The sequence below is a fragment of the Phascolarctos cinereus genome, unplaced genomic scaffold, assembly GCF_003287225.1.
Source record: "Phascolarctos cinereus isolate Bilbo 61053 unplaced genomic scaffold, phaCin_HiC Scaffold_726;HRSCAF=1367, whole genome shotgun sequence".
Lineage (NCBI taxonomy): Eukaryota > Metazoa > Chordata > Mammalia > Diprotodontia > Phascolarctidae > Phascolarctos > Phascolarctos cinereus.
Window position 1 is genome coordinate 392630290 of NW_027556098.1, and position 72089 is coordinate 392702378.

Genomic DNA, 72089 nt, shown 5'->3' on the forward strand with positions numbered 1-72089 from the left:
CATCTCCACCTCCCGACTTCCTTCCAGTCTCCGCTAAATGCTCACCTTCTACAAGAAGCTTTCCCAGATCCCCCTTAATTCTGGTGCCTTCTCTGGGTTGATTGTTTCCAGTTTATCCTGTCTATACATAGAGGGTTTGCTTGCTGTCTGCCCCATTAGACTGTAAGTTCCTTGAGGGTAAGGGACTGGCTTTTGCCTTTCTTTATACTCCCAGCACTTAGCACAGTGTCTGGCATGTACCCAGCCTTCATCCAAGAGGGACCAGAGAAATCTCCCTTCTCATGTAGGACCTGAGTTGCTAGGATGGAGTGGGATGGTCAAAGGAAGATTAGTAATAATAATAGCTCATGTTTATGAAGTAGTAGCTCTGATTTCTATAAAGCCTTCAGCAAATATGTGAGAGAGTTTAAATAGCATCCCCATTTTTCAGATGATGAATATGAATGAAGCTACCAATTTCTTTGGGACCTCCAGATTCACTGTGTATCCTATACTGCAAGGTCTGGGCTCTCTTCATTCTACATCTGTATAAACTTGGGCAAGTCACTGAACCCCCTTGAGCCTCAGTTTCCTCATCTGTAAAATGAGGGAATTGGCCTAGATATCTGACCTCTGTTCTCAGAGCCCATTCCTACACCCCAAAGGGCAAATTCATTCCTTTCTTATCTATTTAGTGTATCTTAGTCCTTGAGTACAAGAACCAGGCTCCTGCACGGGGCAAGCCCCACTTGTGGTAAAGGGGATAGGAGAAACTGATCTACCCAAAGATCATTTGAGTTCCCCCTCAAGAGCTTAGGAAGATGAGTATGTGAGCAACATTTTTGAGAGACCGTGCCAATCTGCTCCAAGGAAATTTCTGTACAAAAATCAACTATTACCCAGATTTAAACAGTGCCCCATCTTCCAAGATGATGCTAAAAACATACTGCTGACCCAGACTAAATTCAACATTTGTTAAATGACTATTATGTGCATGGTCCTCTGCTAAAGCAATAAGGATACAAAGACTGAATCTCTAAGAACTTACATTCTACCAAGTAAGGGATACCACATGTACACAGATCAACCAATCCAATAAGCATTTATTGAATGCTAAAATTAAATCCATTTATATATGTCCCAGGCAACTGTGCTCAGTGCTAGAGATAAAAAAAAAAGATATAAATGAAACAGTCCCTGACCTCAAGGAGCTTACATTCTATCTGGGAAAATGGTCCAACACTCTCATTCCTCTTGAAGGATGACAAAGGTTCTGAGAATTATTTCGAATTCAAATTCAAATGAAGAAATGAATTGCAGATAGACTGTGTAAGTACATAGACTGGAGATGGAATGAGAGTGATGTTCTGTTACCCTTTGCTTTCTTTCCCATTCTATCACTCTGTTCTCACTGACATTCCCAGAACTGCTCTGGTGACAACCTACCCAGATTCCATTTCCAATATGCTTAGAATTCCTGAGATGACACCCCCTCTCACCCCGGGGAGTGCTGTCCCTGCTAGCTTTCCCAAATGGCTAACTGAACCTGGACTGTCTTTCCCGAAAGAGGACCCTGCTAATCAATAACATCTTTGCCATCATCCCTGCCATCCTGATGGGATCCAGTAAAGCTGCCAAGTCGTATGAGATGATCATCCTTTCCCGGGTGATAGTAGGAATCTGTGCAGGTATGTGGACCACAGCCCAGCTAACCTGAGGCCATGGGGGAGAATGAAAGTGGAGTATCACGGAAATACCCCCAGTGCCTTACTCTCAGGCCCTTACGCTCCTATTCTGTTCTCATTTGTCAAGGCCTGCTTTCAGGAAAAGATAAGCTCACTCACACAAAAGTACCAATAACTGATGACAGCTTAAGGTTTTATCTTTCTTGGGCGACTAGATGGCTCAGTGGATAGGAAGTTAGGAAGACCTCAGTTCAAATGTGGCCTCAGACACTTTCTAGCTATGTGACCCTGGCCAAGTCACCTCACCCTGTTTGCCTCACCCAAAAAAATTATCTCTCTCAAGGGTATTTGTATTTTAACCAGACAAGAATACCTAAGACCAGAGAATGCATCTCAGCCTGCAGATGGAGGACGGGGCCAACCTCCCCTCCCTTTGCATTAAGCCAGGCCTAAGAAATGACTTTAGGCTCTGAAAAGAGGGAAAGCACTTCCTATCACAAGTTGTCCTAGTTGGGGGAGGTTTATACGTATCTATATTTATAAAATTATAACTTACATCACTGCTTTTAATGGAACACGAAGAATAGTACATACCTTTAATGAAGAAAAATGTAATTTACAACCTTCAGTGAGAATGTTACTGCTGATTTTCCTTCCCAAGGTGTAGAATGTTTGTTTTTGGGGTTTTTGGGGTTTTGTTTTCAATTTATAAAAACTCGTTTTTGACCCTGATGATGGTTCTTTTATAGACCAACAAAAATGACTGTAACATTTTCACAAAATGAAAACAGATCTGGGGGAAAAAATAAAAATTACTTTAAAGGTTTTCCAAGGAATATTTGATGCAAGAGCTTTATCAGCTCTCAGAAGGACCTGATCTCCCTATAAGATCAAGATGTGGCTAATCAAAAATTTTTCTTTACTTTTCCTTTTTTTAATTGTATTTTTAAACTGAATTTAATAACACCTCCCCCTAAAAAACCCCATATATAAAATAGAGTAGTACAGAAAAGAAGGTTACATGTGAAAATGAGATTATTATATACAGCTTGCTTTGCGGAAAATAAATATAATAACCAGTATAATAAATTCAACATGTTACTTTCAAGGTTCTCCTGCTTGTTTGGGTTTCCTCCTGAACTTCTTTTAGTTCTCTTCTCTGCGTTTTAAACAACATCCAATGACATACTTTTTTTCCTTGAGTGGGGAGTGTGACCCTGTCACTAGGGCCCCTCTCTCCCTGCCCTAATCTTCTGTCCCAAATGCATAAAGAAAACACAACTGTTGTAACAAATAAGCATAATTAAGCAAAATAAATCCACACATTTCTGGATTGGCTGTGTCCAAAGAGGTATGCCTCATGCTGTACCCTGAGTCTACTCCTGTCTATGAGGAAGAAGGTAGCATCATTCATTATCATTCCTCTGGAACTGTGATTGATCACTGCAATGATCAGAGTTCTTAAGTCTTTCAAAATTGTTTGTCTTTATAATGTTGTTTTTGTTATTGGATAAATTGTTCTTCTGGTTCTGCTCACTTCCCTCTGCATCAGTTCATGCAAGTCTTCCCACGTTTCTCTGAAATTCTGCCTCTCATCACTTTTCATGTCCCAATAGTACTCCATAGCATTCATGTACCATGATATGTTTGGCCATTCTCCAATTGATAGGCACTCCCTTTGCTCTCTAGAACAAAAGGTGTTATTATAAATATTTTTGTACATATGGGTCTTTTTCCTCTTTCTTCGATCTCTTTGACATTTAGACCCACTGGCAGGATCACCGGATCAAAGGGTATGCGCAGTTTAGTAACTTGGAGGGCATAGTTCCAAATTACTTCCCATAATGGCTGGGGTAACTCATAACTCCACCAATGTACTCCAGTTTGCCTACCTTCCCATTGCCCCTCCAACAACTGTCATTTTCATTGTGTAATCCTTGCCAATATGATAGGTGTGAGATGGAACCTCATTGTTTGAGTGCATTTTTCCAGTTACTAGTGATTTGGAGCCTTTTCTCAAATATGGCTATTGATTGCTTGAATTTGTTCCCTCAAGAACTGTCTGTTCATATTCTTTGACCTATCTGTTGGGGCATGGCGGTCATTCTTGTATATCTAAATCAGTTTTTTTTTTATATCTTGGATATCAGATCTTTATCAGAGAAGCTTGTTATAAGTATTTTTCCTTAGCTAACTCTGTTCTTCTTCTTAGATGTACTGATTTTGTTTGTACAAAATTTCCAATTTTATGCAATCAAAATTGCACATTTCATCTTCTGTCATCCTCTTTATCTATTGTCTGATCATGAATGCTATCCGTAATTACCAAAGGTATTTCCTTCCCTCCTCCTCTCATTTATTTATGTGACCCACATTTAGGTTGTGTTTTCATATAGAGCTTATTATGCTATATGGTGTGACATCTTAGTCTAGATCTAATTTCTGGCCAACTAATTTCTAGGTTTTTTAGATTTTGTCAAATGATGAATTCTTACCTCAGAAGTGAGGGTCTTTGGATTTAGCAGACACTATGCTACTATGTCCCTTTGTTTCTGTATGTTGTTAGAAATGAAGTATATTGGTATATTCTCTATATGTACATATATATGGAACAGTTATGTGGTGCAGTGAATAGAATGCTGGACTTGAAATCAGGAAGACCTAAGTTCAAACCCCATTTCAGATCATGCTCTATCAATGTGACCCTGGACAAGTCACTTAACCACTCTGTGTCTCAGTTTCCTCATCTATAGAATGAGGGTAATAATAGCTCCCACTTCCCAGTGTTGTTGCAAGAATCAAATGAGATAACATTGAAAACCTTAAAAGAACATGTAAAGTTTATTATTATTATTATTATTATTATTATATACTTAATCTGTTCCATTGACTGACTTCTCTATTTTTAATTAATGCCAAGTAGTTTCAATGATTACTACTCTGTGATATAGTTTGACATCCAATACTGCTAGCCCCCTCCTCTTGTCTTTTTTTCCCATGATTTCCCTTGAGAATCTTGACCTTTTGTTCCTCCAGATGAATTTTGTCATTAGTTTTTATAGCCTTCTAAAGCAATCCTTTGGTAGTTTGAATGGTATGGAACTGAATAAGTAATTTCGGTAGCGTTGTCATTTTTATTACATTGACATGGAGGATCCGACTCTTTCAAAATAGAAAAGAAGGTGATATTTCCTGTAAATAACTTCTTAGCCAACTTTACAAAGGCCCTATGAGAATTTTGACCTTCATATGTCCCCCTCAAAACTGATTTCTCTCTGTGCGTGTTTCTCTGTCTGTGTGTGTCCCTCTCCTTCTCTGCCTTTCTCTGTCTAATGCATCTGTCTTTCTACCTCTCTCCCTCCCACCAACTTCCCTTTTCCTGTCTTTGTCTTTTACTCATATAGGCATAGCCTACAGTGCCCTGCCCATGTATCCTGGAGAGCTGGGCCCCCCAAACCTGAGAGGCACATTAGGAACAATGACAGAGGTTTTTGTCATCACAGGAGTCTTTCTAGCACAGATCTTCAGCCTACAGGCCATTCTGGGAAATCCTGAAGGTAAATCAGTGTTGGGGTCAAGGGAGGCAAGGGATAGCAGTAGAAGGAGCTCACTGGATTATAGAAGCTTCAGACGATCATCCTTTGAAGGCCCGAAGGAGCCTTAGAGGTCAGGCATCAGCCTACCCATCTAGAGTCCGGGCAAACTGGCCTTCTGGCTATTGCTGGTGCAGAGCATCCCACCTCTGGTCCTCATCCATCTGCCCAGGTGATCACCCACGCCCTCCCTCCTCACCTCCATCTCTTAGCATCCCAGGTTTCCTTCAAAGCTCAGTTCAAAGGCTGCCTCCTACAAGTGGTCATTACTGATCCCCTCATTCCGTGTGTATCCCACAGGAAATTGCCTGGTACATATGCATATGTATATGTATATGCAAATAGATATGCATTGTATAATACATATACATGTGTACATCACAACATATACATATGCACTACATGTATATACCTACATGAGTATGCACGCATATATACACACATATACGCAGATATTAGTGTGTGATATATGTGTGTGTGCACATATGTGTATACACACCCATATATGTGTCTATATATACATACAGGTATATTACATTTATCTCTATATGCATATGTATATGTACAGGTAATTTCTTGGGGGGAGACACATGTCCCTGGTGGGCTCAGAATTGACTTTTTTTTGGGGGGTAGGCAACGGGGTTAAGTAACTTGCCCAGGGTCACACAGCTAGTAAATATTATGTGTCTGAGGCCAGATTTGAACTCGAGTCCTCCTGAATCCAGGGCTGGTGCTCTATCCACCGCGCCACCTAGCTGCCCTCAGAAATGACTTCTTATAGGAGGCAGCCTTTCAGCTGAGCTTTTCAGGAAACCTGGGATTCTAAGAGGTGGAGGTGAGGAGGCTGGAAGTGAGTGATCACCTAGGTGAAGGAATGTGGACTGGAGGTAGGATGCTCTGAATAGGCATAGATAGATAGATAGATAGATAGATAGATAGATAGATAGATAGATAGATAGATAGATAGATGGAGGATGGATGAATGGAGGATGGATAGATTAGATACGCAGATAAATGATAGATAGATAGATAATGGATGGATGGACAGATAGAGAGATGATGGATGGACAGATAAATGGATATGGATGGATGGACAGATAGGTAGATAGGTATAGATACACACACATATGTATACACACACCTATACATACACGTATATGGTATGTGGTGGTATATATATATATATATATATATATACATTCACACACACATATATAAAGTGATTTTAATGCTGCTTCTCCTTCCTGGCTCCCCTCAGGCTGGCCTGTGCTCCTGGCAATCACGGGGATCCCCGCAGCCCTGCAACTCCTTTCTCTGCCCTTTTTCCCAGAGAGTCCCAGGTACACACTGATTCAGATAGGCGATGAAGACCGGGCCAGGAAAGGTACCCAGGATGCATTCTCATTTCCTGCTCCAGCTTCTGAGCACACTTTGCCTACTCTGAAATTCCCTCCCACCTTTATTTGTCTCTTAATTTCTCTCTGTCCTCCTCCACAAAGCCTGAAGCTGCTGCTGGGCACAGGAATGGGGCTGGGGGCCTGGTCAGAGTTGAGGGCATTCCCAACATGTAGGGTGTGGTCAAGGACAGTGGGGAAATATTCATGTAACTTTTTTCTCCCTTCAAACCCAGTGGAATGTAGGTTCCTTTTTGTCTTTGGGTCCTTAGCACCCAATCACCCAGGTACTTAAATGCTTATTGAATAGAAATTCCTGGAGAAAGCTGCCCTGGAGAGGAGGGGAAAGGGTCTGGCCATCAGCCTTATCTCCATTCTGAAGCTGTTTCCCGTCTGTCTGCTCTGTCCTCATCCGCAGCTTTGAGGGAACTGAGAAACTGGGACAACGTGGAGGACGAGATTGAGGAGATGCGCCTGGAGGATCAGGCAGAGAAAGCTGAAGGTCGCCTGTCTGTGATCAACCTCTTCACCTTCAAGCCCCTGAGGTGGCAGCTCATTTCCATCATTGTCTTAATGGCAGGCCAGCCGCTGTCCGGTATCAATGCGGTGTGCGGGATTCTGGGAAGGGAGGAGGGAGCGGGTCATGAGAGCAGCAACGAACCCGGGGCGACGGGGCTTTGTCTCCCGTGTAATTGTCTGGGGCTGGAGGGGTGCGAGGGGGTGGCATGCTTCCTCTCTGAAGCAATCCTCCTGGTCTGACTCTGTCACCATTATTTGGGTGACCTAAAACAAGAAACCAAAATCGGCTCTGATTCTTAAAATCTAGCCACTGGTCAGATTCTTATAATCTAGCCAATAGCTTACTAATGTTCAGACTCCTTAAGAGTCTGCCCAGCATGACGGATGTTCTATTAAACCTTGTCTTTGGCTGGGGGAAAAAAAAAAAAAGAAACCAAAATCAGGCGAGGGTGAAGGAGCTTGCCTCCTTCCTGTCCCTGGGCTGCCCCTTCCCTATGTACTTAGGGCTATTTGTTGCCGTAAATCAAGAAATCAAGCTCATTTCCTGTAACCCCGGGCCTCCACTAATGTTAAACCTGCGTGCTTTTGTTCCAGATTAACTATTACGCAGACACGATCTATACCACAGCTGGCGTGAATCCCATGCACACTCAGTATGTGACCGTGGGCGCAGGCATACTCAACATTGTGATGACAGTCATCTCCGTAGGTCACTTGCCCTACCTAGAAGCTCCTACCACAGTCAAGAAGGCAGGATAGTGGAATTGTGGGAACAGAAAATACTGCTAAGGAGGGCACCAGTCTCTTTTTCACTCTAAGGCTGCCTGCAGACAGTAGACAAAAGAGCTATGACCAGACCTCCTCACCCTTTTCACCTGGCCATTACGCTGTATCTGGGGAGCTCATTTTGCTGACAGGAGGTCGGGCCACTTGTAATTTCTCCGTTAAAGTCTTCCCCCGGGTGTCTGCATTTCTGTTCCCCTGGATTTTACATGTCCCTGGGAAAGGTTCATATACCAGTCTGTGTTTTAAGTTGCCTAAAGTCTTAGACCAGAGATGTGGGGGATAATAACTCCATGCCTTCTGAGCTCTTCTCTACTCTCTCAGACAAGCCTGGATTAGAGGTCACAGAGTCCTGGCTGTCAGTAGTTATGGGCCCCTTACAGAAAGGGTCGTTTGTATTTAGGGAGTCTCTGAGAAGAGTCTCCAAAACATAAGGAGGAGACTTCAGACAAAGGTTAGACAAAAGTCACAAAGACAGCTCTAGACTTGGAAGGAGAGTGGTCTTTCCTTACATCAGTCAATCAATCAACGAGTATTTATTAATTAAATATTTTATTTTTTCCAATTACATGTGCAAACCATTTTTAACTTTAATTTTTAATTTTTAATTTTGAGTTCCAAATTCTCCTCTTCCCCTCCTCTCCCCTCATTGAAAAGGCAAGAAATTTGATGTAGATTATACATGTGCAGTCGTGCAAAATATAATCCACAAGCATTGCTGATTGAAAGACAAAAATGAAATTGTAAATATTTCACAGCTTGCTAAGTGGTAATAGAGGAAAAGAAAGGTGAGGAACCTCAACGAAATGCCACTCCATCGATCAAGAAGTTTGTACTTGAGCTGGGCCATGAAAGAGTTGGGGGAAGAAAGAGCAACAGAAACCAGGCTGGGCATCAATGTGGTCTGTGCAGGGGACAATGAGAAGACAGACCAGCTGAGTAGGAACAGAATGTGAATGTTGGGAAATAGAAAATTAGATTGGGGACTTCTGCTTCCGGGAGCCAAAACAGCAGAGTAAAAGGGTAGTGGCTCTCACCCTCCCCTATCAACCTTTGAAAACCCAGAAAATATCACCCCAGGAAAAACAAAACCCTGGAACAGCAGAACTAGAAGAAAGATGGGGAGCAGCCGTGCAGCAGCCCAGCAAACGGGTCTCCCAGGGCCTCAGCAAAAGTAATCGAAGCAGCACTACAAAGGGCCCCAGACGGATAAGCACCCTGCAGCATTCATCTGAAAGGAGCTGAAGAAAGCAACCTAAAGTCTTCCTAAAGTCCAAGCCTTGCTGATTCCAGCCTAACACTAGGTAAGCTGTCAGAACCTCCAACTGTCAACCAGTAAGAGATCCTGAAGCCCAGGTGGTAGAGCAGGAAAACATCAACACCCGGACCTCTGAGGGCCTCAGGGAGGGGGAGGGGAACCAGTGGAAACCAGCTCAGAAAACCACCAGGTGCCTCGGCACTATACAGCAAAGGAATCTCCCAGTGCATTAGCAGATACAAGGGAGACAGCACTGCAAGGGGCCCCAGACAAATAAACGCCCTGTAGCACCCATCTAAAAGGAGCTGAAGAAAGCTAAAGGAAAGGAAAAGCAGACAACCTAGAATTGCCTGAAAGTTCCAGCCTTGCTGATTCCAGCCCAACATGAGGTAATCTGCCAGAACTCTACAGCCTCCAATTGCCAACATAAGAGGCCCCAGCACAGAAAGCCAGTGACCAAGACCTAGGCTCCCAACACAAGAAGCTTGGGTCAGTGCCCTCTGTTCCCCAGCAGGAGAGCTCAATCTCTTTAAAGGCCAGGGAATAAAGAAACACCATGAGTAAAAAGAAATGTACCATAGATTCATATTATGAGAAGAGTGAAGATCAAGACAGAAATTCTGAAGAGGACAACATTGTCAACAAACCCACATCTGCAACATCAAAAGGGAATATGAACTGGTCTGAAGCCCAAAAAGCCTTCTTAGAAGAGCTCAAGAAGGATTTTAAAAGTCTAATGAGAGAGGTAGAAGAGTCCTTAAAAAACAATTGGCCAATTGGAAAAAAAGTACACTGAAGAAAACAAGTCCCTAAAAAACACAATTGGCAAACTGGAAAAAAAGTACACTGAAGAAAACAAATCCCTTAAAAATACAATTGGCCAATTGGAGAAGGAAGTACAAAAACTAACAGAAGAAAACAATCTGTTAAAAACTAGAATTGGACAAATGGAAACTAATGACTCTATGAGAGAGCAAGAATCAGTCAAACAGAAACAAAAAAATGAAAAAATAGATGAAAATGTAAAATACCTCATCGGTAAAACAACCGACCTGGAAAATTGATCCAGGAGAGACAATTTAAAAATTATTGGACTACCTGAAAATCATGATGAAAAAAAGAGCCTGGACAGTATCTTTCAGGAAATCATAAAGGAAAACTGCCTGGAAGTCCTAGAACCAGACAGTAAAATAACCATAGAAAGAATGCACTGGTCACCACCTCAAAGAGATCCCAAATTGACAATGCCAAGGAATATAATAGCAAAATTCCAAAATTACCATATGAAAGAGAAGGTGCTGCAAGCGGCCAGAAAGAAACAATTTAAATATCACAGAACTATAGTCAGGGTTACACAGGACCTTGCAGCTTCAACATTAAAAGACCACAGGGCATGGAACATGATATTCCATAAGACAAAGGAGCTTGGATTACAGTCAAGGATCAACTACCCTGCAAAAATGAGCATGATTTTTCAAGGGAGGAAGTGGATATTCAATGATATAGGGGACTTCCAAGCTTTCCTGATCTGCAAGTACAAGATTCAAGAAAGACATGAAAAGGTAAATGGGACAGAAAGACACAATATGTCGTTAATAAGGGTGGACTGTTTACATCCCTGCAAGGGAAAATGACACCTGCATCTCTTGAGAACTGTATTGTTATTACACCATGTTAAAGGAGTATACATAAAGGGGGTGGATATTAGTTGACTCTGATGTATGATAAAAAAAAATCTAATCAAGTGGGTTAAATGGATCCAAGTAAGTGGATTAGTCTCTTAGAAAATGTACTGAGAAAGGAGGAGGCAGACAAGAGTAAACTACATTACAGGAAAAGACAGAAAATCCTATTACAGCAGAGAGAAAGAAGGGAGGGGGGTGAGCATTTTTTGAACCTTACTCTCATCAGATTTGGCTCGAGAAGGGAATAACATAATCAGTTAGGTATAGAAATCTAACTTGCCCTATAGGCAGTAGGAGGGAAAAGGGGAATGAAAAGGGAGGGGGGAATAGAAGGGAGGAAAGAAGCAGTAAGGCTAAAGAGGAAGAAAAGGGAAAGGGAAGGAGGGACTGAGGGAGGCGGTGGTCAAAAGCAAAACACTAGTGAAAATTTGTACTTAAAACTTCACTAATGTGAAAATGTTTAATAGGAATGTAAATGTATAGACTATATCAGATCGTGTGCCATCTCGGGGAGGGTGGTGGGAAGGAAGGGGGAGAAAAATTCTAAACTCCAAAGCATGTGGAAGTGATCATTGATAAATCAAAATAAACTAATAAAATAAATTTTTAAAAAAGATTTTTAGTTTAATGAAATAAAAATTATCTATTTTATCTTTTGCAGTCTTCTCCATCTTGTTTGGTTGAGAATTTATTCCCTAGCCATAGATGTGAAAAGCACATGATCTAGTTATGTTTTATTTTTTTAATAATGTGAATTTTAATATCCAGGTCACTTTTTTTAGTGTATTGTGGCATTTGGTATAAAATGTTGGTGTAACCCTAATTTCTGACCGACCTATTTTCAGTTTCCCCTGCAATTCTTACCAAATAGGGATTTTTTCATTTGTTCATTTGTTTCTAATTTTCCATGTCTTGTCTGTTCCATTAACCTGCTTTTCTACTTATTAAAACCAAATAGTTTTAATGAAAACATTTTTCTTTATAGTAAAGTTTGAGTTTACTGAAGAACTATTCCTCCCTCATTCCTACTTGTTTTTTCATAGTTTCCCTTAAGATTTTAGGCCTTTTTCCCCAAAATGAATTTTGTTACGACTTCCTGTTGGTAGATTGATAGTTATGGCACCAAATCTGTAAACTCACTTGGGTAGTATCATAATTTTTATTACATTGGTGAAGTTCAGCCATGAGTGTGGGATAACTTTGCGGTCATTTAAGTTGTTCCTTATTTACTTAATTTGTAATTGTATCTCTGTATATACAGCACATAACACACTGTCTGACTTAGAGTTGATGCTTAATAAATGTTGATTGATTGTATATCTTGGGGGAAAAAAAAGAAAATTAGATTGGATAGCCAAGGTGGGGTGGGGTTGGAAGAGAGCTGTGAAGGTCAGACAATGAGCCAGATAATAGGGAATTTTTGTAAATTTTTTTGGGGGGGGTGTGGGGGGGGTGACATGATTAAAAAGCAATGTGCTTTAGGAACATGAATTAAGCAACCGTAGGCAGGAAGTACTGGAGTTGGGGAAAGATGAACCAACTGCAGTCCCTGCTAAAGTATTCTAGGAACCTCCCATTTCAAGCCCTTGCCTCTCTTTAGAATAGAACATACTGGAGTCCACTAAAGGAATTAACTTCACTTTGTCTTCTCAGGCTTTCACTGTAGAGCTCCTGGGGAGACGGCGCCTCCTGCTGGTTGGCTACGGAATATGTGGCTCAGCCTGTGTGGTGCTGACCCTGGCTCTCATGTTCCAGGTGAGAAATAGGATGGCTCTGCTTCATGGGGTTTTCTGGATCTGGTAGAATCTAAGAGGGCCTGCTCAGGGATGAGAAGAGGGAGAGATCAGAGCCCAGGGAGAGGAAACTAGAGAGAAATGACTCGGGCTGTGATGTTCTTAGGGTACACTGACCAAGTCACCATAAAGGAACGTTGGCAAACAAGTCCCCAAATTCCTGGACTGCAGCAAAACCTTCCTACCTACTCTCTCCTTAGATAATGCCCAGATATTTAAATATTCACTCATGTTCCCTGTTCACCCAGCACCAAATTATATAATGCTCCAGGAGAGTAATAACAATGATAATCACAATTCTTTTGAAAAATAGTAACAACAATTATCATAATAGAGTAACCATAATAAAAAGATAATAATAGAATAACAATAATAATAACCACTCATTTTTATAGCTTGTTGTGGTTGTGTGGTTTGTCCTTCATTCTTGAAGAGGACCATGACATCAGGAAGGTGATGCCATGACTTGCAAATGAATTGGATTGAAGTAAGGCAGGGCTGTGCCAAGTCACCAGCCTCACTGTCTCCTCCAGAGCCATCTGGGTCCACTGGCCAGATATAGACAGCATGACTGGAGGTGGCCCACCACTTTCCATAGTACTATTACCTACATTTCCCAGGTGAGGAAACTGAAACTCAGGAAACTGAAGTGATTTGCCTAGAATCACACAGCTAAGAAGACAGCATTCATAATTAAAGCATCTTGAACTCTTTTTGTGGAATAGATGTAGAAATGTGAGCTAGATGAGAGTATTGTTATTGGACTTCAGAATTCTTTGAATGGCTGGGCCCAATGGATGACCATTAATATCTCCACATCAGTCTGGAAGGTCTTCAAGGGCAGGTTCCAAGGATCTGTATTCAGCCCTGTGTTGCTTCATATTTTTATCAGTGACTTATGTAAAGGCAGGGATGACATTCTTATCAAATTAGCAGATGACACAAAGCTGGGATAGGTTAACCACAGGATGACAGTCAGACTCAAAAAAGTTCCTAGTCAGGGACAGTAGGTGGCGCAGTGGATACAGCACTGGCCCTGGATTCAGAGGACCTGAGTTCAAATGTGGCCTCAGACACATAACACTTAATAGCTGTGTGACCCTGGGCAAGTCACTTAACCCCACTGCCTAGACAAAAAAAAAAGTTCTTAGTCTAGAAAATTGCCTTGGATCTAATAAAGTGAAATTTAATAGTGATAAATATAAAGTCTTACTCTTTTAGATTTTCAAGTACAAGATGGAGGAAGAGGGTATGTGTGTGTGTGTATGTGTGTATGTGTGTATGTGTGTGCATGTGTGACAGAGAGAGAGAGAGAGACAGAGAGAGAGGTGAGGGGGAGGGAGAGAGGGAGGGAGGGACAGAGAAAATATAAATATATATTATATACATAATTTCATCTTTTTTATAGAACATGCATGTATATATGTGTATATATATATATATATATAAAGAGAAAGGAAGGGAGAGAGGGCGAGAGAGAGGGAGTATAAATATATAATATATATAATTTTGTCTTTTCATAGAACATGTATATATATATATATATATATGGAGAGATAGAGGGAGGGAGGAACAGAGAGAGAGAGAGAGAGAGAGAGAGAGAGAGAGATCAGACATCAGTTTGTCTGAAAAAGATCTGGGGATTCTAGTGGGAATTCAAACTCAATAAGTCAGCAGTGTGATGTGGAAGCTAATGTAATCTCGCATTGCATTAATAGATTCATTGTTTCCAGGAAAAGGCAGTTGATGGTAAATTTTCAGTCCACTAAAACCCTGAGATCCTTTGCACACGAATAAACTATGCTAGGCTTACAGATTCCCTTTTAAAGTAGCCTAGTTTTTTTTTCCCTTTCCTACCTCCTAGGCGTGTAACTAGAGCTATCACTTCCTCTTCTCCACAGAACGAGGTTCCAGAGCTATCTTACCTCAGCATCTTCTGTGTCTTCTCCTACATTGCAGGCCACTCCGCAGGGCCCAGTAAGTACCTGGATAGGTTTCTCCTCTCCGTTTGCCTCCTGATCCAGAGAGGCCAGTAGCCTAGACAATGCCGTTTTGAAGATAAAAACTGTTTTTATGAATTACCGAGAGAGGAAACTTGGTGTGGTGGTTAAAGGGAGTCAGGAAGACCTGGGTTCAAATCTTACTTCTGATATTCTAGCTAGGTGACCCTAAGCAAGTCACTTAATCACTCAATGACTGCAGAAATCTGTCTAAGGCTATAATTTGCTAATATTCATCTGCAGAAGGAGTTTTCAAGTCCAGAATCAATTCTGGGCATGGAGAGAAGAAACCTTTCCCTATTGGAGTTGTTTCTTTGTCTAAGATAAAGTGGAAGAAGTCTCCATGGTCCTATCAACAAAAAAGAAGCCTTCCAGCAGCCCCTTGTCACATAGCCAACAAAGAGGGATCAAAGGTTTGAATGCTGCCAGAAGGGGGAGGGACACCTCACCCTCTCCTGCCCCTAGGGCAGACTTGTTCAAGTCTGAATTCCATAAGATCACAGATCTGGAGCTGGAAGAGACCTCAGAATTCATGTAGTCCCACTTCTTCATTTTCCAAATGAGAAAAACTAAGGCCTATAGAGGTAAAGTGACTGGCCCAAGGTCACACAGCCCGTATGTGTCAGAGCCAAGATAGAACCAGGTTCTCTGACTCCAAGTTAGTGTTCGTTCCCTTGTACCTCAACACCTCCTCTAAGGCCACACTTCTTGAACTTTTAGAAAGGGAGGGGAAAGCAGTGGCCTAAGTCCAAAGGTTCTGCCCAATGGCCTGGCCAGCATCCCTGGCAGTCGTCCTTTGTGAAGAATGCCCCTGGTTGCTAAGATCTCCTATATTTGCACATCTGTACTCCTCATTAGGGGAGCTAGGGGGTGCCATAGTGCATAGAGCTCTGGGCCTGGAGTCAGGAAGACCTGAATTCAAGTTCAACCTCAGACACTTACTAGCTGTGGGACTCTGGACAAGTCACCCAATACTGTTTGCCTCAGTTCCTCATCTGTAAAATGGGCTAGAGAAGGAAACACAATATTTTTGCCAGGGAAAACCCAAATTTCCACAAAGAGTTGGCTACAACTGAAACAACTGGACAGCCACAATAGCTCTTCAATTCCACTAGCATTTATTAAGTGCTAGCTGCTAAGACAGTGCTAGCCGCTTAAGGACAGGAGACTTCGTTTTCTTTTTTTTTTTAAGGCAATTGGGTTTAAGTGACTTGCCCAGGGTCACACAGCCAGTAAGTGTCAAGTGTTTGGTCTGAGGCAAATTTGAGCTCAGGTCCTCCTGACCTCAGGGCCAGTGCTCTACCCACTGTGCCACCTAGCTGCCCCTCGAGTGCTGTTTTTAAATGCATAAAAATAAGACAGAATTTTCTCACCCAAGTTCCCAGACTCCACTGAAATCTATACCATTATCCTGGGTGAAGAACCCCATCACTCCCACTGGTGGTTTGGTTTCTTACCTGGAATCATTCATTCCTTTGAACTCTCAATTACTAAGGAATTTCCCATGAGAGTTTTCAGTCTCATGAAATAAGAAAGAGAAGAGGACTTGGAAGCCTGGATGTTTGGGTTCAAGACCTAACTTTACCCCAGGAAGTGATGATTTGCAAGTCATTTCACCTCTTTGTGACTCAGTTTCCTCCCCTGTAAAATGAGAAGTTTGGTCTAGTATGAGTGGAGCCTCATATTGGCTTAGAAAATTACAAATTAAGATTATGTGGTATTATGATTTTACTTATTTGTTAAACATTTCCCAATTATATTTAATCTGCTTCAGGTAGGGCCATAACTTTGACAGCTCTGGGTCTAGATGACCTTTGAGGCTCCTTCCAGCTCTAAAGCTATAATCCTTGGTTCTTCCAGCTATGACCTTCAGGAAGAGTCTGGAAGGGGACGGTAATGGTGGTGTTGGTTACCAAAGATATTCTCCTGTGGCACCTCTGTTTCACCACAAGGTGGCAGCATTTACTCTAAACAGAAACTTTAATGGCGTCCATAACACTTTATCTAACCCGGGGAAATTCTTGTTCTGGTTGGAATCTTATTTTAAAAGGCTTTGAGGAAGCTTCCTCGCTAGTCTGAAAGGAACAATGGTTCACGGCTAACTGGCAGCATGGCATAGTATACTGCACTCAGAAAAACCACAGGTTCAAGTCTCACCAACAATGCTCATACCAGGTGTAACCAAGGTCAAGTCAATTAGCTTCTGACCCTCAGCTGCCTCATCGAGACAATGAGCTGGTAGACTTAAATGACCTTTAAGGTCCTTCCTTATCTAAATCTATGGCCTATGATGTATGGTCTGGAGGTATTCACAGAATCTCAGAGTCAGAAGAGACCTCAGATGCACCTTAGTGTGACCACACCTAACCAAAAATTCTCCCTATAGCTTACCTGACAAGAAAAGGGAACTCATTACCTTCCAAGTTAGCCCAGTCTATAAGCTTTTGTTCTGTCTATAGTATTTCCCTCATCTATCAATTTAATAACTCAGTGGAAAAAAAAGAAATATTCTCTGATATTTCACCTCTATTAATAGTTTTTGATTCATTTTTTGACCACTTGGAGATGACTTCATGTGGTCAGTCTTATCCAGGGTGGTTTGTTTGTTTTGAATTCTCATTCAAATATATGAACATGGGGGTTTGTCAGAACAGGGAACTCCCAGCATGGGAACCTCCTCCGTTAAAGCCGATTACAACCAGTCTCTCAAGTAAGTCTTGAGGGATTAGGAGATAAATAAGAAAATCATGGACCGTGGGGAAAGTGCTACTTGGAGGTAGAAAACCTGAGTTCAAACCTGTCACTGCCATCTATTATGACATTGGGCAAGTCACTGAAATTCTCTGGACCTCATTTTCCTTGATGGTAAAACAAAGAATGTCTAAGACACATCCAACTCTAAATAGGGGATCCTGAATTCCCTAAGGCACATCCAGGCAAAATGACTTGCTTTGGGTCACATAGCTAATGCCAGTGGTGGGATTTGAACCCAGGTCTTCCAAACCCCAAGTTCAGTAGTACTATCCACTGTACCACTTGACTTCCTATACATTTAAGTCTCATAGGAGTCTGAGTTTTGAGCTAAGAGCAGGAAACATGCAAGAACCCCAATAGAAGGCTGGAAGGCCCCTAGAGAAGAATCCATTGATAGCTCCCTCTGCCTCTTCTCTCTCTCTCTCTCTTCTCTCTACCCATTAAGGTCCTGTTCCCTCAGTAGTAAGGACTGAAATATTCCTGCAGTCCTCCGGCCGGCTGCGTTCATGGTGGATGGAGCTGTCCATTGGCTCACCAACTTCATCATAGGACTGGTTTTTCCATTCATCCAGGTAAGTGAGGTTGCTTCCTGTCCATAGCAAGCCCCTTGCACCTTCCTACCGGGAGTCTAGCTGATGTTTAATCACTTAGTCTATAAGCATTTATTCAACACTGACTGTATTCTAGGCACTGTGCTAAGCACTTTACAAATATTATCTCATTTGATCCTCACCACAACTCCGGGAAGCAGGTAATATTATTATTATCCCCATTTTACAGTTGAGGAACCTGAGGTAGGCAGCTATTAAATGACTTCCCCAAGGTCACACAGCTAGTTTGTCTGAGGCCAAATTTGAACTTGGGTTTTCCTGACTACCAGGTTCAGTGAGCCACCTAGCTGTCTCTTAAAGCACTAGACCTGGAGATAAAAAAAATTCAAATCCAGCCTCAAACACTTACTAGCTATGTGACCGTGAACAAAGCACTTAACCTCTCTAAAACTGTTTCCTCATCTGTCAAGTATAGATAATAACAGCACTGATTTCCCAGGGTTGTCATACAATCAAATGAAATAGTATTTGTAAAGACTTTGCAAACCTTAAAGATCTATATAAATGCAAGCTATCATTCTCATCATTGTCATCATTAAACTATTTGTCACAGGCAGCCAGGTAGCACAGTGGACAGAGCACTGAGCTTGGAATCAGGAAGACTCATCTTTATGAGCTCAAATCTGGTCTCAGACACTTGCTAGCTGTGTGACCCTGGGCAAGTCATTTAACCCTGTTTGCCTCAGTTTCCAAATCTGTAAAATGAGCTGGAGAAGGAAATGGCAAACCACTCCTGTATCTTTGCCAAGAAAACCCCAAGTCTGGTCATGGAGAGTTGTACCTGACCGGACAGTAACAACAATATATAGATTCTCAAAACCCTTGTAACATCCCCAGAGGAGTCAACAGCCCTACAGGTTGGTCCCTCTGGTCAATTGAGGCAAAAGGTTTAATCCTCCTGGAAAGAAATGACTAGAGATATCCCACCACAGCTTTACATTTCCTGTTTTCTTTGTTCCCTGGCTTAGGAAGGCATCGGTGCCTACAGCTTCATCATCTTCACTGCAATCTGCCTCTTCACTGCCATCTATATCCATGTGGTTATTCCTGAGACCAAGGGCCAAACATTTGTGGAAATTAATCAGACTTTTGCCAAAAGAAATAAGGTGGAAATCACAGAGAAGAAAAAAGAAGAAACGATGGACATCCACCCTTGGCCACACCCAGCTTCTGCCAAGGAAACAAATTTTTGATGGTGCCCACCATCACTGCAAGTCACCAGCAACCTTTCCCATCCTTCACCATCCTGCTACTTTCCTTAATGCTAACGTCTCCCTAGAGAGGGCAGTAGTAGTTCCAGGTCATCGCAGCGGTGAGCTGCTCGTCCTGCTCCCTCACTGGTGGCCAAAAGGCCCTCAGGGATGTGGGCTTCTCTCTTCCATGACCCGCTCAGGGCTCTTCTCTTACTTCCCTAACTTTCCTTTTCCATCTCCTTCCCTGGATTCTCATTGTCTTGCTATTCCCTAAGTATAGGACACTTCAATGTCAAATCAGGTCAACCAGCATTTATTTATGCCCACCGTGGGGATGTTGGAGATGGGGATTCTTTTCAGATAAGGCAGAACTTAGTGGCATCTGACATCCTTTTCTGTTCTGAGATCCTGGGATTCTAGCTGCCACCTCATTATCTACTGCCCTGACCTCTCTTCTGAGGGTCCAGCTTCCCACAGCATGTCCCTGACTAGGACTCAGCAGGTACAAGCCAAGCCTCTTCTCTTCTCCACTCCACCCCACCCCCACCCCCAGCTTTCTCTTCTGACTTCACTCCCTCTGCCTGAGGCATCACCACCATTCACTCTGTTCCCAAGATGTGTGACTAGAGTTTTCTATGACCCTTCCTCCTCTCATATCCTATCAATTACCAAGTAATCTTTCACAACCTCTCTCACAGTGATCACCTCCTCTCTGTTCCTGCTTCCATCTGGCTACCACATTCCTTCATTATCCTCTCCCCCAACTACTCTAATAGACTCTGATTCCCTGCCAGAATGACCTTTCTTAGACATAAATCTGGCCACATTTCTCCTCTGTTCAAGACTGTTCAATGGTTACCTACTACCCACTGAATAAAGTTTCACCTGTGATTCAAAGTGCCTTCCACTATCTGGAACCACCATAACTTTCTGGCTTTCTCTCAAATTGACCTCCTCCATTCATTTTATGCTCCAGTCAAACTAGAGGCTCTATGCTTGGAATATCCTCTCTAACCATCTTTTCTTATTGAACTTTTACCCACTATTTAAAGTCCAACTCAGATGCTACCCCCTCCAAGAAATGAATGGAAGGAAAGGATAGAAAGGAAGGGAAGGATAGAAGGGAAGGAAAAGACAGAAGGGAAGGGAAGGGAAGGACAGAAGAAAAAGATAGAAGAGAAGGAAGGGAAGAAAAGGTCAGAAGGGAAAGAAAGGATAGAAGGGAAGGGAAAGGAAGGGAAGAGAAGGAAAGAGAAGGATGGAAGAAAAAGGAAGAGAAGGAGCGTTTCTATAATGTCTACTATATGCCAGGCACTGTGCAAAGTACTTTTTTACAAACAGTATCTCATTTGATCCTCACAACTGCCCTGTAAGATAAGCTCATATTGTCCCCATTTTCTACTTGAGGAAACTGAGACAGAGGTGAAGTGACTTACCTAGGATTCACATGGCTAGTAAATGTCTGAAGCTTATTTGAACTCAGGTCTTCCTCACTCCAGCACTCTATCCACTGAACAATCAGGAGTCTCTCTCTGTTGGTAATGAATCATCATCTGAACCTCACTTTGTTCTGTACCTCTTTAAAGCACTTATCATGCATTATTGTGTATTATGATCATCTCTGTATATTAACCCCTTAATAGGCAATAAGTTCCATGTGGGCAAGGCCCATGTCTTATATAACTTACAAAACATGTCTTATAAGCCAGTGCCTGGCTTCATACTCTATACAAAGTAGGTGCTTAATAAGCATTTCAACGAACAAATAAATGTGAACAGTTTTCACTGAGTTAACTAAAAAAACAGCTAATTTCCTTTGTCTAGCCAATTCCCAAGACTGTCAGGTAGATTAAATGACCTGAAGATAGGTGGGTATATGAACCATCCTTTACACATCTGTATGTTTAGAATGATTTCTTGGAACCTATAGTAAGCACACAAATCCAAGACAGGTGGATTCATTGATGTGTAAGGATTAAGCTAAATTAATATTAACAATTCATTGTCTAACTGGTATGCTTCTTAAAGTAAAAAAGTTAAGAGTTTCATCTTTGACTTAAAGATTAAAACTAGAGTAGTACAGCTGGTTCTATGCTCGTCTTGGTTTATTGACTCTCATTTGGGTTTCTGATCATAAAAGTAATGGACAGACTCACCTTTGAATCGTGAAAACATTTGTTGGAAACACAAAAAAAGTGTGTGTGTTTATAATTATATATTTATACATATATAATTGTATATTTATATGTATATGCTTACATATTTATGTGTATACATAGATAGATAGATAGATAGATAGATAGATAGATAGATAGATAGATAGATAGATAGATAGTTGTTCAGTCATTTCAGTTGTGTTTGCCTCTTGGTGATCCCATTTGGAGTTTTCTTGGCAAAGATACTGGAGTGCTTTGCCATTTCCTTTTCCAATCATTTCATGAGGAAACTAAGGGAAACAAGGTTAAATGGCTTGCCCAGGTCACACAGCTGTGTGTCTGAGGTCAGATTTGAACTCAGGTCTTCCTTACTCCAGGCCCAGCACTGTATCCACCACACCACCACTTGCTCCCATACAGAGAGAAAGAAAGAGAGAGAGAGAGAGAGAGAGAGAGAGAGAGAGAGAGAGAGAGAGAGAGAATTTGGATAGTCCTTGGTCAAGATCTATGTAGGAAACTCCTGATGTGAAAACTCCTTCCATGGATACAGAACTGCAGCTCACTTACAATCTTAGAGAGTTGCCTAGAGCCAGAGATTAAGTGACTTGCCCAAGGTCACACAGCCAATACATGTCAGAGACAAGATCTGAATCCAGGTCTTTATGATTCAAAGGATGGCCCTCTATCCACTATACCACTTTCCCTCTCATATGTATAAATCCCATTTACTGGCATTGATCATGTGGGATCAGAAAACTAACAATGCAGCCAGAACACTGCTCACATCACCAGGGTGTTCTCACATTTGGGCTGGTCCACAGCTAGAGTTCCTTCACAGGCTGGCAGAACTCCAGCTCACCTGCCTCTGGAAGTTTAGTCAGTTTCAGAGAAGTTGAGTATCAAGGTCACACATCACAGAGGGCAGTGACTGCTGGCTCCTTGGCCTCACTGGGCCAAGTCAAGCCAAACAGCATTATTAAGCACCTATTAGGTGCCAAACATTGTGCTGAGCACTGGGGACACAAAGAAAGGCAAAGATAGTCCCAGCTCATGACGATGGAGACAATATGAAAACAATTATGTACAAACAAGGTATAGACAGGATAAGCATTTAGAGATATAAATTTTCCCCTGAGTACTGCTTTGGCTGCATCCCATAAATTTTAATATGTTGTCATGAAATTATTGATTGTTTCTATAATTTGTTCTTTGATCTACTTGTTCTTTAGGAGTATTTAGTTTTCAATTAATTTTAAATCTATGTTTCCATGGCCCTTTATTAAATATCATTTTATGACATTATGATCTCAAAAGGATGCATTAATATTTCTGCTTTTCTACTCTTGGTTGTGAGTTTTTTAGTGCCCTTATATTTGGTCAGTTTTGCATAGGTGCCACACGCCACTGAGAAAAAGGTACATTCCTTTCTATTCCCATTCAATTTTCTCCAGAGAGCTTTCGTTTCTAACTTTTAAAAAATTCTATTCAACTCCGTAACTTCTTTTTTGTTTATTTTTTGGTTAGACTTATCCAATTCTGAGAGGGAAAAGTTGAGGTCCCCCACTAGTGTGGTTTTACTGCCTTAGTTCCTGCTGTAACTCCTTTAACTTTTCCTTTAAGAATTTGCATGTTATACCGTTTGGTACATACATATTTAGTATTGATATTAGTTCATTGTCTATGATACCTTTTAGCAAAATGTAGTTTTCTGGTGAGGAAACTGAGGGGATTAGAACACCAAATGGTAGTGAGAATTGAGTAAACCACACTGACTCCATCTTGTGACTCAATTCTGGAGGTAGCTCAGTTCCCCTTCTACTCAATATGGGTCCATTACAATTTCTGTCTTGAGAGAAAACTTTATTCAATTGTTGGAATTGTGAGAGAACTTGGTTACATTGTTTGAACCTAGCCCTGTGTGGCTGCAAAGCTGGACCACTTCTAACTATTGCTTAGAGACCCTTAACTAAGGATCTAGATTATGCTGACCACAAACTTGGTCAAATCTGAAGACTGATGCAGGGAGTTTTCTCACAATTACACACTTCAAGCAACCCATATATCTTATCCAAAAATTGTGGCCCCATAATGAGCAATCAGTTATTGTTTCCATGTTCCTTTGATTGTATACACCTGGAAGAAGCAAGACCACCTCTTTTTCTGATTTTAGGAAATTGCACCTGTTCACTCTCTCTCTCACAACTTGGAAAGTCCCTAATCTTTTCCCAATTTGATATCAGATTACCTAATTTTGTGTCCTAGTTAATTGTTTTCTTTTAGTCAATTGGTCTTATTTAATTCATTGTATTTAATATATAAAAAGTTGTCTCCTCCTGTATTCAGGGTCTAGTGCCAAAGCTGAGAAAGGTTATTGGTCCTGATTTGTTGGGCAATTGGCATGTATTATTTAATAAATCCATATGCTCAGAAGGTCAAACCTTTTTTTCAGTTATTTTATCTTTCACCCATCACACCTGCTTATTACTTCTAATTAGATCTACTTTGGCTTTTGCTTTGTCTGAAATCCTGTTTGTACCCTTGCCTTTTTTACTTCAACTGAAGCATAATAATACAATATAATGATAGTTCTTCTCCATTTCCTTATTTTAACTCTGTGTGTGTCTTTTTCTTCCAAGTGTGTCTCTTGTAAACAAATATCGTTGGATTCTGGTTTCTAATCCATTCTGCTATTTACTTCTATTTTATGGGTGAGCTCATCCTATTCACATTTACAGTTATGATTACTAACTGTATATATTTCCTTCCATTCTATTTCCCCCATTTATCCTTCTCTGTTTCTCCTTTCACCTTGTCTTCCCTCAAAAGTCTGTTTTGCTTCTGACTACTGTTTCCCCAATCTTCCCTCCTTTCTAGCAGCACTTTCCTTCTTTTATCCCCCTCCCCTTCTCCTTTCCTATAGGGCAAAATAGATTTCTATACTCAATTGAGTGTGTATGTTATTTCTTTTTTTGAGCCAATTCCAAAGAAAGTAAGATTCAAGGTTCATTGCCTGCCACCCTATCCCCCCATCTTCCCCTTCATTGTAAAGCTCTTCCTCTCATGTCTTTCATGTGACATAATTTACCCTGTTCTACCTCTCCCTTCCTCCTTCTCACAGTGGATCCTTCTTCCTCACTCCTTTATTTTTTTAAGTCCTCTCATCATAGTCAACTCACAGCTGTGTTCTGTCTATATACATACATATATATTATATATACATATATATACACACATATATATATAATATACATATATATATATATATTTCTAATTGCCCTAATAATAATAAAGTTCTTAGGAGTTACAAAAATTATATACATATATATAGTCTATCTATCTATCTATATGTATATATATATATATATAGTTCCTTCTAACTGCCCTAATAATAATAAAGTTCTTAGGTGTTACAAAAATCATCTTCCTACGTAGGAATATAAACAGTTTAATCTTATTGAATCCCTTATGATTTCTCTTTCCTGTTTACTCTTTATGCTTCTCTTGCATTTTGTATTTGAAAGTCAAATTTTTTTATTCACCTCTGGGTCTTTTCATCAGGAATGCTTAAAAGTCCTCTATTTCATTGAATATCCATTTCTCTCTGAAGGATTATACTCAGTTCTTCTGGGTAGATGATTCTTGGTTGTAATACTAGCTTCTTTACACTATAGAATCTCACATTCCAAGCCCTCCAATCATTTAATATAAAAGCTGCTAAATCCTGTGTTATCCTGACTGTGGCTCCATAATATTTGAATTGTTTCTTTCTGGCTACTTGCAATATTTTCTCCCTAACCTGAGAGCTCTAGAATTTGGCTATAATATTCCTGGGTGTTTTCATTTTGGGATCTCTTTCAGAAGGTGATTGATGGATTCTTTCAATTTCTTTTTTACCCTTTGGTTCTAAGATATCAGATTAGTTTTCCTTGATAATTTTTTGAAATATTATGTCAAGGCTCTTTTTATGATCATGGCGTTCAAGTAGCTTAATATTTCTTAAATCATCTCTCTTCAAACTATCTTCCAAGGTAGTCATTTTTCCAATGAAATATTTCACATTTTTCTTCTATTTTTTCATTTTTTCATTTTGCTTTATTGTTTCTTGATGTCTTGTGGAGTCATTGCCCAATTCTATTTTTTAAGGAATTATTTTCTTCAGTGAGCTTTTGTACCTTCTTTTCCATTTCCATTCTTTTCCATTTTTTAAGGTGTTATTTTTTTCAGGTTTGTGTGTATATGTGTGTGTATGCGTGTGTGTGTGTGTGTGTACCTTTCACCAAGCTGTTGACTCTCTTTTCCTGATTTTCTCATGTTATTCTCATTTCTTTCCCCAATTTTTCTTCTACCTCTCATTTTATTTTTAAAAGCTTTCATGACCTCTTCCGGTAATTCTTTTAGGACCTGTGACCAATTCACATTTTTCTCTGAAGCTCTGGATGTGGCTGTTTTGACTTCATAGTCTTTTGAGCTTGCATTTTAACCTCCCTGTCACCATAGTAACTTTCTTTGGTCAGATTCTTTTTTCTTGTTGTTGTTGTTTGCTCATTTTCCCAGCCTATTTTTTGACTTTTAACTTTTTGTTAAAGTAGCTCTCTGCTCATGGAGTAGAGGGGGCACTATCCCAAGTTTCAGTTTTGTGCTACTATTTTCAGAGCTAATTCTAGAGATCTGAAAGTTTTGGGTCCTTCCAAGGTAGTATATCTAAGGAGACATGTGGTCACTGCTCTCCTGGACAATGCTCTGATGTGTGGTGACCACAAGCACTCTTCTTCATGCTGGAACTGTGACCAGGAATCTTGTGACCAAGTATCTCTGCTGCTGCAAGTGCTTATGGGCTGGTGGGTCTTCTTCACAGGACCATGACCTGGAACTGTATGGGCAATGCAACAGAATCCTGTGCCCAAAGCCAGCAAAGGGTCCCTTGTAATCTCCTTGTGCACAGTTGTTTGACCCCCTTACCATCTATGGCTGAGAGATGCAGCTGCCCCCAATGCCTGCTGCTGGCATGGCCTACACCACACCATGCTCTAGGCCCAACCAACACCCCAGTGAGACAGACCTTTCTTGCTGACCTCCTAAGTTGTCTTGGACTGGAAAATCGTTTCACCCTCACTTTTTGTTGGTTCTGATGCTCCAGAATTCAATTTGAGGCATTATTTTAAAGTTGTTTGGAAGGATAATTTAAGAGAGCTCAAGTGAGTCTATGCCTTTACTCCCCCATTGTGGCTTCACCTCTCTCACATTTCTTTTTAAAACATTTTTTAATCAAGACCTTTTGTTTTTACTTCACTTTTACTGGCTGGATATATCCCTCTCCATCTTCTACCTAGTGAGCCATCTCTTATAACAAAGGATAAAGAGAGAGAGAGAGAGATTGTGCAAAACCAATCAACACATCAACAATTTATGCAACATTCCACAACCATACAAAGAACCTCTACAACCAAACTCTACAAAGAAGAGAGGGAAGTGTATTTTCTCAACTCTTCTCTAGGACCAAGCTTCTTTCTTGGTCATTATAATTATACTACATTTTTGTTGTTCCTCTTTCTGTTGGTATAGTCATCGTGTATATTATTTTCCTGGTTCTGCTGACTTCATTCTGCATTTGTTCATGTAAGTCTTCTCAGATTTTCTTTAAATTCTTCCTATTCGTCATTTCATATGGTATGACAATATCCATCAGGATAAAGTACCACAATTTGTTTAGCCATTCCCCAATCAATTGTCATTTGATTTCCTGCAGTGTTTCTAATTTCTATTATTTGGATCACTCCTTTGGCATGTAACATAGGCCTACCTGGTGTTGTTAGTTATCATTTATGGATCTATCCATTCTCCCCAACTAAATTATAAGCCCCTTCAGGGCAGGGATAACACCAGTTGCCAAACAGTGTGTCCTACAATGATTAACATCCGAAATCTGGAAGTGCTAAAGAAAGTTTTGTTTTCATTGAAGTTGTTAATATCTAGATGTAGAAAGAAAGACTTCACAGAAAACACTTTGACACTAGAGGGAGAAAAGACTAAAACAAATGAGAACTATCAATATGAAAGAGGGAGTATGTGTGTATAATAATGGGAGGAAAGAAAGATAAGAAGGCTCCTAAAGGAAAGATGAAGGGAATAGGGATTACCTTGCCCAATTCTTCATTGTAATTCTGTAAGAGGGGTTGGGTAGAGTGAATAGATCAATTATATCACTTCCACCCCATTTAAAGTAAGCGTCAAGGGGCAGCTAGGTGGCGCAGTGGATAGAGCACCAGCCTTGGAGTCAGGAGGACCTGAGTTCAAATCTGGCCTCAGACACATAACACTCACTAGCTGTGTGACCCTGGGCAAGTCACTTAACCCCATTGCCTAGCCAAAATAAATAAGTAAGTAAGTAAGTGTTAAGATGGTAAGACCTGATACATTTATCAGGTTTAAACACATCAATTGTTCACTAGGTGTGAACAAGGCCTGGATACCTCCTTGAATTAATCAAGGACAAGAAGTCTGTTCCAACTGTGACCATGGACATTGTGGTCCCTTGCCTTCAAACTTCATCCCCAAATCCTTTCCTGTTTGTTCTAGGCTTCAATCAGCAGATATTTCTTCCTTCTGTGAATGCTTTCTATTTTATCTCTTTCATTTATTCTCTCTTCCCTTTCAACACCAGATAGGCATATTCTAAGTGCCAAGGGAGTGATCCAAATAATAGAAAATAGAAACACTGCAGAAAATCAAATGGCAATTGATTGGGGAATGGCTAAACAAATTGTGGTACTTGAGCCGAATAGTTATTGTTGTACCATCTGAAATGATGAATAGGAAGAATTTAGAGAAACCTGAGAAGACTCATATGAACAAATGCAGAATGAAGTCAGCAGAACCAGGAAAACAACATACCCGATGACTTCACCAATGTCAACAGAAAGAAGAACAACAAAAATGTAGCAAGAAAGAAGCTTGGTCCTAGAGAAAAGTTGAGTAAATACACTTCCCTCTTTTCTTTGTAGAGGGTGGAGAGTATGGTTGTAAAATGTTGCATGAACTATTGATGCCCATCTCTAGTATCCCTATCTTTTACTTCCCTTAGACTTATACCCACTCTCTCCTCTTTCTCCTTCCTTTCATTTCTTTCCTGTTTTGAGTTTGAGTGTATCCCAAGGAGAGCAGCATCTGAGAAAAAGGGGAAGAAAAAAGTGTATATATAAAAGGACAACTTTAAAGCATCAAATGATTTTATTACATCTCAATGCATAAAAGGAAAGATTGGTTGAGAGTTAATATCCATCAAAGCAGATACTAACAGTAAAAAATCAATTTCCATTTCTATCATCAGTTCTATCTGTATTAAATCCCTCCAGGTATAATTTAATTCCATCATCTGATCATTTCAGCAACAGCAGTTCCACTAAGAGCATCTGGGAAATGCACAAGGTTAGTAATCCAAGAAGGAGATTTGCATAGATAAGAGAGCAACTAAGGAAGGATCCAGAGCAAGGAATGTTTTTCTGGTGAAGGAAATGGTGAACTGGCATCTTCTAGCTCCCGGTGTAAGCTGGAGCCTGATGATGGTTATCTACAAGGCTTCTTTTTATTTCTCATAAGGATTGCCTCTTTTGTGCATTTTTGAACTGCAGAGAAGTATCTCAGGTTGCTTTTTTCTTTAGAGCACCACCTCCGTTACCTTCAGACATTCTAGAAAAAAAAAAGCAGTCATTTATCAGGGACTTTCAACACATTGAGGGCCTTTCTTGGCAGAGATGAAATTTTCCTCTCCCAGAAAATGATCCTAAGCACTTTAAAGGGGACATCAGGCTTTACTTCATCAACAACCAGTAAGAAGGAGAGTGGGAAGATGGCTGCAAACCACTTTTCCCCCAATAGCAGGGGCAGTGGGGAGGACTTGTCTACCTCTTCCACCAATCGCCCATTATCTCCAAATACACACTCTAACTCCTCCCTCTCCCTGAGCTGTGCCTGAGCCCAACCTTTCCCCTTCAGTCCCTTGGGCAGTTATAGCTTAATTTCAACCCAGACACATGACTGTCACTTCCACTGACACTGTTGGGAACGCCTCCCCTCCCAAGGCACACCCACACCCTGCCCTTCCCTCCAACCCCGCCATTCACCCAGCTCATCTCCAGGCTTCTGCGTTTCAGTTGACACTACGCCTCTTGAGAGCCTTGAACCTGGGGCTTGGGCAGGAACCGTGACCATAACCGTGACTCTTTTCCTTTTCAGCAGGACCAAGTGTGTTGCAGAGAATGAGCAAGTATAAATGGCTTGTAATCTGTACCACATATCTCATTACACGATATCTTCCCCTTTCCACCAAATCCTCCCCCTCCAAACTCCTCTATTACTGCCTAGGGCAGCACCATCATCTCAAGCACCCTGGCTTACAACCTTGGTATCACCCTTAACTCCTCATCCACCCCACAAATCCACTCCAATGCCAACCTCATCTTTTTTTTACATTCATATCTCTCACACACACCCTTTATCACCACTCACAGGGCTCCCGCCTTACTTCCAACCTCATCACCTCTTCCCTCAGACTATTGCAATATCCTATGTCGTCTCCCTGCCTCATCTCTTCTTTGTGACCCTTTCTCCACTCAGCTGCCAAGGTCATTTCCTTAAACAGAGATCTGACCATGTCACTATTCCACTCAATAAACAACAGTGACTTCCTAAAAGTTCTAGGACAAAAGATTATTTCATCTGTGTCTTATTCTTTATCTCTAATATTTTTATATTTTATAATTATTAGCATGCACATGTATATAACTTGCAAAAAAGTATTTCTATATTGGGGATGCACTCAAAAAAATTTTAGCGATGAGAACAACCAAAAAAGTTTGTAGATTTTAAAATCCCAGCTAAAAAACTTCTACAAGAAGTATTTGCTAATTATCCTTAATGTGAGTGTTTCCCCTCATCGACAAATCTCCGTTTTGCCTTGTCCATCCTTTTAATACATGCGTGTTTGCATGCTGTCTCCCCCACCCCCCAGCCCGTCTCCCCCATTAAACTGTGACATCCTTATGAGCAGGGACTGTCTTTCCCCTTTCTTTATATCCCCATCACTTTGCACAATGCCTGACAAATTGAAGGAGCTTAATAAATACTGAATGACCACTGATGTAAGGAAACAGGAAGATAAGATCAAATATTGCCTCAGATACTACCTTTTTGACCCTGGGCAAATCACTTAATCTTTCTCAACCTCAGTTTCTTCATCTGTAAAATAGGGATGATAATACCACCTACCCCACAGGGTTATTACAATAATCAAATGAGATAACATATGTGAGGCATTTTGAAAATCTGGAAGTACAAGACAAATGCTAGCTGTGATCATGATTATTATTTTTAATAATTTTTATTAATTACAAGTTATTTCAGTGCCTCCTACAACCTAATAACATGGCTATTATTATTTAATTTATTAATTGATAGGGCTTACTTTAATTTATTCTAATTATTAGGTCATAGGAAGCCTTAAAACCTTTCTATATACCCCCATTTCAAGACAATTCTCTTGATTACATAGCATACCAGTGCCCCTCCTTCACCTTGAATTTTATATTAATTTCCTTAGACACCTGTTCACTATGTCTGAACTGAGGGTCAAGGACTGCCAGGATCTGAGAATAAGGCCTCTTGTACTGTCAGTCTGATACACTATGGCCCAACACTCTAATGTACCTAATGACCAATAAATTCCAAGAAAGAAAACTCCATTGCCAAGGACTGACACGGAGGTTCTGGCTTTCACTGACCTTTTCCTTTAGGTGAGAAATTGGCTTCCACTCTCCTTTGGTTGAGGGGCTTAACCTCCCGGAAGTTGTTTTGAAGTATCTGATTATTACTATTCAAGACGGAGTTCTGAAGCTTCTCCAGCTGCAGGTAACACAGGAGACATTCGTTATGTAGGGGACGTGAAGGCTCGGGGGCTTAGCTAGCTGCCAGGCTGGAAGTGGGACCTTGTTACTGAGCCAGATATGCAATTGCTAGCCTCCTAGACGAAGTGAATCCTTATACTTTTAATGTAGGTCATTTCTGCTTTGTTTGTTTGTTTAGTAAATTAATTTTTTCCAATGATCAAATATTTATTTTTCTCTCCCACTCACCCTCAGTGGGAAAAAGAAAAGAAAACCCTTATAAAAAATAAGCATAGTCAAGAAAAATTCCCATATTGGGTCATGTCCAAAACAGTGTCTCATCCTATATCCTACCATCTCCCTGCCAGGAGGTAGGTACCATTCTTCAAGGAAGATAGGCCATTTCTTTACTCTCTTTGAAATCCCCTGACCCACCTTCCCAATCAACCACCCATTAAGCCAGCTTGGCCTAGTTCCCATGGTCTTGAATTTTTTTCAAAAAGACCTTTAAATCTCTGGCCTGCAGGGCAGACTTTCCCAAATCACGTTGCTGGTGCTAATATTTGCTTTAGGTTTCAAAAGACCACTAGACAACCTCTAACTGCATGAGCAAAGTTTTAGAAATTTTACCCATCCACCCACTCGCTTTGAGGGTCTAGGCTGAGCTGTGTAGCCATGATTCTTAACAGAGGAAAGAGTTTTAGAAACCAGATGATATACTTAGAACCCTAGAGAATCAACTTAACAATTAGTTGAAATAATTAACAACTTTGGCCAAGTTGTAGGATATAAAATAAAACCCCATAAATCATCAGCATTTCTACATGTTACCAACAAAATCCATCAGGAAGAGATAGAGAAATTCCATTTAAAATAATCGCATGTAGCATAAAATACTTGAAAGTCTATCTAGGAAGACACACAGAGGAACTCTATGAACACAATTACAAAACACTTCATACAAATAAAGACAGATCTCAATAATCGGAGAAATATGAACTGCTGTTCATGGGTAAGCTGAGGCAACACGATAAAAATAACAATTCTACCTGAATTAATTCACTCATTCAGTCCCATACCAATCAGGCTACCAAAGAATTATTTTATAGAGCTAGGAAAAACAATAACAAAAATTCATTTGCAGGAACAAAAGGTGAAGAATATCAAGGGAATCAATGAGGGGGAAAGTGAAAGAAGGCAGCTACAAATCACATCCTGGTAATCATCAGAACAATCTGATACTAGATAAGAAATAGTGTGGCTAACTCAATGGAATAGATTAGATACACAGTATGCAGAAGTAAATAGCTACAGTAACCTAGTCTTTGATAAACCCAAAGATCCAACCTTTCGGGACAAGAATTCAATATTTGACAAAAACTGCTGGGAAAACTGGAAAGCAGTCTGGCAAAAACTAGACATAGACCAATATCTCATACTATATGCCAAGATAAGCTCAAAATGGGACCGTGATTTAGACATAAAGGGTGATATCATAAGCAAATTAGGAGAGCATAGAAAAAAAATTACTATTAGATCTATGGATAAAGGAAGCGTTCCTGACCAAACAAGAGAGGGAGAGGATCATGGAAGGTAAGATGGTTAATTTTGATTGCCTTAAATCAGAAAGGGTTTGCACAAACAAAATCAATACAGCCAAAATTAGAAGGAAAACTAAGAGAAAAAAATTTACAGCAAGTTTCTCTGATAAAAGTCCCATTCCTTAAATATATAGGGAACCCAATCTAAATTTATAGAAATAAGAGCCATTCCTCAATTGATTAATGGTGAAAAGATATGAACAGGCAGTTTTCAGAAGAAATCAAAGCTATCAACAAGCAAATGAAACAGCTCTGAAGTACCACCTCATACCTATCAGATTAGCTAACAGGACAGAATAGGAAAACAATAAGTCCTGGAAGAGATGTGGAAAAATAGCAACACTGATGCACTGTTGGTGGAGTTGTGAATTAGTCTAACTGTTCTGGAGAACAGTTTGGAACTATACCCAAGGGGCTATAAAACTGTGCATACTTTTTGAGCCAGCAATACCATACTAGATCTATACCTCTCTCCTTCCCCTCCCCTCTCCTTAAGAAGGCAAGTGATTTGATATAGATTGTATATGTCCAGTCAAGCAAAACATTCCATATTAGCCATGTTGCAAAAGAAAATGCAGATTTAAAAAAATATTAAAGAAAACAAAAAACTATGTTTCAATTTGCATTCGGACTCCTCCATCAGCTCCTTCTCTGGAGTCAGACAGCATTTTTCATCATAAGTCTTTTGGAATTCTTTTGTATCGTTATATTGCTGAGAGTAGCTAAGTCATAAAAAATAGATAAATGAATGAATAAAACAAAATAAAAGGAATAGCTAAGTCATTCACAGTTGATCACTGTACAGTATTGCTATTACTGTGTACAATGTTCTACTGGTTCTGGTCACTTCACTCTTCATCAGTTCATGTAAGTCTTCCCAGGTTTTTCTGAAATCATCCTGCTCCTCATTTCTTCCAGCACAATAGCATTCCATCACAATCATATACCACAACTTGTTCAGCCATTCCCCAATTGATAGACATCCTCTCAATTTCCAATTCTTTACCACCACAAAAAAAAAAACTGCTATAACTATTTTTGTGCAAATAGATCCTTTACCTTTTTCTTTGGTCTCTTTGGGATACAGACCTAGGAGTGGTATAGCTGGGTCAAAGGATATGCCCGGTTTCATAGCCCTTCTCTGTATATGTCTTGTCTGTACAGAGTCATTTACATGTTGTGTCCTCCACTAGACTGTGAGCTCCTTGAGGGCAGTCAACAAGGCTTTATTATTTGCCAGGCACTCTGTCAAGCATTGTTAAACTGAGACTGCTTTTGCCTTGCTTTGTACTCTCAGTGTTTAGCATGGTGCTTGGCACACGGTAGGAACTCAATAAGTGCTTTCTGGTTAATTGAATGAAACAAACATCACAAGGAACCAGGGGACAGGGTGGAGCAGCTGAATTAATTCCTTATCCTCTCCAAAGCCATCAGTGGAATCTTGTTAAGGATAATAACAGGGAGGCAAATGTTTACCTGTGCTGTAGAAATGGTGGCAGGGTTTACCAAAACAGTCCATATGACATTCTGAGTGCATGGGGGAGTGGTCAATGAGCCAAAATATCGGAAGAATCTTGAGGAGTCATGGGGCAACAAGTGCTCGACGTCAATGGAGTTCAGAGTTACGTTCTCCCCTGACAGAGAGATAGGAAATGAGAGAGTTTGAGACACTCAGTAGATCTGCGGCAAGCACAGGTGGCTGGCCAATACGGCCCTGGGGTTGGGGAAACGACACAGATGGGGTCATGAGGCTGAATTGTGGCTCTGACTGGACTTACTGTGTTATGGAAAAACTCTATCCCTGATCTGCTTTTTACTCTTCCAGTAAAGTTAAATGGGAAAGTGCTCCTGGTCCATCCAAACGTTATCACTGGGACATTGCAAGGAACCATTAAAACCACCCTCCTTCTGTCATCTTCCCATCCTATCCCCCACAGGAAGAATAGTCAACTGCTTTGAGTTCTTAAGAAAATCAGTTCTCAAACATAATTCAAATCCACTGATGCCAAATTTTCCATTTTTTTCCTCCACACAATACTTGTTTCTATCATGGTCCTGGGACTTATGCCCCAGAACTCCCCAAGCATGGCCATTCACCATAAGGACAGTTTATGGACAAATCCTTCCAAGGGTACCACATGAAGAGTAAATGTGCAGCAAGAGAAACCTGGCCCCCAAAATGGGGGTGCCCCCGATGGGTCCTTATTTCCAAACTGTCTGCCTTCTTCTTCTCTTCTCACTTTGATGTGTCCCGTGGGCTAATTTCTCTCCCCCTGGTGCTGTGTTGACTTACCTACATTTTGGATCTCGGACAAATGGGAAAAAATCTTCTCATAATAAATATTGTCTTGACCTTTCTTAGCCTGTAGGAAAAAAGCAGAATAGGGAGGGAGTACAATGGCAGTATAGAATGGTGAAGAAGAGGGAATAATAATAATAATAGCTGACAATGGATCACTTCACCAGCATCTCATTTGGGAAGTAGGTGCTCTGGGTCTTATCATCTCCATTTCACAGATGGGGAAACTGAGGCTCAGAGAGGTTAAGAAATTGGCCCATGGACACTCAGCTATAAAGTGATTCAAGCTTCGACCTGTTCTGACTCCATGTCCAGCCCTCTTTGCACCGTTCTAGGTGGCCTCTCTGGGAAGAAGTGTGGAAAAGAAGATGAGGAGACTTTCTCTTGGAGATATTATTCTTCTTTACCATCAAATGACTGCAGAAATCAATCTCAAGCTGGTTCAGTTTGCTCATTGCTAAACAGGGACAATGCTCCTAGAGCCCTTCATAGTCTTCCCAGGAAAAGTTCTTCTAGTTCTAAATAAGAGTAACTTAAAGAAAGAGTTTGTGGAGTTAGCGCCAACCAATTTGGAAAAGGGACTTGTGAAATTTTCAATGCGATCATTTATGCCCTCAGAAATTGGCAAATGCTCCATATCGGTGCTTCATTGTTTTGTTGATTGCCTAGACTTAAGAAAATGATGAAGAAAATGTTGATAGTGCAGGCTAAGTTTAAAAATGCATCCTTCACACATGCCCTCACCCTATCCCCAAGAGGTGGTGGTTAAAACCTTTAACAGCACACCACTGGCTTAAAGTCTTAGAGAGATCTAAGTGCCTGGACCTGCCCAGGGTCAAACATCCAATATATGTCAGAGACACTTTTTTTTTCTTTGAGTCAATCAAGGTTAAGTGACCTGTCCAGGGTCGTATAGCTAGCAAGTATCTGAGGCTAGATTTGAACTCAGGTCCTCCTGACTCCAGGGCCAGTGCTGTGTTCATTGCGCCTCCTAGCTACCCCCAGAGACAACTTGAATTCATCTTCCAGGCTCCAGATCTCCCCTCTATCTACTACATCATCAGTTTCAGAACAGTTGCTGATTTGAACTGATGGGCAGAGTTTCCTTAAAAGGAATTCCTTACACTAGTGAAATCAGAGATGTGGACAATAAATAAATAAATAAAATTTTAAAGAGTTAACAATGTGTGATGAACACAGAGAAGCATGAAAAGATCCATATGAACTGAAGAAGAATGAAGCAAGCAGAACCAAGGAAACTGTATATGCAGTAACTGCAACAACGTAAATGGAAAGAACAATGACACTCCAAAAAGTCAAAAGGAAATGTAACAAAATTATAAAGATCAAGCAGGACTCAAGTAGAAAGACTAGGAAGACTCCCCCAACCTAGCTCTTTTTGTAAGTGGGAGGTCCACAAGGGACATTGCATACACATTGCACAGGACTTTTTGAATGTGTTGGTTAGGTGTTGGGGAAGCCCCCACTTTCACCTCCATGGCCCATATGTATCATACACAGGACTAGAGTTAGCTAAGTGGTGTCATAATAGAGCACTGGACCTAGAGTCAGGAAACACTTGAGTTCAAATTCAGCTTCAAACACTTCCCAGTTGTGTGACTATGGGAAAGTCCCTTAGCCTCCATCTGCCTCAGTTTTCTCCACTGTGAAATGGAGACAATTAACAGCACCCGCCTCTCAAGGTTGTTATGAAAATGAAATGAGATAATATTTGTAAGTGTCATATAGTAGGAGTTTAACAAATGCTTATCCCACTTGCCCCCTTTATTATACACTGGGAACATGAGAAAATGGCCAATCTTTCTAACAAAGTTTTCATACTCAACCCTTGCCTTTAGATCATATTGGAATCATCACCACTGTGTCTAGGCTTTGCTAATTTCTGCCCTTCAAACATAAGTCAAAGCTGACCCGAAATGTCAGGGGAGCCTGTAGTTCCCTGAAATAGATAATAAGGGGTGAGCTAGAGATGGTGAGCAGGGACTGGGTAGAGAAATGACCCCACAGCTGGGTCTGAGCTTCTGGGGACTGTAAGATAGTGCTATCCCAAACAGAATGAACAGGAAAAAAGAGGAAGAGTTCTTTCCAGGTTCTAGGCCAGCCATCTGAGCCCAATCAGCCATGGTAAAAATGAAGAGCTTCGGCTTACCTGAATGAGGACTGTGAGCACAGATAAACCCTCTGGCTCGGTCTGGGCTTCGTCAAAGCTGCCATATTTCTCAGAATTGTAGTGTACAATGTGCATCTGTGGGGCCAGAGCAAAGGTCAAGATGATATCTGGATGTTCCTCTAAAGGCAAAACCACAGAAGCCTGAAGCAAGGTTTCTCTCCTCTGAGCCCCAGGGTCCCCTGCAAGAATCTGATGCAACAGTCATTCGGGAGATCCCATGGAAGCCCTTTCCTAATGTTCCCTGCCTCCTCCCCCCAGATAAGATGCTGATTCAGTTCAACACATTCAAAAATATGTTCGGCAGTGTAGGTCCAAAAATAAAAAAGGACAAAGTAAAAAACAACCTCCAGGAATCAGACTTTGTGAAAGCTATCCCTCCTGCCTTGAGCAACCATCTAATTAGTTGATCACACAACTTAAGGTCAAGCTATTGGCCCCTGGAGTGTCCAATGGCTACACCCCCTGCTTTGAAAACCACTGTCTCAGACAACCAAAGAACAGTGGGAAAATTATACTAATGGGCAATTTAAAGCAGAAGTTCCAAAAATTTGGGGTGTCAGAGACCCTTTGGTAGTCTGGAGATACCTATGGGCCCTTCCCAGACTAATGTTTTCATTAAATGTATAAAATAAACTATGGAGGATTATAAAGGAAACCAACGATATTGAAATATAACTATAATGTTTTTTAATTCACATATCCCAGGCTAAGAACTCCCATGTGCCTTTACAGTCTATGTGCCTTTAAAAACTATGTACCAGGGAAAAGTCACATAGAACTGATGCTTCCTAGGGAAATCAATGCCTCTGGAGAGCAATTTGAAGGATTAGTGTTTTTTGTTCAGTCGCGTCTGACTCTTCGTGACCCCATTCGGGGTTTTCTTGGCAAAGACACTGTAGTGGTTTGCCATTCCTTCTTTAGCTCATTTTACAGATGAGGAAACCAAGGCAAAGAGAGTTAAGTGACTTGCCGAGATCCACACAGCTAGTAAAAGTCTAAGATGTGAACTCAGGAAGATGAGTTTTCTTGACTCTAGGCCCAGAGCTCTATCCACTGTGTCACCTACTTGCCCATAATTGTTAGGAGGCTCAAAAGAGATAAGACATATAAAGCACCTTGCAGACTTTAAAATGTCATGGCAATAAAAAAATTAAATAAAAATTTAAATTTTTTTTAAATGTTATGGCAATGCTGGCTATTATTATCCTCTTCCTCCTACCTTTCCAGTCTTCTTACACTTTACTCCCTTCTAGGTGCTCTGGAATTCATCACCCTTTCTTCCTATATTCTTTCTTTTCTAAATTCTGTTTTAATTTCTTTTCATTTCCAAATGCTATTCTTCTTTCACATTCTCTACCCATTAAGGTAATATAAAGATGAAACCCCTTAGAAATATGTATAGTCAGGCAAAATAATTTCTGCATTAGCCGTGTCTCCTCCCCTACCCCCCCCAAAAAAAGGAAGGAAGAAAAGTAATTGGAATATAAGCATATTAGTTAAAACACCTGCTTTGCTTTAACTTGCTTGACTACCAAATTTCCAATGTTTACCCCATCATCAGACTCTATTCTAATGAGAAGGAATATTTATCAGTTAAATTCCAGTTGTATACCTCACTGTCAAACTGAACTCCATTGATGAGGTGCTCCGAACCGTGGGATTCTGCAGTCTTTCCACCCCAGTGAAAGTGCAGCTGGGCAGCTGTGTAGACCTGGGGTAGCCCTCTAATGATATGCATGCTGGATGGCAGACTGAGCTGGACTGGAAGAAAACAGACAGCACCCAAAGAGTTGTTGGGTTGGGACCCAGTCCAACCAATCATCACAGGCTCAGTAGCCTTGACAACTGCCACCCACCCACCTATTTGCCCACAAGTCAATAGTTCAGAGCAGATGAGAAGGCTCTCACAAATCACTCAGGAATGAAAGTTTCCCTATCTGTGGAATACAATCATAGTCAATTAAGAGAATTTGGCAATGAGTCTACTTACTGACCCACTCTGCCCCACCATCACCTCCCGGGCCAATTCTCAGAACTTGTCCGAGGTAGGAAAAGGAAAAAAAAATCTAGTTACAACTCCAGTGATCATTTTATTCCCTGTACTTCATGAGAATGGTAAGTGGTTTGGAATTGTTTACAAGGCAGAGTCTAGGATGCCACCCTAGTCCAGACTGATAGTATATAAAACCTTGTACAATAGGGGTTGACAAACTATGACCTACTCAAGGGCTAAATCCGTTGGGTCTAACTGTGTACAGCTCATGAGTAAAGGGTTGGGTTTTTTTTTATTTATGTTTTTACATATAATAAAATTTTATTTAAAAGTTTAGAAACCAGTAATGAAATACCAGTATAAGAAATGATAAAGGGGTTGGTTTCAGAAAAACCTGAGAAGACTTGTATGAACTTATGCAAAGTGAAGTCAGCATAACCAGGAGGACAATTTACACTGTAACAGCACTATTATAAAGACAATCAACTGTGAAAGACTTAGGAAATCTGATCAAGGCAATGACCCACTCCCATTCCAAAGGACTCATGATGAAACATTATCTATCTCCAAACAGAGAACTAATGGACTCAGAGTACAGCATATTGAAGTATATTTTTTAAATCTTCTTTTCTTTTTCTTGATCTTTTTTTCAGAACATGGCTAATGCAGAAATTCGTCTTCCATTAATTTGTATTTATATGGGGTTTTGTACATCTTACCTTCTCAATAGGTAAGGGGGGGGCAGGGAGAGAGAGACTCTGGAACTGAAAATTTAATAAAAATTGAATGAAAAGCATATTCTCTGAGTATGCTTATCTCAAAAACTCTTACTCCTTGAAACTTCACTCAGAGAAATTGTTATTAATAATCAATATCTTGGGGACATTCAGAGTTTCTCCCCTTCTAAATGTCCCATTTTACTAATTGCTAGTTAGTAATTACATTACTAATAATGAGATTATTTTAATGTTCCTGATCTTAGTCAGATGCCACCCAACCTTACAAGGAATTTAAGCTAAAGTGGGGAAGCCCATTGTGTTCTACTCAAGCTTGTTCTACTCAGGACCCATCCCAAGGCTGGGAGTGGTCTGGTATAGAGATATTTTCTCTGTGCAGGGGTGACGTGATGATGAGTGACATCAGCCCCTCATTGGAAGGGTATATAAGCTATGAGCCTTCCGCCATGATTGTCTTTGGTCTAAGAGAGATGGACAAATTACCATCCTTTTATTAACAACCTGCTGGCCTTTTTAATAAAATGATTAAATTATCCAAAAACTATGTCTCTCGAAGCTTTTTAATCATCACGTCACCATTGTTCATCTTGTAGCAGAATTGATACTAAATATAAATATTTATTAATAAATGATTAAAAATGAATTCTGTTCTATTCAATTCTATACTATTCATCCATGGTAAAAAAAAATTTTTTTAATTAATTTAACATTGCACAATGTATGGAACTCAATAGGATTATATGCCTCTGGCAATAAATGTTTTCCTCCACAATTTAAAAAAATATAAAAAATCATTCTTAGCTCATGGGCCATACAAAAACAGGCAGTAGAATGATTTTGGCCCATGAGCCATAGTTTGCTGACTCTATTCTAGAGTCATACTTAATAAGATTCCAGTTTACTCATTGATGAGAGAACATTATTATAAAGGAAGCAAAGATGTGTTAGGAAGGTCTGGGTTCTAGTCCAAACTCTTCCACTAACTTTGTGTGACTGTAAGCCATTCATTTCACTTAGCCTCAGTTTCTTCAACAATAAAACAGGGATAATGTTTATGAGGCAACATGGCATAATGAGTAGATAGGACCAGCTTTGGAGTAAAAAAGACACTAGTTCAGCTGCTGTCTTTGACACATACTAGCTATATGTGACCATGGACAAGACACAACCTCTCAGTGTCCTAACAAAGTCACTAAGACTGAAAGTTACAGATGAGTGAAGGGAGTTTCCACACGGGGAGTCCTCCCAATAAACTCACAGATGTTATATCCAGGACCAAAACAAATTTATACTCAAGAACAAGCTGGAGCCAGCTCCTGCTGGTTCTCATTGTTAAATTTTCAATGTGAGCGTTCACAACTTGGAAATTAGCAAACACTACAAATCAGATGTTGATTTATTATTTCTTTGATAGTCTAGAACAGGGGTCAGAAAACTCTAGCTGAGCCCATGGGCCAGATCTGGCCCCTACCTTGTATTTGTATGACCTGCGAGCTAAGAATGGTTTTCACATTTTCAAATGGTTGAGGGAAAAAAATCAAAAGAAGAGTATTTCATGATGTGAAAATTATATGAATTCAAATTTCAGTGTCCATAAATAAAGTTTTATTGGAATACAGCTGAGCTCATTTGTTTACATATTGTCAGTGACTGGTTTCCTGCTACAATGGAGAAGATAAGTAGTCGGGACAGAGACTGTATGCAGCCCTCACTCCTGCACGACAAATCACCAATCTTTCTGACTCAGAGCTCAACGTTTCAATTGCTACACTTATTACTGTATGGCAACATCTCTCTGTTACTGGTGCATACCCATCATGTCAAAACAAGAAAAGAAGAGAAAAGTGGATTTTGAATGTAGCACTTTTAAGACACAGTGGAGTGTGGATTATTTCGTTATCTCATTAGATGACAAAGCATTGTGCTTATTATGCAATGATTCTATAGCACTGCTAAAAAAGTATGACATGCATTGACATTACCAGACATCACAATATTCCCAACTCACAGGAAAGCAATGATCAGAAAAATTAGAAAATTTAATATGGAATATCTCATGACTGGGAAATTTCTTGAAATTAAAATTTTAAGTTAAGTTAAAATTAAAAATTGAAATTAAATTAAAAGCAAAAAGTGAAAATAAGGCTACAACCAAAGTTTCCTCGTGGCTTATTTATTAGCCAAGCAAGGGAAGCCATTTACTAATGATGAGTTAATTAGCTTTTGATTACAGTCCAGAGAAAATAAATTTGATTAAGACTATTAGGTTATCAGCTCAATTATAATCATATACTTGTGGAGTGATGGTTAGCATTTGGCAGCATCTATCTCTGTGAAGACATTTTCAAAGATGAAATATGTAAAATCTCATTCCAGATCAACATTGACAGATGAACATTTCCAATCAATTTTGATGTGAACACTAATTTTGAATCCAAATTAACTGAAATGTTATCCTCCCCCCAAAAAAGAAATCCATCCTTCTCATTAGTAGAACTCTATTACACCCCTGCCCCAAGGAAATCTATTATTATTATTATATTTTTAATTTCATCAATAAAATTTGTGGAAATTTGTTTTCTCTCTTGCTATATCAGTACTTACAAAAATATCTTCAATTGTGTCTCTTGTCCTGTAAAGCCTAAAATATTTATTATCTGGCTCTTTACAGAAAGTTTGCCAATCCCAGTCTGGTCTTAAGAAAGTGATAGAGAAAATTTTCATAATGCAGATTAAACTTAAAAGTGTGTTTTTCATACTCTTTTTTTTCCTGGAAAGCCAATTGTCAAACTTTTACCAACATACACCTGTTTATGATATTGATTTACTAGGGCTATGAGGTGTAAAAATTGGTCTAGACCTATCACCATAAGATTAAAGGTGGCCCTGGAAGTGGAAGGGACCTCAGAGGCCATCAACCTCTCATCTAACAGATGATAAACCAAGTAATTTCTTACTCTCTGCAAAGAACTTCCAGTATGGAAACTCTCTCTACAGATAAAGATCCCATCTATAACTCATAATTTGTTAGAGTTCCCTTGGGGCTTGAGAGATTAAGTGACTTGCCCATGGTCACAGGGTTAGCACATATCAGGAGCATAACCTGAATCTCCTTCACAATTCAAGGCTGGACCTCTATCTACTGAGACTTGCTGCCTCTCAAGACGTAGAAAAGTGAGTTATTATTTTCTCTGGGTCAAAATGTTCTCTTCTGTTAAAACAGGGGCAAAACTAGATAATCTTTCAACTCCCCTCATATTCCCCAAATCCCTGGATTCAAAAGTCATTATATTTATCTCTCCTTCTGATAAATTATTGAAGAAATATAAGACACAAAATTCTTTTGTCAGATCAAGAGAACATTTAATTTATGTATTTGGAAGCAAGGAACTCTTCCCAAGGCCTTGCTTTATAAAGGGCTCATACTTTTCCATCTTCCTTCACTTATAAGCAGTTACTCTGTTTGGTTTCTACTCCTCAAACATTATGCCTTCCCCAGAATAAGCTCATCACCTGAAATCTCATCATCCTGGAGATCTATTCAACTTTGATATTCTATCATTTCCAGTAGTTTTTCAGTTGATTCTCTAGGATTCTTTAAGTATAACATTGTATTATCTGCAAAATGTGATAATTTGTTTCATTTCCTCATCACCTATTCTAATTCCTTCAATTTCTTTTTCTTTTCTTATTGCGATAACTAACCTTTCTAGTACAATATTGAATGATAGAGGTGATGATGATTATCCTTGCTTCACCCCTGATTGTGTTGGGAAGGCTTCTAAGAGCTTTGATATTCGATAGATAGATAGATAGATAGATGGATAGATAGATAGATAGATAGATAGATAGATGGATAGATAGATAGATAGATAGATAGATAGATAGATAGATAGATAGATAGATAGATAGACAGACAGACAGACAAACAGACAGATGTTGTTGTTCAGTCATTTCAGTCATGCCTGACTCTTTGTGACCCCATTTGGGGTTTTCTTGGCAAAGGCACTGGAGTGGTTTGCCATTTCTTTCTCCAACTCATTTTACAGAGAAGGAGACTGAGGCAAATAGTGACTTGGCCAGAGTCATACAGCTAGTAAACATCTGAAGTCAGATTTGAACTCAGGAAGAGGAGTCTTCCTGACTCCAGACCCAACACTCTAGCAGTATGGCGTCACCTAGCTGTGATACCTAGCTGGATAGATGGATAGATAGAGATAGATAGATAGATAGAGATAGATAGATAGATAGATAGATAGATAGATAGATAGATAGATAGAAAGATACAGATATGTATACACACATATGTATATGAGGTATATTATATATATTATTTATGATTAAATTAAACATGCTATCCACCTATATACATATGTAGATACACATTTATGTGTAGGTGTATATCTGTGTATGCGTATGTGTGTGTAGGAGGTAGGTAGCATGTTTCATTATGAATCCTCTGGAATTCTGGTGGGTCATCATACTGATTAGAGTTCCTAAGTCTTTCAGAGTTGATTGTTATTACAATGTTGTCATTTTATAAATTGTTCTGGTTCTGTTCGCTTCATTCTCCATTAATTAATTCATAAAAAGTCTCCCCAAATTTCTCTGAAACTCTTCCCTCCAGCATTTCTTATAGCACAAGAGTATTCCATCATGTTTATATTCCATATTGGCCATACCCCAATTTATGAGCACCTCCCTCAAGATTCCAGTTCTTTGCCACTTCAAAAAGAATATTTCTTAAGCTCATGTGCAATCTTTGTCCCAACTCAGCCTCCAAGAGACACATTAGGTCAAGGTCCATAACTGGTTAGACCTTGCAAAAAAATTAGCATTATTTTTGCTTTCTATAAAAATAACAATTATAAATAATAATAATAGCTAGTATATAGTACTTTAAGGTTTGCAAAGCACTTTCCAAATATTATCTCGTTTGATCCTCATAACAACCCTGCTTAGGGGGCGTTTAATTATCCCCATTTTGCAGATGAGGAAACTGAGACAAAGATTAAGTGACTTGCCCAAGGTCACACAGCTAGTAAATGTCTACGGTGAGATTTGAACTCAGGTCTTCCTTCTTTGATCATCTTCTTTCTCTAACACAACTAAAAACCTATATTTGGTTGTTCCTGGCCTTTGCCTTTCTGGGCACATTCAGATTATTCTGAGTTAGCTCTTCTTATAGGTTTAGTTTGGTTTTTGGTTTTTTTGTAGCACTGTGTCAATAGAACCATTAGGATTTGATTGTTTAAAAGTGATTCAAAAGCAGATAGTCTATATACATAGCAAAAACAAAGTAAAACATTGATGTTCACCTTTAAAAGTATCTGAAAATAGATTGAGAACAAGTTTCAGAATGGGCTAGAGTCCATGGTCCATTAGTCAGAGTTACTGAAATTGACCTCAAAGATGGCATTGAGAAATCCTACCTGGCCCTTAGGCCAAATATCAGAGGAATGATAGGGAGCTAGCAGAATAGTTTTTTGAGTTCCAAATGTTATGCTCCATAAGGTTCACAGTGAGCTTAACTGAGTGTGTATAATTTTATAATATTGTGAGTGAGAAAATCGAGAAAAGTCCTTCTAGCATACTCCCTAACTTTCATAGCCTGGGGGGAAAAAAAACAGTGAAAGTACTTCCCTAAGACATCATTTTGGTTTTTGTTATGCCATCATCTGGATCTTTAAAAGTCAACTAGCTGTGAGGCAGCTAGGTGGAATAGTGGGTAGAGTACCAGCCCTGGAGTCAAGGGAACCTGACTTCAAATCTGGTCTCAGACACTTAGTAGCTGGGTGCCTCTGGGAAAGTCACTTACACACACACACACACACACACACACACACACACACACACACACACACACACACATACCATTGCCTCTCTCAAAAAAAAAAAAGAAAAAAGAGTCTACTAGCTATGTGACCCTGGACAAGACACTTAACTTTGTTTGCTTGATTTCCTCATTTGTAAAATGAGCTAGAGAAGGAAACAGCAGTATCTTTGCTGAGAAAACAGGGTCACAAATGGGGTCACAAAGAGTGAGACGAAACTGAAATGACTGAACAACAAAAGACCAAAAGCAAAATTGAAAAAGAAATATGCAGAGATTGACTTCCAGCTATTGAACAAAAATGTCTGTACAGGAGCAGGTACATTTGTTTTCTCCATGTTCCCACAATGATTGGATCCAAGAGAGAGCCCCCCTTATCAAGGAGAATGCCTAAGCTCCCCCAACATGGCAGCATCACCTATCTCTCTTGGTGTAGGTACAAGGAAGCTTAAAAAGATGTCAAGAAACTCACAGTGGATATAGAGGCAAAGGGTTCTACTGGTCAGGGGAGCACAGGGAGAGAGAAGACAGAGAGAAAGAGAGATAACAATAGTAGGGAGAGGCAGAGCAAGAGAATGGGGAGTCAAAGAGGACCCCAAGGTTGAGAGCCTGGAGGAGTGAAAGGATAGTGGTACCCTTGATAAAAATAGAGGTGTCTCAAAGTAGTTTGAGGGAAAATCTATTATGTTTGAGACATGCTGAGTTCAAGGTGTCTAAAAAACATGAAATTGAGACTAGAGCTGAGGGCTCTAGTGGAAGTCATCTGCGTAGAGGTGATGATTAAATCCATGGGAGTTGATTAGGGGCCCAAGAAAGAGAATGTTGAAAGAGTAGTGGGCCCAGGCTAGAGTCTTAGGACACCCCTACAATTAGGGGGTGCACTATAGATGGTAGTCCAGGAAGGGACACTGAAAAGGAGAATCAAAAAAGAATAGAATCACAAACCCTAGAGAAGAGTAAATACCAAGGAAGAGAAAGTGGTCAACAGTGGTGAGTACTTTGCAGTATACAAGGTCAAGAAGCCCAGGTCAAGGCAAGCTCAAGAAGTGGGTCAAGAAGGATGAGTGCTGACAAAAGGCCATCAGATTTGCCAAAGAAGAAGACCTGTAAGATGAGTCAGCAGCACGATGCAACAGATGGAGCGAGTAGATTCAATTAAGCAATGAGATTGGAAAGCATATTGCCAAGGACTGAGTGGTGGGAGGAGAAGTAGAGGGAAAGAGAGTAGGCAGGTTTTTCTAGTAGTTTGGCTGTAAAAGGAAGAAAAGGTACAGGATTATAGCTTAAGGGGATGGTATGGTCAAATGAGGGGTTTGTTGATCTTTTTTATATAGGGATAGGAGAGACTTGGTCATGTTTGCAGGCAGCAGAGAAGGAGCCAGCAGAAACAGAGACTGAAGATTAAAAAAAGAGGGAACAATTGTGGGGGCAATCTTCCCCCACAATGGAAATGAAAGAAAATTACATGAAATATACATGTAGGCTGATCTTGACAAGGAGGAAGGAAACTCTGACAAAGCACAAGAAAAAGGCTATAATCAAATAAAGGAATTTCATAATTCTTGATCATGGAAGTTAAATCCTTGAAGCCTCCGTGTCCTTATCTACAAAATGGGGATAATAATACCCATAGTACCTACCTTACAAGGTTATTGTGAAGCATTACGAAGCTTTGTTGTGATAATATGAGGAAAGTACTTTGCAAATTGAAGTTTTCATTCATTCACTTGATTGACTCAAGAAACATTTATTAAGCACCTACTATGTGCCAGGCATTGTGCTAAGCACCAGGGATACAAAAAGAGGCAAAAGACAATCCCTGCCCTTATAGAGCTTGCAATCTAATCTATAAAGATGATTGATCTTTATCGATGATATAATATATCAACTTCAGTTATTATTGTTAGTAATAATATTACCGTTATTGTAATCAATGAAACCGGAAGAAAAGAAAGCTAAAAATAAATGCAAGGAGGACTCACTGGGTGTCCTTGTGGTAAGTAAATGAGTAGCTGGAGTTAGCGTATCATGTGCGCAAAGGCAACATTTCATAGGAACACTTGGTCATCTTAAAATTGCAATGCACATTTGAATTTGCAAAAGGTCCAACAAGAATATGATTCAAGCTGGCCTATTTAAATGAGCTGCTGGGGGCAGTGAGGTGGCACAGTGAATAGAGCACCGGCCCTGGATTCAGGAGGACCTGAGTTCAAATCCGGCCTCAGACATATAACACCTACTTGCTGTGTGACCCTGGGCAAGTCACTTAACCCCATTGCCTAGCTAAAAAATAATAATAATAAATAAATGAGCCGTTGAAAACAAAAAAAAATGGGAAAGGATTAAAAAGCAGATATGACACAGACCATTTCCCAAAGAATTTTAACTGATGTAAATCAATTGCCACAAAAAAAATCAAGCATTGTAGACATTACCTTACTCTACAAACCCTTGATCTCCTTGCCAAGTGGAAGGATATGGCAATGAAGAGCAGCACTGATAAAGGAGATAAACTCGTTTGTACAATCTTTGAGAAGAAGACAGTGGGAAATCATGAGCCTTACTGCCTCATAAAATAGCAAGCAGCAGTAAAGGGAGAAACAAGTTTGCAGAAGATTTACTGAGAGGCCTGACTTAAGCCAGAGCATCCTGAAGGCATTAAAGGATGAAATGGGGGGGGGGGAGGGAAGATACCATAAAAATAGAAAAGATTTGTAAAAGTCTCTATAACTTTTTTCTCCATCAGAGTAGAGGGATCATGTATGGACTAATATCATAGTCACCAATGAGGAGGTAGAAATGGCAATACAGAAAACAGATGAAAACAGGCGTGAAGGAAGTCTGTGCTAGAGGTGACACAATTTTAAGAGCATGGAAGGATCGTTGCTCGAGATGTCCGACAGGAGAGGATATCAAAGACTTAAAAACAATCCCGGACCTTATTGTTACAAAACAAAAAGGTGACCACAAAAATATGTAATAAGCATTCGCCTAAATGCCTACCCTCTAGTCTGTACAAAATACTCCTGAGCATGATCTAGACAGGAGGTGGAGCCAGGATGGCAGAGGAGGGACAGCAACTCAGCCAACTCTCTCAACATTCCCCTCCAAACAGCTTTAAAATAATGCCTCAAATTGAATTCTGGAGTGGCGGAGCCAACAGGTCAGGGTGAGATATTTTCAGAGGTTGGCAGGAAAGGTCTGCAACATTGGAGTGGGGGCTGACTGGAAGCAAATGCAGCAGGAACAGCATCAGTGGGCCTTAGAGATGGCAATGATAGCAGTAACAGCATCTTTGGGAGCTCTCAGGCCAGAACTGGTGAGTGTGAGAGGCCAGACTCCCCCAGGACTGAACCTAGTCTGAAATGTGTGCTTGATTTCAGGGGCAGAGCCCTCAATGGAAAGGAAATGGAAACATGGCCCTAACTCACTCCCTGCACTGGGTCCATCCACAATTACTATTGATCCATGTGTATTTTATGTCCTCTTTGTCTTAACCACCTGCTCTTTGCCCATTTCACCACTGGGAAGATAAGGGGAAGAAGAGAAAGTGAAATTCTAATTTCTAATGGATTTCTAGGGAAAAAAATGCCCAGAAGTGTGTAGTTGTTGGTGGGTTTGAGTTTCTTAGTTACTCTTATCCCCTTTAACTCACAGGCACCTGAGAATTGGTTGTATTTCTACAGTTAGGATTTCCATTTTATTAGCACCTTTGGCCAAGTCCATAACATGAGTCAAGGCATGGGAAAGTTAAAAGCCATGGGAGTCTACATTTTCCATCACCGTGCCCACCAAAGGTGAAACTTAAGGTTTGAGAAGTATTTTCCATCCATCATCTTATTTGATCTTCATCCAATAGCTCTAAAAGGTAGATGCTATAATCATTTTACAGATGAAGAAACTGAGACTTGCCCAGGGTCACTTAACTAGTGAGTGTCAGAGGTGACATTCAAACCCATGCTTCTCTTGTCTAAGGCAAAGGCTCTTTCCATTGGACCATTCTGTCTCCCTATAGAATAACTTAGCTCTTAAGTGGATCCAAGAAGGAGTATCTGAGATATTGTTTTCTCTGTTTGATCTTTACCCAGGCAAGACATGAGAATTTCGTTCTTTGTGACTCTAGAAAAATATCAGATCTCTTTTTAAAGTATTCTAAGCTCCTCAGACACAGTAGCTGTACAAATATAAGATGTCATTAATGTCAACATATATTCTGTTAACGGCATTTCCTACTGACAACCAGAAACCAGTGAGATCAGAAGATGAATTGGAATGAAATGTCAAGGATGGAGTTGGAATGAAATGTCAAAGATGGAGTTAAAATGTGAGCTGAGGAGGAGACGGTATAATAAGAAGGCAACAAGAGTGAAATGGCTTAAGGACTGGGTTTGGACCTTGCTTCTGATACACATTAGCTGTGAGACCCTGGACAATTCATTTTACCACTCTATGCCTCAGTTTCCTAATCTATAAAATGAGGATTGTAGCAGCCATTGCACCAGGATTATTGTGAGGATTGAATGAAATAATATAGATGTAGCAGAGAGAATTGATTCCCCCATGCCCCAACCTTGTTGATGTAATCACAGAAAGTAAGAGAGAAATAAGGTATTCGTTCATGTATCAAGTAAAGTGCAAAGATAAATCTAAGCCCCTCCACAAAATGTAAATATGTTCTCCCAAGTGAATTTCAGAGAAACAACTTGCCATTGGCTGGCAAAAGATTGACCATACGCTGGTGTCCCTTAAAAACTTAACATCTCTGAGACAGTCAAGACAAAAGCTTAAAAATAAGCATTTGTTGTCTATCATGTGCGAGGTCTTGTGCTAAATACTTTACCGATATTATCTTATTTGATTCTCACAACAACCCTGGGAGGTAGGTGCTATTATTATCCTCATTTTATAGTTGAGGAAACTGAGGCAGATAGAAGTAAAATGACTTGCCCAGGGTCACGCAGCTAATACATGCCTGGGACTAAATTTGAACTCAGGTCTTCCTGGCTCAAGGCCAAGTGCTCTATCCACTACATCACCTGGCTGCCTGTAAAAAAGGAAGCAGCTCTGTAGAACGTGACCCCTGAGCATTTAATTTACCTACCAGAGGGTACTATTGGAGAGGTAGCTATTTCTCTCCTGCCCTACCATATTGTCCATAGGATCAAGTGTCAGAGCTACCCTCCCAATAAGAGACTCCATATCCAGCTGTTAGAGACAAAAAGACAGTCAGCCTCAAGAAGTGAGATCTCTGGCAGCAGAGAAGAGACCTAACTATGTTTTCTTTTCTTTTCTTTTCTTTTTTTAATTTTTTTTTAGGCAGTTGGGGTTAAGTGACTTACCCAGGGTCACACAGCTAGTAAGTGTAAAGTGTTTGGTCTGAGGTCAGATTTGAACTCAGGTCCTCCGGACTTCAGGACCAGTGCTCTATCCTAACTATGTTTTCGAGAGAGAGTTATCTCCAACACTTGGGACTTCAGCTAGAGAGAGGAGAAGAACAAAGGAATCGCCTGCCCAGCAGAAGAGCAGTGCCCAAGAGGGAAGCAGTGTGAGGACACAACAAGGAAAGCAAAGGTATCGGGGCCCTGAGTACCAGGGGCGTGGGCTGCCCTGGCCCCACGGGTTCTCACTCACATTATTTTATTCCAAAGAAAAGTGAGGGAACACCTCTTAGCTGTTCTTTTATGAGTATCAGGTGTGACAGGGAGAGACTGGAGGTGGGGGGTTTCCCCCCCTATTTCCCTTTTCATTTTTTTTTTGTTCTCTAATAAACTTCTGCAATCATGTACCATATGTCTAAATCTACAGCTGCTGAGGGAGAAGTACCCCAAAGCACTTGTGGGGACAAGGGCAGGACAGAGACAAAAACATAAACGTAAGTTCCATATTCTAAAATTGTACTAATACTTCATCTCCTCGGCCAGGGGGTGTGGAACCTGCAGCCTCGAGGCCACGTGTGGCCCTCTAGGTCCTCAAGTGTGGACTGATGTCAAAGGGCCACACTTGAGGACCTAGAGGGCCACAGGAGGCCTCGAAGCCATGTATTCCCCACCCCCGGTCTAGAAGATCTGTCTAGCGCTTTGGTATACTCCTCAGTCTCCCTGGGCGCCATTGCCCCACCATGCTTCCATTCCCTCTTACTTGAGTGGCCATTGTTAATCAGCAGGAACTCTCCATCCTGAAGACCATAGCCAGTCAGTTCTAGGGTCCCCAGAGTCCTGTTCTCCAATACGTTCTCTGTCTCGATGTTGATGGGGGACTGACTCTTTCCTGCACAAGTCGGATACTGCTCAGACCATTCATTGTCTGTTAGGTGGGAAAGAAGAAAACATCAGAACCGAAGCTGTAATAGGGGTTTGGCCCAGGTTAGGAAGGTACCAAGGGAAGGCGTCATGCTATCCCTTGTATTATTGTTGTTGTCGAATTGTTTTTCAGTCATATCCAACTCTTCGTGACCCCATTTGGGGTTTTCTTGGCAGAGATCCTGGAGTGGTTGGCCATTTCCTTCTCCAGCTCATTTTACAGATGAGGAAACTGAGGCACACAGGGTGAAGGGACTTACTCAGGGTCACACAGCTAGTAAGTGTCAAGGGGCCAGATTTGAACTCAGAAAGATGAGTCTTTCTGATTCCAGGCCCAGCATTCCATCCACTACACCACCTAGCTGCCCCATGCTGCACCCATCCTTATTAAAACTACTGGCATGTAGAACAATCGAGGTGGCCCAGTGAATTGAGCACTGGGCCCAGAGTCAGGAATTCAGCCACAGACACTTACTACCTATGTGACCCTGGGCAAGTCATTGTAACCGCTGTCTGCCTCAGTTTCCTCAACTGTAAAATGGAGATAGCACCTACTTCACAAGATTGTTATGAGAGTCAAACGGAAAGGACTTAGTGCCTGACACATGATAGGTGCTGCATAAGTGTTTGTTTGCTTCCTTCCCATTGTGTGTGATTTAAACCCAGGTCTGCCCATTCCAGCTCCATCATTCCACCCACTACACGCACCTTCTTTGTCTTTCTGAAGAGTGGTCCACAATCAAAGCCCGGTGTTCTCTGAAGGACCTCATTCTGGCCCTGATGACCTCCTCATAAGAGGATATCAATATCCTAAAGGTGTATCAAACTCCACACACTCCCTGAGTTCCAATCCAGCCTCAGACACTTCCTAGCTATGTGACCCTGGGCAAGTCACTTCACCCTGTTTGCCTCAGTTTCCTCATCTGTGAAATGAACTGGAGAAGGAACTGTAAAACCACTTTCGTATCTTAGCCAAGAAAACCCCAAATGGCATCAAGAAGAGTCGGACGCAACTAAAAAATGACTCAACAACAACATGGGCAGCATAAAAGAGGGGAGCAGACACCTGCTCCTGGCTGCCTTTCCCCTCTATGTGTTACCACTCCCTGTTGGAAGACAAGGTCCTTGAAGACGACTGGCTGGCTGGCTTCTCTATGTCTCTACCACTTCCCACATAATAAATTGTTAATAAATGCTTTTCATTCATTTATTAAGCACCTACTATATACCAGGCACTGTTCTGGGCACTGGAGAGGAGGCACAGACAAAAAGCAAAAGTCTGGGCCCTTGCGAAACTCACATTCAACCAGACACCGAAGAACAGTCTATGGCCAGGCCTGGAAACGACCGAGGTCTGCATGGGGAAGCTGCATGAACTAACGAGCCACCCGGGGTTTCTTTCTATTTTTTGTTGTTTTTTTAGGCAATGGGGGTTAAGTGACTTGCCCAGGGTCACAGAGCTAGTAAGTGTCAAGTGCTTGGTCTGAGGGAGGATTTGAACTCAGGTCCTCCTGACTTCAGGGCTGGTGCTCTATCCACTGCGCCACCTAGCTGCCCCTGTGGTTTCTTTCTGTGGAGGGGACACCTCATCTCCTGCTCAGTGAGAACCAGTAGCTCTCTGTTACTTCCAGGATAAACTTAATGAATATATATGCATGCTCTGCATAATCTAACTCCTGCTAACACTCTCTCTCTGTCTCTCTCTCTGTCTCTCGATCTCTCTCTGTTTGTATGTCTCTATCTCTTTCTTTCTCTCTGTCTTTGTCTCTATATCTCTGTCTCTGTCTGTCTCTCTCTGTCTCTGTGTGTGTGTGTCTCTTTCTGTCTCTTTCTCTCTTTCTCTGTCTCTCTATATCTCTGTCTCTTTCATTCTCTGTCTCTCTCTGTCTTTCTCTCTGTCTTTCTCTGTCTCTCTATGTCTCTGTCTCTATCTCTGTGTTTCTGTCTGTCTCTCTCCTCTCTCTCTCTGTCTCTGTCTCTCTCTCTCTCTCTGTCTCTCTCTCTCTCTCTCTCTCTCTCTCTCTCTCTCTCTCTCTCTCTCTCTCTCTCTCTCCCTCCCTCTCTCTCGCTCTGTCTCTCTCTGTCTCTGTCTCTGTCTCTCTCTGTCTCTGTCTCTCTCTCTCTCTCTCTTTCTCTCTCTCTCTCTCTCTCTCTCTCTGTCTCTCTCTCCCTCCCTCTCTCTCGCTCTGTCTCTCTCTGTCTCTATCTCTGTCTCTCTCTCTGTCTCTCTCTCTCTCTCGCTCTGTCTCTCTCTCTCTCCCTCTCTCTCTCTCTTGCTCTGTCTCTGTCTGTCTGTCTGTCTGTCTGTCTGTCTGTCTCTCTCTCTCTCTCTCTCTCTCTCTCTCTCTCTCTCTCTCTCTCCTCCCTCTTTCTCTCTCTGTCTCTCTCTCCCTCCCTCTGTCTCGCTCTGTCTCTCTCTCTCTCTCGCTCTGTCTCTCTCTGTCTCTCTGTCTCTCTGTCTGTCTGTCTGTCTCTCTCTCTCTCTCGCTCTGTCTCTCTCTGTCTCTCTGTCTCTCTGTCTCTTCTCTCTCTCTCTCTCTCTCTCTCTCTCTCTCTTCTCTCTCTCTCTCTCTCTCTCTCTCTCTCTAATTCCACCGCATTGTTACTTGTAGTACCTGGTACATGATTATCTCCTCTCTCCTTGCCTTTGCTGTCCCTCATGCCTGCAATTCTCTGCCCCTGGACTTCTTTTGTTGCTCTCAGTTGTTTCAGTCGTGTCTGACTCTCTATGGCTCCATTGGGGGTTTCCTTGGCAGAGACACTGGGGTGGTTTGCCATTTCCTTTGCCAGCTCATTTACAGATGAGGAAACTGAGGCAAATAGGGTGAAGTGACTTTCCCAGGGTCACACAGCTGGGAAGTGTCTGAGGCCACTCGGGAAGAGGAGTCTTCCTCATGCCAGGCTTTGCCCTCTGTGCACTATAGTGCCACCTCCCTTTAGTTTTCAAGACAGTTCAAATCTCACATTCTACAGGAAGCCTTTCCAGGTCCTGCTCAGCTGCCTTCCCTTTTCACATTGCCTTCATCCACTCTGTACATATCTTGTCTGTTCCTAGGCATTTTCATATTGTCCCCCTCTTTAAAAAGTGAGTTCTTGAGGGCAGGGAATGGTTTTGCCTTTCTTTGTAGCCCCAGCGCTTAGCACAGAACCTGACAAATAACAGGTACTTAATAAATGCAGGTTGATTGACTAATTGATGCTAAAGCCAAGACTCAAAGCTAGCCCACGGGTTGTCCAGACTGAAAGCACCTCCCATTGTCTGGGCCCCATGAGAAGGAGCAGAGAGAAGCTTGGGTTGGGTGAGCGTTACCTGGGTATGTCCAGTGTCCACTTCCCTCAGTGTGAGGTATGAGGAGCAGAGGAAGCAGGGCTACTAAGGTCCTCATGGTGCAGCTGAGTCTGAAATCAGAACCAGGACAAGTGGCAGCTATTTTCAGGGCACGGCTGAAGGGCAGTTTCTGAAGACCCCGTTTGCCGGATGCAAGGATGCGGAAAATGTCATTGTTTTGAAAGGTCTGCACATCCTGACTCTCTTTGTCTTGGGTGCTTTCCCTGTCCTGTGGATGCCCCAATTACAAAGCCTTCGCTGTGTGGCTTTTCAAGGGAGTTTTGATAATGCTAGGATGTTTGGCAACCACCTTGGTGGCTAGTTAAAATGAAGATGCCTCCTGAGAAGACAAGTCAATCTCCCATCTCAGCCCAGATGAGAAGGGTCCATTGTGGTGATGGCGTTATTGTTTTAAGAGAGATGTTGCAAAGGGTAGAACAGGACAGGCTGGGTGAATGGTTGTTTATACTTTCTGGCCTTGTAAAAGAAAAGTTTATACTGAGTAGAGATTGCTGATTATTTCACTTCTTTTTTAATAATTTTTTTATTTCATTGAACATTCCCCAATTACATGTAAAAAAATTTAGTATTCATTTTTTTAAATTTTGAGTTCCCTACCCCCTTCCCATACCCTCTCTTTGAAAAGGCAAGCAATTTGATATGGATCATGCATGTACAGTCATGCAAAACAGTTTTCCATATTAGCCATGTTACAAAAGAAAACATAAACAAAATAAAACAGTAAAAACAAAAAATAAAAAAGTGAAAGAGTGTGCTTCACTCTGCATTCAGAGTTTGTCAGTTCTCTCTCTGGACAGGGATACCATTTTTCCTGATAGTTCCTTTGGAATTGCCATGGATTGTTGTCTTGATCAGAGTATCTAAGTCTTTCACAGTTGATCATCATTACAACATTGCTGTTACATAATTGCTGTTACAATGTCCCATGGGTTCTGCTCACTTCACTCTGCATCAGTTCACATAAGTCTTTCCAGGTTTTTCTGAAACCATCCTGCTCTTTATTTCTTATAGCACAATAGTATTCTATCACATTTATATACCACCACTTGTCCAGCCATTCCCCAATTCGTGGGTGTCCCCTCAATTTCCAATTCTTTGCTACCACAAAAAGAGCTGCTGTAAATACTTTTGTACAAATTGTTCCTTTTCTCTTTTCTTTCATCTCTTTGGAATACAGACCTATTAGTGCTATTGCTGGGTCAAAGGGTATGCACAGTTTTATAGCCCTTTGAGCATAGTTGCAAATTGTTCTCCAGAATGGACCAGTTCACAACTCCACCAACAATGCATTCATATCCTGATTTTTTCGCATCCCCTCCAGCATTTGTCATTTTCCTTTTCTGTCATGTTAGCCAATGTGATAGATGTGAGGTAGTGTCTCAGATGTGTTTTAATTTGCATTTCTTTAATCAGTAAAAGCTTTTTTTTTTAAAGGCCAGAAATCATAAATAACCATTTACCCAGCCTGTCCCTTTGCAACATTCCACTTAAACAATAACGGTAGCACCACAATGGACCCTTCTCATCTAGTCTGTGTTGGGGAGGCTGAGATGGGTGTTTGACTTGTCTTCTCAGGAGGCATCTTCATTTTAATTAGCCACCAGGGTGTTGCTGAACATCCTAATATTATCAAAACTCCCTTGAAAAGCCACACAGTGAAGGCTTTGTAATTGAGGCTTCCACAGGACAGGGAAAGCACCCAAGGCAAAGAGAGTCAGGATGTGGAGACCTTCCAAAGCACTGATTTTTTCCGCATCCTTTCATCTGGCAAATGGGGTCTTCAGAAACTGAGAGAGCCCTTCAGCAATATTCTGAGAACAACTGCTGTGTTCACATTTGACATGTGTCTATTTTGGTCACATAATATGACACAAAATAGACAGTTTCCTCCTTTGTGAAATGAAAGGTTTGAAGTAGGTGATCCTTAGAGATCTGCTCAGCCCCAGAAGGAAGAACAGGGGTGATGATATAGAGGCAAATGTGGCCTTGATGTTAGGAAAAATGTCCTCATAAGTAGAGCCATCCCAAAGTAAAATGATCTGCCTTGGGAGGGCATCAGAGGTCTTCAAGAAGAGGTCAGATGATCACTCATCAGGTATGGTACAACTGGGGATTCCTTCTGAACATGGGTTGAGCTAGAATGTCACTGAGGTCCTTCCAAGCTCTCTGGTCTATGATTCTGTGATTCCTTCCAGTTCCAAATCTATGGCATGATAGTTGTCAATAACCATCAACAGTGACCCACCCAGAGCCTCAGCTATAGTGTTGGGAGGGACATCACTCTCTTCTTTTCATCTCCCACGTTCTAAAGCTAAGTTCAAACTGAGAAATACAAAATGGAATAAATTAGGTTCTCTCCTCTTCTGAAGCCGTAACAGCCATAACACCACTGTTGATCCCATGGCAGGTGAGCAGCATTGATATTCATCTCTACATTCAGTACAGTTCAAAAAAGTGCCCCTACTAATTGTTGGTGATATAATGGATTGGAGCCAGAAAGATGAGTTCAAGTCCCACCTCTGACATGGACTGGTGTTCTGGCTGAGTCATGTGCGACCCCTCTGTGCTATCGGTAACTCTATAAGGCTATAGGTTGTAGAGAAAGTGCCAACCTGCAGGAAGTCTCCTGCCTCTGGGAGGAACTGGGAATTCCCTATACAATGAAGTCAAAGGTCCAGTCCCTATCCTATCTCTAAGTTGAAGACACTCCATTATATGCTAGGAGTACAAAGATGAAACTAACCAGACCATGCCTACAAGGAATTTATTTTCTGACAGGGTGGCCGTGGGTGAAGAACGATATGAATACAGACTACAAAGTCCAGGGCGCTGGACTTGGAGTCAAGGAGAGGTGGGTTCAGTCTCCGCTTCAGACACTTACTAGCTATACATCCTTGGCAAATAATGTACCCTCTCTTCATCTCAGTTTTCCCATCTGTAAAATGAAGGGGTTGAATTCAGTGATCTCTAAGGTCCCTTCGAGTTCTACCTTCGCAATCTTATGATATTATGCATATATTATAGGGTAGGGAGTTGATAGGGCAGGGGGAAAGGAAAGAATCAGATAAAAACTCTTATAAAACATGAGATGGCAGAACTGAGCGAAAGGGAGTGTGGATCAAGGAAAGCCTCATGGAGGAAGAGGTAGAAAGCTGAGCCTTAAAGGGAGAGACACATTTGAAAAGTCAAAGAGGAAAAAGGACTGCTTTCCAGGCATGGGGGATGGCTTGTGCAAATATATGGAGGTAAGAAATGGTCTATCAAATTCCAATGACAGCAAGTAGCACAGTTTGACTGGATGGTGAATTGATACAGTAGGACAAAATAGGATTTAAGAGGCAGTCTGGAGCCCAAACATAGAGGATTGTAAATTCTAGAGAAGAAGCTTGTAATTTATCTGCAGGGCAAGAGGGAACACTAAAGACGTTTGAGCAGAAGAGTGGTGTAGTCAAACCTGCACTTTAGGGAGACTATTTTGACAGGTGTGTGAAGGATGGATTCATAGAGGGGTGAGGATGATGGAAGGGAAACCAATTAGAAGGCAATTACAAAGTCGTCCATGTGGGAGGTAATGAGAGCCCAAACTTGGGTGGTGACTATGAAGAGAGAAAGAGAACAGCTGTGAAAAATGTTTATATGTATACATATATGTGTGTGTGTATGTTTATGTATATGTGTGTGTACATATATATGTGTGTGTGTGTGTGTGTATATATATATGGAGAGAGAGAAAGGAAGTTAAAAAAGAAGGAAAGAGAAAGAAGGAGGAAAGAGGAAAAAGAGCGAGGAAAGAAGGAAAAAAGAAAGAAGAGAGGAAGGAAGGAAAAAAGAAAGGAAGGAAGGGAGAGAAAGGAAGAAAGAGAAAGAAAAAGGAAAGGAAGAAAGAAAGAAAGAAAGAAAGAAAGAAAGAAAGAAAGAAAGAAAGAAAAGAAAGAAGAAGAAAAGAGAAAAGAAAGAAAGAAAGAAAAGAAAGAGAAAAGAAAAGAAAAGAAAAGAAAAGAAAAGAAAAGAAAAGAAAAGAAAAGAAAAGAAAAGAAAACCAGGACTTGACAGCTGACTGGAAGTCAGGGGAGAGGGCAGAGTCAAGGATGACTCCCAGATTATGCCCCCAAGTCACTGGGAGTCTGATAGAGCCTTCTAGTGATGGGACAAGTGAGAAAGATGATGAGCTCTGTTTTGAAAAGATGATGACAAGGACTAAAGGATATCCAAATGTGCAGCAGGCATTAGGCAATGCCAAGTTTAAAGAAATTATAGAGTTGGGAGCCATCATTTCCACAGAGGCTATACTTGTCCATACTGGGGCAGGTGAAATATCTGAACATTTTATGCAATTGTGGGCATCTGTTCCATGCCTACAACTCATTTCTATTGACACCTGCACTGAACTGTGTAACACCCAAACTAATCAAACAAGACTGCAACAATGTGTTTCTTAATCCTTGCAGATCCACTTACATAAACATGCCTTGAAATTTTCTGAGGGGGAAGAAGTGAATCATGTCTTGGGGACTATCCCTGGGTCGGAAGTTCTTCCTGTATCAAATGGCTTGCCTTCTCAATGAGGAGAGAGAGGAAAGAAGGAGGGAGGGAATCTGGAACTCAAAATTTTAAAAAACAAATGTTGAAAATTATTTTTACATGTAATTGGAAAAAACAAAATATTGTTTTTAAAAAGATCAGGGGTTCTTAACCCAGTGTCATGGATCTCTCTGGCAGTCTGGTGAAGCCAGACTCTACTCAATGCACAAAATAATAATACACAAAATAAGATATAAAAGATCATAAAAAGAAATCAGTTACATTGAAATTCAGTTGTCAAAATATTTCTTAAAATAAGTTCACAGACCCCCGGGGTAGGGAGATATTTTAGGTATTTAGAATATATGGTGATTTCTGGTGCTTCTCAAATAGAATATTCTCTGTGCATGGTGCCAACTCTGTAAGGATCTGTGTGTGCGTGTGTGTGTGTGTGTGTGTGTGTGTGTGTGTGTGTGTGTGTGTGTGTGTGTGTGTGTGGCAATTGGGGTTAAGTGACTTGCCCAGAGTCACACAACTGGTGAGTGCTATGTGTCAGAGGTCACTTTTGAATTCAGGTCCTCCTGACTCCAGAGCCAGTGCTGCATCCACTGTGCCACCTAGCCGTCCCTCTGTTAGGATCTCCTGCAATGAATAATCCAACTGTATATATGGAACATCATAGCTATGTACAAAGCAAATGACATAGTCTGGCTATCTTATCTATGTTCAAAGTAAAATTAATTCTTTTGCCAACTCAGCTCAGAAAAAGTCATCTGAAGAAGAACTTCTGGGTTAATGCTTCAGAAATTTATTATCGGTGGCTTATTAAAGAGGGAAAAACAATAAGTGGGAAAGTACTTCTAAACGTGAATTCAACACACATTTATTAAATTCCTACTATGTGTCCAGTACTGGATAGGCATGGAGAACACAAAGACAAAAATGAAATAGTTCCAGATCTCAAGAAATTACATTCTACTTATGTCTCATCCTAGCTAGTTTTAAATAAGGGTTAATTTTTGCTCTTGAACGCAGAGCTAATCCATTCCCTGGCCTCAATTATCTCACTGACTGGTCCTTCCTTAGGTCCGAATGGCAACTCATTCTACATTTCCATTAGCTTCAGAAACATTCTGGTTGCCAAGGGCTAATATTTCTAGTTAGAATGTATTCTTTAAAAGGTATAGCAATTTTCTAATTCGGATATAACATCCTTCCCATTCTGTCCCTGCCTCTCCCACTCTACTGCACTCAGCCGTGGCTGAGTGGGGAGATTATTTGATTGGGGAGGGGTGGAAGGAGGGAAGGTAGGAAATTAGGAGAGAGGGGCAATTGTGTGACATGAGGCTATAATATGAAGGCCAAGCAAGGCTCCTGTGAAATGGGGAGGTTAGCTACAGGAAAATAGGAGAGGATGGGCATAAGAGAAGGGGGCGGGGAGATAGAAAGGAGGGCACATTAGGGGAAGGGGTATTCAGAATGCATGCCGTCTTAGGGTGGAGGGAGGGACAAGATGAGGAGAAAATTTGGAACTCAAAATCTTATGGAAGTGAATGTTGAAAACTGAAAATAAATAAATAAATTTTAAAAAATGAAATGGGGAGGTTGAGACAGATAACCCATAAGGGACTCTAAACCTCTGGTCTCTAAACTCTAAACACTATGGTCCTCTACAAACCTTATTAAGCTTAGCTGCCGAGTGCACCTATTTTGCTCCATGATGGGCTAGCTAATAATAATAATAACTAAGATTTATATAGTGCTTACTATGTGCCAAACACTACAATTATTATCTCGTTTGCTCTTAACAATCCTGGGAAGTCGTGCATCATCATCCCCATTTTACAGATGGGGAAAGTGAGGCAAATGGAGTCACACAGCTATTAAATGTTTGAGGAGGGGCAGCTAGGTGGCGCAGTGGATAGAGCACCGGCCCTGGAGTCAGGAGGACCTGAGTTCAAATCTGACCTCAGACACTTGACACTTACTAGCTGTGTGACCCTGGGCAAGTCACTTAACCCCATTGCCTAGCAAATAAATAAATAAAAATAAGTGTTTGAGGCCAGAATTGAACTTAGGTCTCCCCAACTCAAGGCCCAGTACTCTATTTAGTGCACCACTTAAAGGTATCAGCGAGTGACTAGACTTGAGAAGCCAAAGGATCACATTGTCACATGTGCCAGTTGATAGTAGAACCCAAGTTTCTTGCTCTGGGTCACATCGAAAGTCCCAGGTCATGGGGACCTTTGCCATCAACCTTTCCTTCTGCTATCTAGTCCTACTGGGTGTCTGCTTCCCTGGCATGGTAACTCTCTTGTGCCAAGATCACATGATGACTAGTACTCACTGAAATAAAGCAGATTTTAAAAGGAGGTAGAGGCTGGGAGCTAATTTAGATTGGGTAGATCCCAAAAACTACAGGCCCCTTGACAGAAAGAAGGCATTGCCCATAGAGAAAGCCAGAGCTTCAGGATAATAGGCTGTTGACTCTGGAACCCAGCAGGAACATTACTCACTAAGCATTTGTATTGTCTACGCTATACAGAACATATACTACAATGTGTATAGGGTTCTCCAAGACTCATCCTTTTCCTCAACAGGATCAGACAAGTGGCTATCAATGGCACTTAGTGGTTTAATATTAAAATCACTTCAGAGGCATTACGGTGTAGTAGGTAGAGTGCTGGGCCTGGAGTCAGACCTGTGTTCAAATCCTACTTCTGACAATGAATAGGAGTGACCCTGAGCTGGGTTCTTAACTGCTATTGTACCCCAAGCAACTCCTGTAGGCCTTATCTATTAAATCATAGATGGGTTGTGATGTTTGTTGGGGGGAAGAATTCTCCACAATAATAAATATCACAGGTAGGGCACATTAGCAAAAGTCATTATAATCTTGAAACATAGGAGTGTAAAAACACATGAGAGTTAGAAGGCATTGACAATAGCCAAAGTATGAGAAAAAATATTTTTGAACATGGTACCCCTACCAAGATCCATCTGGTCAAGGTCATGATTTTGGCAAGGCAATGGGGTAAAGTGACTTGCCCAAGGTCACACAGCTAGTAAATGTCAAGTGTCTGAGGCTGGATTTGAACTCAGGTCCTCCTGAATCCAGGGCTGGTGTTCTATTCACTGTGCCACCTAGCTGCCCCTTAGAAAACAAGATCATGATTTTGAGAGCAAGCTGTTTAAGATGGCGCTTGACTCAACAGGAATCAGAGGGGCTAGAATAATAACAATAATAACTAACATTTACATAGCTAACACTTACTATGTGCCAGGCAGTGTGCTTAGCACTTTACAATTATTGTTTCATTTAAATCTCACAACAACCCTAGGACGTAGATGCTATTATTACTTCCATTTTACAGATAAGAAAACTGAGGCAAGCAGAGGGTCACACAATTAGTAAGTACCTGAGGTCAGGATTTGAACTCCGGTCTTCCTGACTCCAGGCACAGCACTCTATCCACTACAGCTGCCCTGCTAGAACAAGGTTTCTTAACCCTGGGTCCGTGCACTTTTTTTTTAACATTTAAATAACAGTATTTCAATATGACTGATTTCCTTTGTAATCCATTGTGTTGTATTTTATTCATTTAATGACATTATTCCATAGGCTTTGACAAGCTGCCAAAGTAGTCCATGACAGCGGAAAGAACCTCTCCATAGAGCCATAGCATGTCATTTTCAAGGAGCCCCAAAATCAGAATGTTCCAATCACATCCCACTGAACGTGCTGAGGCTTTGAGGCCCAAGCAGAGGCTCAAGGGAGTCAACCTGTGGCCTTTCTTCTATGGACACACCAGAATACCTGTTGAGGTCTGGCCAAGAGCTACAGCTGCCTACCAGTCTGTGGCCTGGAGCCTCAGAAGAGAGGACAGATGCAGTCATAAAGAGGCCATCTCTCAGCTGAGAGAGCCGTTAAGGAAGGCCTAATGCCCGGCTACAACATCAATGCAGAAGGGTATTGAGAGGAACAAAAAACGGTACAGCTTTCGAGGTCACTATCCAGAACTCCAGCCACCTGAAAGGTCCTACTGAGAAACTTTGTGTTAGGGTTGGGTCTAATGCCAGAATCCTTGTAGTTTGGGTTTAATGCTGGGACAAAATGAAGCATCTGAAAATCATCAAACAGTTAACAAAAGGAGGTTTACTCTGCCCTTAAATAATAATAATAATAACTAACATTTATATAGCACCTACTATGTGCTTAGGCACTGTGCTAAGTGCTTTACAATTATTATCTTATTTGATCCTCACAACAACCCTGGGAGATAGGTGCTATTATTATCACCCCCATTTTATAGATGAGGAAACTGAGGGAAACAGGGGTTAAGTGACTTGCCCAGGGTTAGTTAAGTGTCCAAGTCCAGGTTTGATGTCAGGTCTTCCTCTATCTACTGCACCACTTAGCTGGCCACCCAGCTGCTCCTTGCTTACATAGCAAAGATATACAACAAGGAAGGATATAGTAGCACTTAGGTTCTCTGGACAAGACCCCTCTAGTCTACATAGAAAAGCATTTATCTGGTCAGCAGGGGAGGGTATGGTTATTTGCCTGATCTTTAGAAATCCACCAAGTTGGAGGGATCCAACAGGTGACTTTGTTTGCTTGTTTTTCCTTAGATGACCAAGAAGCTTCATCAAAGGAAGCAGGGACCAATAAAGTCTCAGGACAGCTTTATTACCTTTCAGGGAAAATTATCCTTATTATAAGGAAAAGGAGAGTCCTGGTTCCTTCACATGACAATACCCAGGAAAACACAGGCGAGTGGGCTGTTGAGAGCCACCCACTCAAGCCAAGTAGCTGAAAGCCTGGGTAGTCTGACAGTCTACAAAAGAACCCTAAAGAAATGATCGGGGCCCTACAAAGACGCTATACCACAAACACTTACTGTCCATGTGGGCATTAGTCAGACTCTTTTCCAAAAGGGGGAGAGTCCAAAGCAATCGAAAATAGAGGAAGCAGGGTCCGAGAAAGGGCCGTATCCAATTCACTAGTGGACATTTGACACCCATGTGAGGAGAATCTGGGTCAAGATCCAGATAAAGAGAAAGCCGTAGACCAGGATCTTCTTGAGACCAGGGAGGAAGGGAGGTAGAAAAGCTACCTACTGGTAGCTAGTGGCCCAAAGAACATTTCTTCCTGGGCATGTGGGAGGGTTAGAGCCAAAAATCACCTTTTCCTGCCTGATATGTCAGCTGTGGAGGTCCTCAGGAGCACCAAGCTCCTGAGCCCAAGCACAGTGAGCAAAGAGGTTATATCAGTAACCAGATGGTACCTGCTGGTAAGATGTACATAATATACGCTTTGTATAAAACATTGATATGATATTATATACTAGGTATGTGCATGTGATGTATTTGTCCACATTACATAACCTTGTTGCGTAGGGTTTTATATTATATATTTGCATGCAAATATTGTATTTGGGCTTCCTTTTGAACTATTATGTATGCTATGGATTTCATATTTGCATATGACTGTATCTGGGGAAATTTGCCTATGACAGTGCTATGGGTGAGTTTAATAGATATTGTTAGATATGTAATTATTATCTATCCACAAACTGTGCTAATTATGTGTTAAGTACTGTATGATGCCCTGGGAATAAATAAAATACAAAAAAATGAAACTGTCTTTGACTAAAAAGTACTTACATTCTAGTGTCAGAGATACTATGTCCATATGTAGGTATATACAAGACACATACAAGGCAAAAAGAAACCTTGGATGGAAAAGCACCAGCACCAGGGGGGACCAGGAAAGGACTCCTGCAAAAGACAGAAGTGAGGAAGGAAAGCATCCCTGGTGGGGATAGGGTAGACAGACAGTATAGAAGGCACAGAGATGAGAGATAGAGTGTCGAATATAAGAACAGCAAGTGATAATGAATAACCCATAGAGTATGTGGAAGGGCAAGACAGAAAAGACCAGAGAGGTAGGAAAGGGCCAGATTGGGGAGAGCTTTTAATAACAAAGAGAGAAGTTTCTACTGGATCCTAGAAGTCATAGGGAGCCACTGGAGGTTATGGAGTAAGGGAGTGACATGGGCAGAGCTGGGTTTAAGAAAAATGACTTGGGCAGCTGAGAGGAAGATGGATTGGAGTGGTGAAAGACAGGGAGACCAATTAGATTAGAAGACTCCTGCAGTCTTTAAGAGAGAAGATGGATGATGCCAAACCCACTTCAGGTTGCTGGAGGGAGAATAAAGCTTTGGGAAGAAGCCAATATGAGAAGAGTGGGCAATCTCCAACATGTTCTTATCCCCCGCTTGCCACACTAGGGGGAATTTCTCCTTTGGATGAGATCTGGGACCTTCTCTCCTAGTTGAGCTGAGTTACCTTGCTCCTGGTGGAAGAACTCATTCATACTGTATTACCCAAAACATATTATCATTTGTATATTTTCTCTTATTTCCATTTTGCTTTCAACTTAATAAATGGGGAAGAAGAGCAATAATAAGGAAAAGGAGGAAGAGAAGGAGAAAAAGAAGAAGAAGAAGAGGAAGGAGAAGAGGAAGAAGAGAAAGGAGAAGAGAAAGAAGAGGAGGAGGAGGAGGAGGAGGAAGGAGAAGAGGAAGGAGAAGAAGAGGAAGAAGAAGAGGAAGAAGAGGAAGAAGAAGAGGAAGGAGAAGAGGAAGAAGAAAAAGAAGAAGAAGAAGAAGAAGAAGAAGAAGAAGAAGAAGAAGAGGAGGAAGGAGAAGAGGAAGAAGGAGAAGAGGGAGAAGAAGAAGAAGAGCAAGAAGAAGAAGGAGAAGAAGAAGGAGAAGAAGAAGAAGAAGAAGAAGAAGAAGAAGAAGAAGAGGAGGAAGAAGAAGAAGAAAAAAGAGGAGGAAAAGGAGAAGGAGAAGGAGGAGAATGAGAAAGCTATTGCCATCATCCAAGTAAACAGTGATTTGTGGCTGAACTGGGGCCTAAGAAGTAGAGGAAAGAGACAGACACCAGAGATGTGAAGGCAGACACGAAATTTGGCAACATTGGCTGTATGGTGTGAGTGAGAATGAGGAGTTCAGGGTTGGGAGCCTGGATGATTGATAGGGTATCTTATCAGTCAGTCAATAAGGACTAAGTGCTGGTGATACACAGCACAGAGTGAACAGGACTTTGTCCAAAGGTACCAAAATCTGGGCAGCAAAGTGGCTCAAGGGATAGAGTGCCAGGCCTGGAGTGAGGAAGACCTGAGTTCAAATCTAGCCCTGAAAACTTACTAGCTGTGTGACCCTGGGCAAGTCACAGGTTAACCCTGACTTGCCTCAGTTTGCCTCAGTTTCCACAGTTGTAAAATGAGCTGAAGAAGGAAATGGCAAACCAATCTAGTATCTTCGCCAAGAAAACCCCAAATGGGGTCACAAAGAGTCAGATATGACTGAAACAACTCAACAAAACCAAAATCTGGGGGAACAGGTACACGCTTCCATCTCAGAGGAAGCTTTTTCTTACTTTTTACAACTACCGGCCCCATGCCTCAGCCATCCCCAGTCACACTGCTTAAGTTACTATGTGATTCAGCTGCTGCCTCAATGTCCCACTGCTGGTTCCCCTCTCCTGGACACAGCTGACCTTTAACTTTAACAATGACAAAGACTTGGGGGCAGCTAGGTCATGCAGTGAATAGAGAACCGGCCCTGAAGTCAGGAGGACCTGAGTTCAAATTTGGACTCAGATCAAACACTGTGTGACCCTGGACAAGTCACTTAACCCCAGTTGCCTAAAAATTTTTTTTTTTAAAAACCACCATGACAAGGACTAGATTCCCTTCTGGAGTATGACTATTTGCCCCAAGTGAAAAAAAATTCTAGTTTTGACTCTTCTATGTGAAATCACTAGTAGCTGAGTTCTACCAGATAGTTGTACGTAAGCACCACAATTTTTCAAATATGTTTGCCACGGAGGATTCCCTGCCTCTTCAAAAAGAACAAAATTTCACCTTTTCCTGATGACTCAGGGTCATCATTATGAACATAAAGTGCAACATGCATTCTGTCGCAATACAATCAATTAGCATCCATGAATATGTATAAGGTTATTTGCTACTACACTAATTTGTCATAGATTGCTATGCTTTAGTTCTTCTGTCTGCTTTTTATAGTTATTCTGTCTTCTCTCTCACTGTCTGCCATCACTTCTTGCTACCACTGTGCCTGCCATAGCAGCCCTCTTCTTCCTAATCTCCTGTTTCTAATATGCTGTAAGTGGGGAAACCACATTATCAAGGTCATTAAAACTGTAGACAATAAGAATGAATAAGGTAAGTGAAGGGTCGAACGACTTTTCTCCAAGGAAAGCACACAAACGTTAAATGCTTGAATTTTGTGATAATATGTGTGTGAGTATGGGTGTATGGAAAGTCCTTCTTTCTTTGTAAATCCACAATCTGAATAACCTTGATAATATAGTTTCCCCACTTATTACATATGTGTACTTACATGTGTAATACATGTATGTATATATAGACATGCATTTGTACTTATGTATGTGTATATGAATACATATATATTTAGGTGTGTAAAAGCGTGTTATTGGATAAAATGCTGACGTCAAAGTCAGGAAGACCTGGGTTCAAATCCTGCCTCTGACATCTACTGGACATATGACATTGGGCAAGTCCCTTATCCTCTCAGTGCTCAAGGCACTCTATAAGTTATGGAGAAGATGACAGCCTACACTGATGAGCTTTCTCCCCTGGGAATTCCCTCTAGCAATGCAATCACAGGCATCGTCCTTATCCCCTCTATATTTAAGGTACCCAGAAGACTTCTTTCCTTCCTCTTAGTAGTTTTCAATACAACAAGCATTTATTAAACATCTCATGTGGAAGTGGAACTGTTCCAGATATTCAGAATTCAAAGACAAAAATGAATGCAGACCCTGTTCCCTGCCCCCTAGGACCTTACAGGTGACAAATGGTGGTGAAGCTGCCAGATAGTGTCTCATTCTGGATCAAATGAGATGTTACTAAGGATCCTCTTCATTGGACACCGAAGTATAAACATTCTAGCAAGGAAGCTAGGTGGCATCACAGTGCATAGAGCACTGGGTCTGGCGTCAGGAAGACCAAAGGTTAAATCTGACCTCAGACGCTTATTAGCTGTGTGACCTTAGGCAAGTCACTTAACCTCTGTCTCTATTTCCTCAACTGTAAAATGGGAATAATAATAGCACCTTCCTCCCAGGGTTGCTGTGAGGTTAAAATGAGATAATATGGTTTAATGTGATTATACATGTATAGCCTATATTACATTGCACGCTGTGTCTTTGGGAGGGTAGAGGGGAGGGAGTGGGAAAAAAATTCAAAACTCAAAATCTTATAAAAGTGAATGTTGCAAACTAAAACAAATAAATAAATACCGGGGTTTTTTTAAATGAGATATAAAGTGCTTAGCACAGTGCCTGGCACATAGTAGGTGCTATATAAAGTTAGGTTATTATTCTAGAAAGATGTTTTACACATCCATTATCAGACTTCATGTGTAATAGTCCAGCTCAGGAGACCCAGTGAATCCAAAATTCTTTAATGCTTAACAATAAAACATAAAACCACAAACGAGAAAGGTTTCCAAAGGCATACGAAAGCAGGCCTGGGTAGTATGTTTCAAATGCTTCCATATTCCCTTCACTTCTTCCAAGTTCTATTTCCTTGACTCTCTTTGCTTTGATTTCATCTCTGTAAGTTCACCTTGTTTGCTTTTTCTCCTGAAACTCTGAGGTTATCTCATTCACTTTTGGGTTCAACACCTGCCTTGAATCCGTCCTGGCTGTGTGACCCTGGATAAGTCACTTTAACCTCCTATCGATCTAGGCAACTCTCTAATACTAGGAGTTGCACTGACTTGCATTAGTGGAGGAAATTTCCTCACCTGGGAGTTCCCTATATCAATAAAATCACAGGTCAAGTCCCCTTCGCTGTCTCAGTCTTTGGGCTTTGCTAGGGAATAGCCTGGTCCTAACTCTTCCTTCTCCATTTGGTTCTTTACTTTGCTTCAGTTGGTTGTGTAAAGCAGGCTCAAAGAATTTTCTCTTCTTATTTGGGAGACCTTTAGCAGATTCCTACCATGAGATTCCCCTTCAAATTGACCCAGAGATGTTCTACCAACTAGATACCCCTTTGTCCGTGAACTGGACTTTATAAAATGTACTGCTGCCCCCTTCCCCAATTCTTACTCCCCTCCCCCACTCTCCACTAAATCATTCTAGTCTAATTCTCCAACCTCTTGAGCCAGCCTACCTTCCTGCAGTTATATAGCAGTATATTGACTTCTTTGAGAGGCCTGGGCTGCTTTCTTATTCCCAACTGAAATCTCCCTGTGGTGTCCCAAACCAGAAAGATGGCCCAGCCCAGTGAGGAGCCTAGTTCTCCTCCAAGAGTTTCCTTGGCCCCTTCCAGATGAAGTCTTCCATCTTGAGGATTTCCTCCTTCCTAGACTTTCCCCTAAGGCATGATACCTATCTTTTAAAGGTGTTAACCAGCAGGAATTTCTTCTTCCTATTCCTCCTTGCCTGTATCCACCTCCAAAAAAAACCCACCCTTCCTCCTCCTAAAAATCTGTACAGACCCAGGCATGAGCAAAAAGCAAGCAGAGCTTTTTGGCCAACCAAGATGCCAACATTCTGTACCCCTTTTCCATTGCAGACTCACCAGGGAAGCTGCTTTTGCAATTAGATGCCCTGTTTTCATCTCCTGTCTCCAGGAACATCTATCGTAGAGCATTCTGGAGTCCTGTTTGCATCATATAAATACACTTCCCTTCACCACCACCACCCCATTTCATTTTAATAGGGCTGAGTAGGCTGCTTTTTCAGCCCTGCCTCGGTCAATAGACAATCTTAAGTCAAAACAAGTTTCAAATTGTCACCTCCAAGGACCAGCTGTGCAAGGAACAAGGTAAAATAGATGAGCTAAGCCAAGACAGATACTTGTCCAGAGAAAGGGAAGGGTAGGGAATCATGAATGTGAACTTGGAAGAACCCAGTGGAAACAGCATCGTCCTGAATTCAGCGACAGGGGAGTAGACCTATTTAATCTGTATGTGTACACATGTGGTTGGGGCTCACCTAAGGCTGGCTATCTCAAGAATCTTTGTTGATAAGTCTGGAAAGATGCAACAATACATGGAATGGAAGAGATACGCCTACATTGCCATAGCAACCTATTCACATCCACAATAAAAATAGAGCTGCTATCTGGGGACTCTGCCACTCAAATACTATATGATCATGTGAGGAAGTGGGCATGGTACCTAGGATCAGGTCAGGAAGATTGGTTAGGCACAACCAAATGAAAGGGGAAGAGAATAAGCATTTATGTAGTGCCTACTATGTATCAGGCACTATGCTAAGCACTTTTTACAAATATTATCTCACTTGATCCTTACATCAGCCCTGCGATGGAGGTGCTATTATTTTTCCCCGTTTCACAATTGAGGAAAGTGAGGAACAGAGTGTTAAATGACTTATCCAGAGTCACACAGCTAATTGGTGTCTGAGACTGCATTTGAGCTCAGGTCTTCCTGACCCCAGGCCAAGAGTCTCTCCAACCGTACCACATACAGAAGAAGGCAGCCAGAAGACATCAGGAACCACCAATTCATATGCCTACTTTCTAGCATGATAGAGGAGATCCCACACAGCATTGCTGTGTCTCCAGAGGGAAGGACATCCACACTGACCTCTTGCTGAAGGACAGAGGCTAGGATGTCTCAATATCTCTTTATTGTCCCTCACGACTAGAGGTTAGGTCAGTGAGGATTTGTCACTGAGTGTCATGGATGGAAACACACTTAAAGAGTCAGAGGTGACTGAAACAACTGAACAAAAGAGAAGGCACAGATGGGGTGTGATTCACACTGGTGGAGGAAATACCGACACTAGTTGGATCACAGATCTACTAAATTAGTGAGGAATGGATTTCTTCCCTCAAGACTCATGTTTATTACTAACTGAGGAGAATACACATAAGTGCAAAGTTCAATGAAGAGA

The 72089-nt window shown here is 41.1% G+C and overlaps 2 protein-coding genes across 2 annotated transcripts; one reads left to right on the forward strand and one right to left on the reverse strand.

The window, feature by feature from the left end:
* Nucleotides 1-1579: 1579 nt before the first annotated feature.
* SLC2A7 (solute carrier family 2 member 7) lies at nucleotides 1580-21326 on the forward strand. Its single transcript, XM_020979654.2, is given in 10 exon segments — nucleotides 1580-1667; nucleotides 5069-5221; nucleotides 6516-6641; nucleotides 7070-7257; nucleotides 7765-7875; nucleotides 12550-12651; nucleotides 14591-14666; nucleotides 17889-17930; nucleotides 17933-18015; nucleotides 19023-21326. Coding segments are annotated over 10 exon segments (1179 nt in total). The 5' UTR covers nucleotides 1580-1594; the 3' UTR covers nucleotides 19248-21326.
* A 7285-nt stretch (nucleotides 21327-28611) lies between these two features.
* Nucleotides 28612-55718, reverse strand: CA6 (carbonic anhydrase 6). The gene is made up of 8 exons (XM_078145693.1): nucleotides 55545-55718; nucleotides 52074-52238; nucleotides 38985-39133; nucleotides 37352-37447; nucleotides 35176-35245; nucleotides 34359-34516; nucleotides 31180-31300; nucleotides 28612-29627 (listed from the first exon to the last, which is right to left on the reverse strand). Exons 1-8 carry the CDS (start codon nucleotides 55618-55620, stop codon nucleotides 29560-29562), a joined length of 903 nt encoding a protein of 300 aa, XP_078001819.1. The 5' UTR covers nucleotides 55621-55718; the 3' UTR covers nucleotides 28612-29559.
* Between the last annotated feature and the right edge of the window lie 16371 nt (nucleotides 55719-72089).

Bases quoted from the DNA above. Each gene is read 5' to 3' on its own strand.
- CA6 (XM_078145693.1), bottom strand. From the start codon at position 55,620: ATGAGGACCTTAGTAGCCCTGCTTCCTCTGCTCCTCATACCTCACACT. The intron at 39,134-52,073 runs GTAAGAGGGAAT...GTTTTCTTCCAG, and splicing joins GATTAACAATGGCCACTCAA to TCCAGCTCAGTCTGCCATCC. The intron at 34,517-35,175 runs GTAAGTCAACAC...TCTCTCTGTCAG, and splicing joins GTCCGAGATCCAAAATGTAG to GGGAGAACGTAACTCTGAAC.